Source organism: Microtus oregoni, unplaced genomic scaffold (assembly GCF_018167655.1).
Source record: "Microtus oregoni isolate MIOR12 unplaced genomic scaffold, Mior012 000004F_ref0000308, whole genome shotgun sequence".
In the NCBI taxonomy this organism is placed as follows: domain Eukaryota; kingdom Metazoa; phylum Chordata; class Mammalia; order Rodentia; family Cricetidae; genus Microtus; species Microtus oregoni.
Genome location: NW_024543063.1, coordinates 63460279 through 63531915, shown reverse-complemented (window position 1 = coordinate 63531915; position 71637 = coordinate 63460279). Strand labels below are relative to the sequence as shown.

At 43.0% G+C, this 71637-nt stretch overlaps 1 protein-coding gene and 1 pseudogene across 2 annotated transcripts; both read left to right on the top strand.

Annotated features, from left to right (window-relative positions):
- The first annotated feature begins 13880 nt into the window (after positions 1 to 13880).
- On the top strand, positions 13881 to 13999 carry LOC121447676 (annotated as a pseudogene).
- Positions 14000 to 23798: 9799 nt separating this feature from the next.
- Tent4b (terminal nucleotidyltransferase 4B) lies at positions 23799 to 71376 on the top strand. Of its 2 annotated transcripts, none has more exons than XM_041650153.1 (12): positions 23799 to 24599; positions 53939 to 54062; positions 55793 to 55839; positions 57517 to 57637; positions 59286 to 59393; positions 60891 to 61019; positions 62248 to 62461; positions 63215 to 63341; positions 63447 to 63550; positions 63798 to 63844; positions 66452 to 66616; positions 68780 to 71376. In XM_041650153.1, the coding sequence occupies exons 1-12, from the start codon at positions 23986 to 23988 to the stop codon at positions 68954 to 68956; spliced, it is 1977 nt and encodes a 658-aa protein (XP_041506087.1). In that variant the 5' UTR covers positions 23799 to 23985; the 3' UTR covers positions 68957 to 71376. The 2 variants fall into 2 exon arrangements, with proteins under 2 accessions (XP_041506087.1, XP_041506086.1); XM_041650152.1 differs by having other exon boundaries at positions 23801 to 24599; positions 63657 to 63844.
- Positions 71377 to 71637: the final 261 nt, after the last annotated feature.

The window sequence follows — 71637 nt, the reverse complement described above, 5'->3', positions numbered from 1 at the left end:
TACAACACTGTTTGCCTGATGGCTCAGGCATATTTCTAGCTAGCTCTTACATCGTAGATTAACCCATTTCTATTAGTCTGCATATTGCCACATGGCTGTGGCATTACCTCATTTTCTACATGTCTTGTTTCATCGGTGGCTGGCTGGCATCTCTCTCCTTTGGCAGCTACATGGCATCTGGATGACTGCCTTCTTTCTTCCTGCATTCAGTTTAGTTTTCCCACCTAGTTATATTCTGCCTTGCCATAGGCCAATGTAGCTTCTTCACTAGCCAATGGTAATAAAACATATTCATAGCACACAAAGGGGAAATCCCACATCATTTCTACTTTTCTGTGTAAATAAAAAGGAAGGTTTTAACTTTAACATAGTAAAATTATATAAAACAAAACAGGTATCAGGCAAGAATTATAGTTACAATATCTAGTCTGTTTGTATCTGTCAAAATTAAAGAAAATATTCTATCATCTATTTTTTTCTTTGTGAGTTTAAAGTTTCATATCTATCTTTTATCATAACTAAGGAAAGCTTTAACTCTTCATCTCCATCAAAGACCCCAGAAGGATATAGTAAACAGGAAGTACATTATAAGCAACTTCCAAAATTCTAGAACTGACAGAGACATCTCACTGCCTGGACAGTCAACCAAAGTTCTTCTGTAACATTTGGGCATCCATATTTAGCCTACAGACCCCTAGTACTTGGCAGACTTTTTCATAAAGCAAGTAATTTGAAAGACTATTTCACCTATATTGGCAGTTTGTCAGTCACTTTCTTCTGTGTCCTGCAGAATGTCTGGCAGACTCTTTCATGAAGCAGGAACCCTGAAGGACTATCTCACCTTCTTTTGGCAAGTTCAGCAGACATTTTTCTGTGGGTCCTGCATGTCTAGTTTATACAGCATACCATCAAGTAGTTCAGGCAAGAACTGTTTCTTGCCCAAGTGGCTAGCCTTGTTACCTTGAAGACAAATTCCATAGTGAGTCTCTTCAATGCCCATCAACCTCTCTAAAGTAATTAGTGCTGCCAGAAGCAGACATGTCTCACTGTCAAGAAAAGTCTAAGTTCTTAAAACATTTTAAATACCGTATTTTATAGGTCTTTAAAATGTTGAAGGTTATCTAACTGAAATATATCTCTGTATATCTAAAAAACCTAATACAATTAAAAGTTTGATTACTATAGATGACTATCAATCTGTATTTCTTAATCATACATTACATTTTTAAATGAACTGTATAAACATAATACCTTAAATACCTTAAACAAGAGTAAAATATGCATATAACAAAATTGACCTGAAATTTGTATCAATTAATCAAAGTCCATACCAGTGTATTAATTTCTATAATATATTCCTCTTATTTATCTTCTTTCTAGAAATTGACTGTGACCATTAACCACTTATAACCAACCTTTTTAAAATGAAAATAAACATTTATAAACAATTATTTGGGGAATTTGGGTGTAGTTTTCTCTAAACTGTTTCCTGCTGTTAGTTGAGCCAAGTATTTCTAGGGTTTGTGGAGACCTTTAGGGGGTGGGTCTTGTTACTTCAAACCATACTAGCCTGGAAGGAATCCACAGGTTCCCATCCTCTGTGGAAACAAAAGCAGAACCTCTTTTCCAAGTCACATATCCTTAGACTCAAATTTTGAAGTCAAGATACCTTTATGTTGGTTTAGCTTAGCAACCCCACAATCAAATGTCTCTCTCCAGTTAGCTCATTAAGAGTCAAAAAATTCAAAGAAAACAAAATAGTATACATAATCCAGATTCTGTGTATTTTCCATCTTTATGTGACTTTTATATTACTTTTACTGCCTCTTTAAAGACTTTGTTTTATTTTTTAAAACTATTTCTTTTATAACTACCTATCCCTATTTTCTTATTTCTTAGGCCTGTGTACATTTTTTAAACACACTATGACCCATTCAGAAGTTTATTTTTGGGCTAGGCAGTGGTGGCACACACCTTTAATCCTAGCACTTGGGAGGCAGAGGCAGGCGTATCTCTGAGTTCCAGGCCAGACTGGTCTACAAGAGCTAGTTGTAGTGATTAACCAGCCTCCTGCTCCCATCTCTACTATCATGGAACTGTAATGCAAATGACTCCATTTCTTTTTTTTTAAGTTGGCCTCTGATTCTTTTTTCCCCTTCTTTTTTTAATTGATATTTATTGAGCTCTATATTTTTCTCTGCTCCCCTTCCTGCCTTTCTCAACCCCCTTTCAATCTTCCCCCAAGGTCCCCATGCTCCCAATTTACTCAGGAGATATTGTCTTTTTCTACTTTCTACTTCCCATGTAGATTATATCTATGTAAGTCTCTCTTAGTGTCTGTATTGTAGTCTAAGTTCTCTGGGATTGTGGTTTGTAGGCTGGCTTTCTTTGCTTTATGTTAAAAAACCACCTATGAGTGAGTACATGTGATAATTGTCTTTCTGTGTCTGGGTTACCTCACTCAAATGCAAAATTCAAGCTGTCATTATTTTTTTCTGCTGTGTAGTACTCCATTGTGTAAATATACCACATTTTCCTTATTCATTCTTCGATCGGGGGGTATTTAGGTTGTTTCCAGGTCCTGGCTATGACAAACAAAGGTGCTATGAACATAGTTGAGCACATGTCCTTGTGGCACGATTGAGCATCCTTTGGATATATTCCTAAAGTGGTATTATTGGGTCTTGAGGATGGTTGTTTCCTAATTTTCTGAGAAATCACCACACTGACATCCAAAGGGGCTGAACCAGCTTGCATTCCCACCAGCAATGCAGAAGTGTTCGCTTTCCCCCACAACCTCTCCAGCATAGTGAACTCCGTTTCTTAAGTCTACTTTACTATAGCAACAGAAAATTAACTAACATACACTTAGGAGATGGAGGCAAGAGGATCAGGAGTTCAAGGTATTCTTTGCTGCTGCTTAGCAAGTTAAAGACTAGCCTGAATTACGTGAGACTTTGTGACAAAAACTAACCAACTAAATAAATAATAAAATAAGCTGAAGCCGGGCGGTGGTGGCGCATGTCTTTAATACCAGCACTGGGGAGGCAGAGGCAGGCGGATCTCTGTGAGTTCGAGGCCAGCCTGGTCTACAAGAGCTAGTTCCAGGACAGGCTCCAAAGCTACATAGAAACCTTGTCTCAAAAAACAAAACAAAAAGCAAAAATAAAACAAAAACAAAGATTTGTTTTTAATTGTGTTTATGTGGAGGGAGACATGGGAATGTACATGGGCCCTTGGAGGTCACATGAAGTCATTGGATCCCCTGAAACTCTAGTTACAGGCGGCTGTGAGCTATCAGACGGCGATGCTGAAAATTCAACTCAGGTCCTCTGCAAGAACAGTATGTGTTCGTAACTGCTGAGTCAATTCTCCAGCCCTTGAATGCAAAATCTTAATTTCCTTAAAAAACTTTTATGTATATGAGTGTTTTGACTGCTTATATGTAAATATACTACATGTATCAGAAAAAGATGTCAGATCCCCTAGAATCAAAGTTAGAGTCCTGTGCTCCGCCACGTGGGTACTGAACCAGGGTCGTGTGTTTTTTTTTTTGGGGGGGGGGGGTTGGAGTTTTTGAGACAGGGTTTCTCTGTAGCTTTGGTGCCTGTCCTGGAACTAGCTCTTGTAGACCAGTCTGGCCTCGAACTCACCGAGATCCACCTGCCTCTACCTCCCGAGTGTTGAGATTAAAGGTGTGTATTGTTACATTGAACATTAATGCTGTTTTCACTTCCGACCTCCTTGAGTTAAAAGTATATACTCTTTTAACTATTAACAAAAGGTCATTCATTTTTGCTCCCCCCCCCCCCCGCAGACAGGGTTTCTCTGTAGCTTTGGAGCCTGCCCTGGAACTAGCTCTTGTAGACCAGGCTTGCCTCAAACTCACAAAGATCCATCTGCCTCTGCCTCCCAAGTGCTGGGATTAAAGGTGTGCACCACAACTGCCTGGCTCATTTTTGGCTTGTTTTATTTACATGTTTGAGATAGAGACTCCAGTAGCCCATGCTGCCCTTGAATTTGCCAAATAACCAAGGCTGGTCTTGAACTCCTGTCTTCCTGCCCCCACTTCTGAATGACAGCATTACAGGCATGCACCACCACACCCATAGAGGGGGAATGTCCTCAAATTTTGCTCAATAAGAGAGATACTTTCTTTATTATTACTTTTTAAAGATTTATTTATTATGTGCACAACAGTCTGCCTCCATGTATGCCTGCATGCCAGAGGAGGGCGCCAGATCTCATTACAGATGGTTGTGAGCCACCATGTGGTTGCTGGGAATTGAACTCAGAACCTCTGGAAGAGCAGTCGGTGCTCTTAACCACTGATCCATCTCTCCAGCCCCGAGATACTTTCTTTAATGGAACTGTTTTGTCCCCTTAATTGAGCCCTTCTTCCCTTTTTAATGCAGGGCGAAAAATTATCAGCAAGTAGTTTCCAGTGGTTTTACTTAAATGTGTATTTTTATCCTCTCTAATCTTGCATAGGAATCTTGATTAAGAGAAAACAGTCACCCAAAATTTTGATGTTTTCTGGAATATTCATGAAATGAAAAAATTCTTTTTGAATTAAGGAGCAGCTGACTTAACTTACTTCCATTTGCTAGGAATGGGAGCAGGAAACACAGTCCCTTCTCTAGTGTTTAGGAAGGGATTCCTGCCAGGCGACGGTGGTGCACGCCTTTAATCCCAGCACTCGGGAGGCAGGCGGATCTCTGTGAGTTCGAGACCAGCCTGGTCTACAGAGCTAGTTCCAGAACAGGCTCCAAAGCTACAGAGAAACCCTGTCTCGAAAAAAACCAAAGGAAAAAAAATAAATAAAATAGGAAGAATCCAGTTGTTTTTGAATGAATGCTGTTAAAGGAGTGACCAGTTCATTTTTGAGATTTCCAGAACAGCTCTAGACGTGAAGCAGAAACGACTTTCACAAGGCTGTCTCAGAGAGTCAGCTTCACTTTTCCCCCTTTTTCTCTCTCAAGAATTCATACAAAAATGTATATTAAGTTTAAAGTTATAACCGTCTCCCAAAATAGTACATCTTTCAGTGAAACAGATAGCTGCAACCTGGGCATGGTGGGTCATGCTCGTAATCCCAACATTGGTGCTGGGATTTGGGGATTTATCTCAGTGGTAGAGTGTCTGGCCTAACAAGCATAAGGCCCCGTTTCAGTCTCCAGCACAACAAAATAAAAAAAAATCATAATCAACAAGCTGGTAGAGGCAAGAAGCTTAGGAGCTCAGAGTCATCCCCAGATATTAGTGAGTTCAAGTCCTGTCTAGGCTATGTGAGATCTTGCCCCACCAAGCAAAAAAGGAAGAAAGGGATAAATGCTGCATCATGCAATTATTTTCACTAAAACGTGTACATTCATTTATGACTTAATAAACTATAGATTACTAAAAACTGGTAAAGCTGTATGAAAGGAATGGAAAATTTTCACTGTAAGTCTCCACATTTCACCTTAAATCATACGTTAAAGTAAGTTTGGAAAAATCTAGAAGATGACATTTTCCATGTCTTTTTTTAAAAAAAAATATTTATTTATTTATTATGTATACAATATTCTGTCTGTGTGTATGTCTGCAGGCCAGAAGAGGGCGCCAGACCTCATTACAGTTGGTTGTGAGCCACCATGTGGTTGCTGGGAATTGAACTCAGGACCTTTGGAAGAGCAGGCAATGCTCTTAACCACTGAGCCATCTCTCCAGCCCCGTCTTTTTTTTTTTTTTCAAGACAGGGTTTCTCTGTAGTTTTGGAGCCTGGCCTGGAACTAGTTCTTGTAGATTAGGCTGGTCTCAAACTCACAGAGATCCATCTGCCTCTGCCATCCGAGTGCAGGGATTAAAGGTGTGCACCACCACCACCTGGCCCATGTCTTTTCTTGAAAGAAATTTTATTTCCTGTCAGACATGGAGACATAATCTTGTAATCCCAGTACTCAGGTCGCCAGGCCTGGTGGCGAGTGCCTCTACCCACTGAACCACTTCTCCAGCCCATAGCAAGACTTTTTTTTCATGTTTGTTTTAACAGTATCTTTTGGAAAATGGTGTGTTTATTTTGTAGTATGTATATAAATGTTTTACCTGCGTGTATGAACTGCACTGTGTTCATAGAGCTTGGAGCATCAGATCCCTTGGAACTGAAATTGCTGATGTTGTCAAGAGCCATCATGAGGGGCTCAGAACTGGACAGTGGCCCTCTGCCAGAGCAACAAGCGCTCTCAGACTCTGAGCCATCTCTCCAGCCCCTAAAATCATTTCATTTATTTTGTGCCCACGTTTATGTGTGTGGGTACCTGATGAACACAGCATGCATGTGGAGTTCAGAGGACAACTTGAGAGAAATTAAATTTCTCTTTGTATCCTGTGGATACTAGGGATCAATCTGTGAGGCTTGGCAAAACACACTCAGTTCTTGAGGGACAATTTAGGTCACAGGGCACCTTGAAGGCCCTGGCTAGGAGATCAGTCTCTACGAAGGTCAGTAGTAGGCTTGGAATTGCTTTTTGTTGTTGTTTCATTTTGTTTTTAATATTTATTAACTTATTTTTAAGACAAGGTTTCTCTGTAGCTTTTGGAGCCTGTCCTGGAACTCGCTCTGTAGACCTGGCTGGCCTCGAACTCACAGAGATCCTCCTGCCTTTGCCTCCCAAGTGCTGGGATTAAAGGCATGCGCCACCACTGCCCAGCTTACAATTTATTTTTTTGTTTTGTTTTTCTGATACAGGGTTTCTTGGTGTAGCTTTAGAGCCTGTCCTGGAACTAGCTTTTATAGACCAGGCTGGTCTCGAACTCACAGAGATCCACCTGCCTCTGCCTCCTGAGTGCTAGGATTAAAGGCATGCGCCACCATTGCCCTGCCAAAATTATATTGCTTTTTTTTTTTTTTGGTATTTTGAGACAGGGTTTCTCTGTGTAGCTTTGGAGCCTGTCCTGGAAGTTGCTCCTTAGACCAGGCTGGCCTTGAACTCACAGAGATCCATCTGCCTCCCAAGTGCTGGGGATTAAAGGCGTGCACCACCATGGCCCCGCTAAGATTTATTTTATTTATTATGTATTCTGTCTACATTTATGCCTGCTTGCCAGAAGAGGGCATCAGATCTCATTACAAATGGTTGTGAGCCACCATGTGGTTGCAGGGAATTAAACTTAGGACCTCTGGAAGAGCAGCCTGTGCTCTTAACCTCTGAGCCACCTCTCCAGCCCAGGGTTGTTTTTTAAACTATGGCTGTCTTAATTTGAGGCAGTTCTAATGGCTTCTGCTTGTGCTTTCCTCCCCTAACCACGATCCCTTCACAGGAATGGGAACCAATGTGAGGATCCTAGTAGGTGCTGAGTGTGTCGATTTCAACTTTGCGTTCTAGAGCTGAAAAATAACAAGATGGGTTAAGGGCTCAACTAGATCAACTATGAGGCAGATCTCAACTAAGAGTCCACTGATGACCTGGCATCTGGTAGCTCTTGCCCTCACTGGTGGCCATGGTGATACATTGGCATACTGGAGTAGTGACAGGTTCAGTGAATACAGAAATTATTTATTTATTTGTTTATTTATTTAATTCAACCAATCCAGAATTTTTTTTTATTTTTTTTATTTTTCTATTTTTTTTATTTTCGAGACAGGGTTTCTCCGTAGCTCTTTGGTTCCTGTCCTGGAACTAGCTCTTGTAGACCAGGCTGGCCTCAAAATCACAGAGATCCACCTGCCTCTGCCTCCTGAGTGCTGGGATTAAAGGCATGCGCCACCACTGCCCGGCCCAATCCAGAATTTTTATCTTCCTAATTTTTTCCCTGACAAAAGACCGTAGATCTTTTTGAGGAAGGCTGGAGAAAAGGTTATAATGTAAAATGTCAGTTTATTTATTTATTTTAGTCTATGTGTATAAATGTTTTGCCTGCGTGTATATATGTACCATCGGCAGGCCTGATGCTTTTGGAGGTCTGAAGGTGTCAGATGCTTTGGAGTTACAGCCGGCTGCGAGCTGCCATCGCGATGTCAGGAATTGAACCCAAGTCCTCTGCAAGAGCAACAAGTGTTCTTAATCTCTGGACCATCTCTCTAGCCCCCAGATTTTCGGTTGAAATGGCGCCTTCCTTAAGGGGAGCAGCTCTCCACTTTGCTCAGGAAGCCTCTGGGTCTGTTAACTGGCTGAAGTCCAGGATGCATTGAGGGGCTATACTTCATGTACTTATGATTCCAAGCTAGACTTGTACTTATTTCATCTGGAACTTTTCTGCTTATCCAGATCAAGAGAGACTCTAATAATTAGCCATCCATGTAGGGAGATGTGAAGTCTAGAGAGGACATGCACTGTTAACACGAGCACGGCCACACCAAGGACCTGAACATCACGGGGCCTTCCTCGGGTGAGGCCTTCCTCTGGTTGGAGTATGGATGTTGGTAGTGTGTGTAAAAAATGTCCACTGTAGCTTTCTCCCCCAGCTTGTTCACAGCCTGAAGACTGCTCCCTACAGAGACTGCTAAACTTGCCTCCTTGTTCCTCTCTGAATGTGATAAGCATCCTGAGTGTCTGGGGTGCTGAACTTCTTCATAAGATTGCCCAGTTCATCCTATCCCAGCTTTTTGTGTGTCCCTGGATGTATCTTTCTTTATTCCCTTATGGTCCCAGCCAGGTCAATCTCTAGAGCTGTGCAGGATAGGACAGCCAACCTATTTTACTTCTAGGAACACCATGGATCTACCAGCCAAGACTAAAGGTCTTGTGTGAGTCCCAATATTCTGATAAATGTCTTGACTGTTTTCTACTATGGGAGCCATAACTACTTCATCTTAGGTGGTGAAGTGTCCAAACTGCCACCTGGATAGGAAGGAGGAATTCAACTGTGCTCACTCCACTTAAGATTCCCAATTCTGGGCCAGGCGGTGGTGGCGTACACCTTTAATCCCAGCACTCGGGAGGCAGAGGCAGGTGGATCTCTGAGAGTTCAAGACCAGCCTGGTCTACAAGAGCTAGTTGCGGGACAGGCACCAAAGCTACAGAGAAACCCTGTCTCGAAAAACCAAAAAAAAAAAAAAAAAAAAAAAAAGAAAGAAAGAAAAGATTCCCAATTCTGTGATGATAGCCTGGCTTAGAAGCTCTGGTTTGTAGAGAAGAGCAAATACAGAGTCCTTCAAGGATGCTGGGCTATCTCCACAACTTTGTTTCTTTCAGTACTGGCATACTCTTTTGTGCTGTTACAATGTGGGTTTCCTTTGAAACCTGTGAAACCTGCCTGTGCCAAACATTCTCATATCTCTAGGTCTTTCAGTGTTTTCCTTTATGGTAAACTGAGGCAGTGCTACATCTAGGTCTCATTTTGGTCCATGTTTGAGTCACCCAAGCAAACAGCATTTTTTAACTCCTCGAACTGTATTGCAGAAGGTAGAATGGGTTTGAAGGATGTATGTTGGTGGCAGAGAGCTTTTCTAGCAAATGTAAAGTCCTGGATCTAACCCCTAAGACATTCATGTACCCTCATGCACATGTAAAAAGAAAGAGAAAGAGGAAAAGGGGCGTGGTAGAAAATGGCCCCCAAAGGGAGTGGTACTATTAGGAGGTGTTGCCTTGTTGGAGTAGGTGTGGCTTGTTGGAGGAAGTGTGTCACTGTGGAGATGGGCTCTGAGGTCTCATATGCTCAAGTCATGCCCCATATCTCAGACCACTTCCTGTTGCCTGCAAGTCAAGATGTAGGACACTCAGCATATTCTCCAGCACCATGTCTGCCTGCACACTGCCATGTCCCACCATGATGATAATGGGCTGAACCTCTAAACTGTAAGCCAGCCCCCAATTAAATATCTTTCCTTCTAAGAGTTGCTGTGTTGAAGGGGAAGGTGAGAGGCAGGGAGAGGAACAGAGAAAAATGTAGAGCCCAATAAAAATCAATAAAATCAAATAAAAGAACCAAAAACAAAAAAAAATATAAAAAGAATAAGAGTTGGTGTGCTCATGATGTCTCTTCACAGGGATAGAAACCCTGACTAAGACAGAAAGGAAGAGAAAGGCAACAGAGTCTCTGTGTAGTGAGCCCATATGAATACGTTCAACTTCGTTCTCTTATGGTCTTGTCTCACTCTCTCAGTATCCGTTGTCATACACGGTCCTCCATTTCTGTCTATGTACGGCTTACTTGTAAGCTCAAGCATCTGTTTTGTTTTGAAATTTGGCACATCTCTTCCTGGTTTGTATGTTGTATTTTACCTTTCGTGGCCTTCTGGGACTGCAGTCTACTTCTAGGCCTGGAAGCAAAGAGGAAGGTGAGAGTTGTTCCCGAGGAGAGTGAGTAGGGTCCTGGACAGGATCTGCCTCCAGGGAGGTCATTCCAGATTCTCTCAAGCAATTCTCAGCTACTCACCTGAACTAAGGATAAGGAGGTTGGTAGGGAGGCCACGAGGACTGAAGGACTGTTTCTGCTCCGGGTGGAAAGACCTCTGGTGATAAAGACTCAGTGTTCCAGGCTCAACGCTCCTGCTCCAGCTCCTTCTACACAAGCACATTTCAATTTACAGCAGCCTGTTCCTTCCCCAATAGGTCACCTCACGTTAATAGGCAACATCTTGGGAGGCTGGGAATTCAGTGTGCTTCAGAATTCAGCCAGTCACAGGACAAGGTCCAGCGTCGGTTGATTTCCAGTAGTCTCAGGTCTACACCAACAGAAGGTTGGTCTTCTTCAGGGTAGATCTGTGGTTTTCAACATGTAGGTTGGGACTCCTTTTGGGGGGGGGTGTTGAGCAACCCTTTCACAGGGGTTGCATATCAGATTTTACATTATGATTCATAACAGTATCAAAATTATAGTTATGGAAGTAGCGACAAAAATAATTTTATGCTTGGAGGGAGTGTACCATAACTTGAAGAACTATGTTAAAGGGTTGCAGCCTTAGGAAGGTTGAGAACCCCTGCTACGTCATTTATCCTGGAAACTGTTAATTTGAGTTCTTAAGGGCATCTATTGTGTAACACTTTCCTCCTAGACTGAAACAAACTATCTTGCAGGGAAACTCTTTAAACAAGAAGGTAAACTACTCAAAATAGCTTCAGGAAGTTCCTGAAATTGACCAGATTCATTAGACCCCCCCTCCCTGCCAGAGTAAGCAATTAAAGCTGAGAGTCAGTCTCAGAGACAAGGAAACCAAGCGACAAAAAGACTCAGACAAGCCAAGCTGCAAAGAAGACTTTTTTTTCTTTCTTTTTTTTTTAAATTTATTTATTTATTAAAGATTTCTGTCTCTTCCCCGCCACCGCCTCCCATTTCCCTTCCCCTCCCCCAATTAAGTACCCCCCCCCTCAGCCCTAAAAGCAATCAGGGTTCCCTGTCCTGTGGGAAGTCCAAGGAACCCCCACCTCCATCCAGGTCTAGTAAGTTGCAAAGAAGACTTTGAGACCAGACCAGTTGCCTAGAAGAAGCAGAAACCAGAGAAGCTTCCTGGAAGAGGTTTAGACCAACTGAGCCGCCTGGAAAGGACACTGTCCAACATGTTTAGACTGTGCAAAGTGCTCCAGGTTTCCCAGATATGGTGAGCTGTAACCATGCCATGGGTGGTCTTTGAGTCATTTCTACTCCTATAAGTAACCCCTGATCCATATACCTGTAAGTAACTCCAATAAAACTCCTTGGTTCACCAAGTTGAACTTTGACAGTATTCATATTTTAGCCTGTCATGGATTCCCTTTCTGGGGGGAGTAGACATGTGTGTTGCATCTCCCTAGGAACAATTTTGTTACAGAACATAATTGACCCCTGAACAGGGACACGACAGAACCAAAGATGAGTTGGGGAGGAGTGAGTGCATGGTTCTGGCTATTGGTAACAAGGCATGCAACTAAGGCTGAGCCATCAGGATTAGGAGTGTCTGTGGAAGGAATCTAGGATGGCATCCTTCCATCTGTGTGGTGTGGGGCGTCATGCCTGCCTGGTAAGTGGGGTCCACCAAGTGAATAGGGAGAAGCCCTGAGAATAGTTGAAGGTTTCGAGGAAATTTTGCATTCCTTGAGATTAGCACACCCAAAGGTCAAGATTGTCAGCAAGCAATGGCAGTGGTTGCCTGGCCTCCACTGTGTGTGGTTAGAAATGCATCTGAGGCCGAGATGGTGGCCAAGCAGAACTTGTCACTGTAAAGGAACAATTACAAGAAAAGGAGATGAAGCTGGCCGGTGGTGGCACACACTTTTAATCCCAGCACACTCCGATGGGTCTCCATGAGTTTGAGGTCAACTTGGTCCAGGACAGGCTCCAAAGATACAGAGAAACTCTTTCTCAACAGCAGCAACAACAACAACAATAAAAAGGAGATGAGACTAGCATTCTCCCAGTTAGCTTCTGACTTGACAAGTATATTAAATAAACAGGAGGAAGAGAAAGAGGTGTTAAAAACAATAGAAGACAGCCTTCAAGTCTGACCTTTAGTAGAAAAAGAGGAAAATACAACATATAGATGGGTATATTTCCCTCCAGAAAACGGTTGTTCTAGGGGTAGAGATTGTTTGCTCCCACAGGAACTACTGTGACAGCTAGGTATAGTAAATGAGGAGGCTATAGCCACGGTACCAACTCAGAGCCACTCTGACCCGAGGAGACAGTAACTTCAGTAGGGGAAAGCAGAGCCACGCTCGCTTTTGTCCCTAAGTAGATTGAGCAGAGTAAGCCAGGCCCACTGCGTTTATTCGGTGTGGAGAAGTACAGGGAGACCCTGTGAAATAGCTCTAGGATACAGAAACATGATGGCTTAGAAAGAACGACTGAAGATTACAGGGAGCAATTTAGGTTAGTGCCTCCTATGGATGCTTCGAACCAACCTTGATCTGTGGAGGAAGCAATCACTACAAATGGGTGGAACCGTTCCCTGCTGTATTAGATATTGTTTCTGTTTGACTTTAGTATTGTTTTGGCTTGGGTTTTGGTTTCGAGACAGAGTTTTTCTTTGGAGCCTGTCCTGGAACTAGCTATGTAGACCAGGCTGGCCTCGAACTCAAAGAGATCCACCTGCCTCTGCCTCAGGAGAGTGCTGGGATTAAAGGCATGTGCCACCACCGCCCAGCCCTGAGACATATTTGTTTAACTAATTGAATGAATTGAAATTTGAGTTTAATATTTACCTCTTTTTGCTTCCTCAACCAGGCAGTAAATTCATGGAAATTGGGCAAATACCAGGTGTGCCACCAATGTCTGAGTGACTTTACTATCTTCTTATTGTGAACTTCGGGGGTCACGAACCGGTGACAACACACTTTCAGAGTGCTTTACCAAGGTTATCTTTGTAACCCGACTGTCTGTTATGGGATGATGGTTCCAGATGTTGCCTTGTCTTCCTGCTCATCATCTGGAGAAGGTTTTGTTAAATAGATAAAGCTCAGAACGTTTTGCAGATTTGGAAAACCACTGGAGAGACAATCAGGTACAATGTTACTTCCATTTACCCTTACAATCCTACTGGAACTAAGCTAACTATAACAAACAACAAACAAAACCCAAAATAAATGCTACATGGGAAAATAAAAAGGACATCCCTAGAGACGATAAGGTTAGTGAACGAAAACCCCAGTGCCAGGGTTAGGCCACCTCCCTGTGAGGGTCACAGAAGCCCCTGAAGGTCCCCATATCCTAAAGGCTATCACTATTGCTGTTTTTTTTCAAAACAGGGTTTCTCTGTGTACCACTGGCTGTTCTGAAGCTCACTTTGTAGACCAGGCTGGCCTTGAACTCACAGAGATCCACCTTCCTCTGCCTCCTGAGTGCTGGGATTAAAGGCAGGTGTCACCACCGCCCAGCCACCACTCCCTGGCCACCTCTGCTGTTGATGCCCAAAACTAGACAATAAGATCCTATTGCTGAAGACACCATATTACATGCTTTGACTATAGAACATGAAGAAATTAGTCTACGGCCATACCACCCTGAACGCGTCCAATCTCGCCTGATCTCAGAAGCTAAGCAGGGTTGGGCCTGGTTAGTACTTGGATGGGAGACCTCCTGGGAATACCCGGTGCTGTAGGTGAGAGAGAGAGAGAGAGAGAGAGAGAGAGAGAGAGAGAGAGAGAGAGAAGGAGGAGGAGGAGGAGGAGGAGGAGGAGGAGGAGGAGGAGGAGGAGAGGAGAAGAGAGGGAGGGAAAGAGAGAAGAACATGAAGAATTATTCTGGCCCTGAAATGGAAGCTCTTACCCTATTAGCTGGCTTTCCTAGTGTTAGAAGGGGCCATGCAGGCTGCTGATGGAGAACTGTCACCAACATTCTGTCTACCCTGCATGGTGAGACACCAACATGCTACGCAGGATATGCCTGCTCGTGCAATAGTGGCTAGGCGATCCTAGGTAAGATTAAGTCTTCTCATTTATTTAAAACCCAACCCACAAAAGAATTCACCTTTGGTATTATAAGCCAGGACAAAAAAACCTGTGGCTGGGAAGGTCATAGGTCCCAGTGTGAAAGTAACTTGTATTTTTTATAAGATAAATGTGATGTGCCTGCCAAATTGTCTTCTAAGCATGTGTTTATAGCCATAGACCATTGTTGTTGTCAACCTCAATTCATAACCATTGGTGAAAATCCTGCAAACAAGTGACTAATATTTTGACATGGTGGTTTACTTAATAACCATAGGTGGGCATCTATAGCCACCATCTCCAAGACTCGGGGATCATTGCGGAAGAGGGGCAGAAAGAATATAAGAGTCAGAGAAAGGAGTGTAATGTAACTTTTCTCAGAGATTGAAACATTCTATCCTTCAGGGAAGCTTTTTAAAAAGGAAAGTAAAGCCTGGCGATGGTGGCGCATGCCTTTAATCCCAGCACTCGGGAGGCAGAGGCAGGCGGATCTCTGTGAGTTCGAGACCAGCCTGGTCTACAGAGCTAGTTCCAGGACAGTCTCCAAAGCCACAGTGAAACCCTGTCTCAAAAAAAATAAAATAAAAATAAAAATAAAATAAAAAGGAAGGTAAACTACTCAAAATAGCTTCAGGAAGTCCCTGAAACTGACCAGATTCAGTAGGCCCCTCCCTGCCATAATAATTATAAAAACTTAGAGTTCCTCTCAGATGGACAGAAACAAAGTTGCGAAGGAGACACTGAGATCAGACCAGCTGCTTGGAAGAAATAGAAGTCAGCTCAGCTGCCTGGAAGTTTAGACCAGAGTCACTTAGAAAGGACACTGTCCATCTTGCTGTGCTGCCTGTAGACTGCGCAGTGTGCTCCAGGTTTCCCAGATTTTATGAGCTGTCACCCGTGCTGGGGTGGGCCTTGGTGATGTAGCTGTCTCTAAGTCATTTCTGTTCCTGTAAGTAAACTCCAATAAAACTCATTGGTTCACCAAGTTGAACTTTGATGGTCTCCATATTTGGTGTGTTCTTCCATTCTGTGGGGGGTGAGTAGATGTGTGTCTTGTGTCTCCCCAGGAAGTTTTGCTATTCAACAGCATCCTTTTTTTTTTCCTCAAAGATTTTATTTATTATGTATACAACATTCTGCCTCCATGTATGCCGGCAGGCCAGAAGAGGGCACCAGATCTCAGTATAGATGGTTGTGAGCCACCATGTGGTTGCTGGGAATTGAACTCAGGACCTCTGGAAGAGCAGCCAGTGCTCTTTTTTTTTTTTTTGGTTTTTTTTTTTTTTTTTTTTGGTTTTTCGAGACAGGGTTTCTCTGTGGTTTTGGAGCCTGTCCTGGAACTAGCTCTTGTAGACCAGGCTGGTCTCGAACTCACAAAGATCCGCCTGCCTCTGCCTCCCGAGTGCTGGGATTAAAGGCGTGCGCCACCACCGCCGGCTGCAGCCAGTGCTCTTAACCACTGAGCCCTCTCTCCAGCCCATTCAACAGTGTTCTTGACTTGTACTGCATTGTCCAACCACATAAGCAGTAAGCAGCTAAGTTAATTATGTTCATTCGGTTTCTGAATTATTTTTCTTATGTGCTTGGTGTGTGCACAGTATATGCATACGAATGTGTGAGAGGAGAGGCTGGAGGGTGATCTGGGTTTCCCATCCTATTATTTGTCTTACTCCTTGAAACAGGGTGCTTCACTCAACCTGGACTATGCTGGACAGCAAGTCTCAGGGAGTCTCCCTCCTTGATATTCCCTTCACCCTCCCAGGTCAGGGGTGACAGGTGTGTGTAGAGGCCTCTATCTTTTTAATATGGGTTGTGGAGCCGGGCGGTGGTGGCGCACGCCTTTAATCCCAGCACTCAGGAGGCAGAGGCAGGTGGATCTCTGTGAGTTCGAGACCAGCCTAGTCTACAAGAGCTAGTTCCAGGACAGGCTCCAAAACCACAGAGAAACCCTGTCTCATAAAACCAAATAATAATAATAATAATAATAATAATAATAATAATAATAATGATAATATGGGTTGTGGGCATTTGCACTCCAGTCCTCATGCCTGAACAGCAAGTACTCTTATCCACTGCTAAGCCATCTCCCCAGCTCTGACAGGAGGAACTGGATAAAGGGTCGCAGTGTTGGGAAGATTGAGGACCACCGTACTAGACATAGAGTTGTTTCTATCTAGTCAGATCTAGATAATTCTAAAAACACTAATTCTAAAAATTCTGGAACCCATTTAGGAGGAACCCTAAATTTAGGAACCCATCTGTAGTATTGCATTAGTGTTATAAATTAGTTGAGATAATCAGTTTTCGAGGAGGGAGGATTTATTTTGTCCATAGTTTTGGAGGGGTCAGTTCACTGCTAGTTGGCCAAATGCTTGTGAGCCTGTCATGAGGCCTGTCATCATGCTGTCATCATGCTGGAGACAGACAGCTGAAGAAAGTCACACGACTCGTTGGTGACCAGGAAACAGAAGTAGGACAGACAAACAGGCCAGAGCCCATTATGGTTGGAATGTGAGATACCCCTCACAGGCTTATTTATTATGGATCTGAACATTTACTTTGTCCCCAGCTGGTGATGCTTTTTAGCAGGTTATGGATCCTTGGAGCTTATGTCCTCTGGTTCTGGCCTGCTTGTTCTCTGCTTCCTGTCTTCGCTGTGATGTCATCACCTGCCTCAAGTTCCCACTGGCCAAGACTGATCTGATCCTGTCACCATGCTTTTCTTATTTCTTTTTTTTTTGTTTTGTTTTGTTTTTTTTGAGGCAGGGTTTCACTGTAGCTATCAAGCTCGTCCTGGAACTAGCTGTTGTAGACCAGGCTGGCCTCGTACTCACAGGGATCCACCTGCCTCTGCCTCCTGAGTGCTGGGATTAAAGGCGTGCGCCACCACCACCTAGCTTTTTTGTTTGTTTTCATTTTCAGTATTTTTTAAAAATATTTGTTTATTTATTATGTAGACAATATTCTGTCTATGTGTATGCCTACAGGCCAGAAGAGGGCACCAGACACCATTACAGATGGTTGTGAGCCACCATGTGGTTGCTGGGAATTGAACTCAGGACCTTTGGAAGAGCAGGCAATGCTCTTAACTTCTGAGCCATCTCTCCAGCCCCTCATTTTCAGTATTTTTTTTTATTGATTTTTATTGAGTTATACATTTTTCCTCCCCTCCCTGGCCTTCCCCTTCCCCCTTCAACCCTCACCCAAGGAACCCATGCTCCCAATTTACTCAGGAGATATTGTCTTTTTCTATTTCCCATGTGGATTAGATCTATGTAAGTCTCTCTTAGTGTCCTCATTGTTGTCTAAGTTCTCTGCGATTGTGGTTTGTAAGCTGGTTTTCTTTGCTTTATGTTTAAAAACCACTTATGAGTGAGTACATGTGATAATTGTCCTTTTAAAAGATTTATTTATTTATTTATTTATTTATTTATTTATTATGTATACAATGGTCTACCTGCATGTGTCCATGTGTTTCTGCAGACAGAAGTTGGCACCAGATCTTATTACCGGTGGTTGTGAGCCACCATATGGTTGCTGAGAATTGAACTCAGGACCTCTGGAAGAACAGTCAGTGCTCTTAACCTCTGAGCCATCTCTCCGACCCCAATAATTGTCTTTCTGTGTCTGGGTTACCTCACTCAAAATTGTTTGTTTGTTTGTATTTTTGTCACTGTGTTTTTCTTTCCTTTTCTTCTCTTTTCTTTTCTTTTATGGTTTTTTGAGACGAGGTTTCTTTGTGGCTTTGGAGCCTGTCCTGGAACTAACTCTTGTAGACCAGGCTGGCCTCAAACTCACAGAGATCCGCCTGCCTTTCACTATGCTTTTCTTGGCATGATGTCTGAACCTTTTGAAACCAGGAACCTAAACAAGTCCTTCTTCCCCCTTTAACTTGTTTCTGTCAGGTGCTTTTTAAAAATGAATACATTCTCAATATCTCCTTTGAGAGCATGTCCCCAGTAATCCAACTCCTTCTAAAAATTCTCTATCTTTTAAGGGTTCCAATGCGAATACCAGAGATCCCTATGCACATTCTGTTTCTCTGGGGCCATTTTTTCGCACCAATGTCTGTGTTGTGGTTCTCCAGAAAAAAAACCAGCAGGGTATGAATTTATTGCATTATAAGGAAATGATTCATATGCTTAGAAAGACTGAAAAACCCTGTGGTCTACCATCTCCACCCTGGTGGTCCAGGCAAGCTAGTGCTATATGTGACCTAGAGGGCTGATGGCCTCAGTCCCAGTTTGTTTATTTATTTATTTATTTATGCAATATTCTTTCTTTGTGTATGCCTGAAGGCCAGAAGAGGGCACCATTACAGATGGTTGTGAGCCACCATGTGGTTGCCAGGAATTGAACTCAGGACCTTTGGAAGAGTAGGCAATGCTCCCAACCACTGAGCCATCCATCTCTCCAGCCCTGCCTCAGTCCCAGTTAAGAGCAGAAATCTGGTGTTGCAGTATGAGCAACCAGGCATAGAAAGCAAATTTTCTTTTCTATCCAGGTCTCAATGAATGGATGATGAGACTGGTGAGGGAGGCTACCCACATTGGGAGGGCCATCTGCTCGACTCAGTCACTGATTCTAAATGCTTATTTCATTGAGAGAAACACCCTGCCACACTCACAGAAATAATATTTGACATGTAAAATTATCCATCAGAAATATGTCCACGGGCTGGAGAGATGGCTCAGTGGTTAAGAGCATTGCCTGCTCTTCCAAAGGTCCTGAGTTCAATTCCCAGCAACCACATGGTGGCTCACAACTATCTGTAATGAGGTCTGGTGCCCTCTTCTGGCCTGCAGACATACACACAGACAGAATATTGTATACATAATAAATAAATAAATATTTAAAAAAAAAAGAAATATGTCCACACACCAAAGATCTCTGAGATGCAGCAACTTGAGTTTTGTTTCTTGAATAGTAGAAGACGCTTTTACTGTCTTCAATAAGATACAGGCTTTCAGCCGGGTGGAGGTGGCACACGCCTTTAATCCCAGCACCCAGAGGCAGAGGCAAGCGGATCTCTGTGAGTTTGAAGCCAGCCTGGTTTCCAAAGTGATTTCCAGGACAGCAAAAGCTACGCAGAGAAGCCATGTCTTGAAAAACAAAAATAAACAAACAAAAAACAAATTTTTCACATTGCTTTTTTTTTTGGTAAAGATTTGTTTGTTTATTTATTATGCATACAATATTCAGCTAATATGGACATGCCAGAAGAGGGCACCAGATCTCATTACAGATGGTTGTGAGCCACCATGTGGTGGCTAAGAATTGAACTCAGGACCTCTGGAAGAGCAGCCAGTGCTCTTAACTTCTGATCCATCTATCCCTCCAGCTTTCATGTTCCTTATTTTGAAGATCTATTGGGAAATATTTCTGTGCTTGGAATCCTCTTTATTTATGAAAGTGAAAAATAGTGTATCGCTGGTATATATTTTGTACTAACAGGAGCAAGTATGTCAAATGGGGACTAAGTCTCAGATTATTAATACCTCAAACAAATGCTTCAGAGCCTAAACACAGAAGATACTAATTAGTATATAGGTGTCACTCACAGTTCTTATTAGCCAGATGAGTAATTTAATCACGTACAATCATAGAATTAGTTATAATGGTGATTATTAATGACAAAATTATCATGTGGCAGTTTGTATGTGTAATTTCCCATTTTATCCAATAACTCAGTAAACACATTTAAATTTGTGTGATTCTTGGCTAATTTTCATTTCTCCTCTCAATTTGAACTGTGTGGAACTTTAGTGCTTCACCAAATCCTCCAAGTTAAGAAGACCAGCTCATCATTTCCCCCTCATCAGGAAAAAGCACACTGAAAACAAACAAGATAGTGGAGCATGGAGAAAAATGCCTAGGTTTGTAATAGCTGTGTTCTTTTTTTCTTTCCTTGTCAATATACTTTAGATTGTTTTGAGTAATATAGTCTGTAGTGATGAGGTGAACGGGCCTGCTTTTCATCCCGGCCGGCTCCCGCACGGCTAGCTTTACACCCGAAATAACAACACACAAATTGTATTCATTTAAATACTGCCTGGCCCATTATATCTAGCCTCTTCTGGCTAATTCTCACATCTTGGTTAACCCATTTCTCTTAATGTGTGTAGCATCAACATGTCTGACCTGGCGGCTGGCTCCATGGAGACTGAGTCACTTCCCTTCTTCCCAGCATTCTGTTCTGTCTACTCCACCCACCTATGTTCTGACCTCTTAGGTCAAACAGTTTTCTTTATTAATTAACCAATGAAAGCAACAGATAGACAGATGACCCTCCTCCATCCATAGTCTCCCAAGTATCTGGAATTAGTCTTGTGCTAACTATAAGCAGGTATATAGGCTGGATGATTTTGTGTTTGCAGCATTTTTTACTTTGTGTGTGTGTGTGTGTGTGTGTGTGTGTGCGCCACTGCACACATGTGGAGGTCAGAGATCAACTCAGGGAGGTGGTTTCTTTCCTTCTACTGAGTGAATCCAAGCAGCTTCACTGAACCATCTTGCTATCTCAGCCTGGTTTTTTTTTGTCGTTGTTGTTTTGTTTTGTTTTGTTTTTCGAGACAGGGTTTCTCTGTGGTTTTGGAGCCTGTCCTGGAACTAGCTCTTGTAGACCAGGCTGGTCTCGAACTCACAGAGATCCGCCTGCCTCTGCCTCCCGAGTGCTGGGATTAAAGGCGTGCACCACCACCGCCCGGCTCTTAGCCTGGTTTTTGAGACAGATCTCTGACCAGGACCTGGAGCCTGCCAAGTGTGCTAGGTTGGCAGAGCTGCGCTGGAATATCCAGTAGAAACCAGTATGCCTGTTTTTTTTATTTTTTATGTGGGTGTTAGGGATCAGGTTTAAGTCTTTATGCTTATGGGAAGCACTTTATCAAGCAGGCCATCTCTGGATGATTGGTAAGGAAACCTCCAGAATACACTGTATGAGTCTATGCCACATGTTCAATATTTAATTGAGTTGCCGTATTATGTTATACACAAAGCAGATTTCTGCCTCAGGGCCTTTGGACTTGCTACTCCGTCTAATAATTCATTCCTTAGATGGTCATAGCCCAGTCTCTTACTTAAGTCCCTCCTCAAATATCACTACCTCAGAGCAGCCTTCCCTGGTTAGCTCATCTAAAATTAGCATGCTCTTGCTTTAGCCTGCTTCCCTGCCACGGCGTTGACCAGTGTCTGACTTTGTATGCCTCACACACTGGAACACAAGGTCCAGGAAGGCAAGAACTCTATCAGCATTGTTCATTGTTGTAGCCTCAGAACCCGGCATATATTTGCCCAAGACTTTTTTTTTTTTTTTCCTCGAGACAGAGTTTCTCTGTAGCTTTGGAGCCTGTCCTGGAACTCCCTTTGTAGACCAGGCTGGCCTCGAACTCACAGAGATCCGCCTGCCTCTGCCTCCCGAGTGCTGGGATTAAAGGCGTGCGCCACCACCGCCCGGCGAATTTACCTCTTTTTGCTTCCTCAACCAGGCTATAAATTCGTGGAAATCTGGCAAATGCCCTGGTTGACTAACTTCTCTAAGGTCATTTAACTTAGCTCTGCCTGAAGGACAGACATTCTAGGACCTGCTGATAGTCTGGAGAAGTGGCTAAGTTACTGGCAGGGCTGGGCCCGGGGTGAGCAGCCAGGATTCCTCAGCTGCTTCGTGAGATCGGTAAGTATGGCAGCTCAGCCACACGTGAGTCTATAAAGTACTTTTTTATTCATTTCATTTTTTATTTTATGTACATTGGTGTTTTGCCAACAAGTATGTCTGTGAGTGAGTGTCAGGTCCCCTGGAACTGGACAGTTGTGTGCTGCCTTGTGATTGCTGGGAATTGTACTTGGGGCCTCTGAAAGAGCAACCAGTGCTCTTGACTGCTGACCATCTATCTCTCCAGCCCTTATAAAGTGCTTTTATATATTATCTCATTTGGTCATTTTAGTAACACTGTAGTATGTCCTTAATGCTTTCTGAAAGAAGAAATCGCTGAAACACAAATAGTAGCTTTTGGTAGGTGCTATTGTAACTGAAAAAAATGAAAATACACAAAAATTTAAGATATCAGTGGTGGTAGTATTTAATTAATGTGTTAGCAGACATTCGGGCAAGTGCTGAATTACGGAGTATCTACTTGTATTTTGACACGTATTGTACAGAGAGTTGGGGACGAATGGAGGAATGTTCAACAATGTTCTCAGCAGTGGATATTCATAGTAGGTTTTTTGTGGCTAGGGTCTTAACATATTCCAAGTTGCTACATAGCTGGGGATGACCATGAACTTCTGATTCTCCTGCTTGGTCTTTATGGCGCTGGGGATCTGGAATCAACAGCAGGGCTTCTTTTGCTCTAGGCAAGCACTCTACCGTAGGGGTTACAATTAGCCCAGCCAGGGGACATTGTATTCTTTTTTGGCAAGAAAAAAAATATAGATCAATACTTCATTCTGTAGCAAACAAGTTTTTATCCTTTGCAAAATAAGTAAATAACATCAACAATCCTAAACTTTCCAGGATCTTGAGCTGGGCACAGAGCCAAAGCCCGTGGCAGGGGCTTGTTCTGGAATTTGCAGCAAGTGTTCCACTATTGATGACTTAAAGTACTGGAAATTCCCCTTTTGTGGGGTATTCTTCGGGCCCAAGAAAGCGACACAGTTGATCACTCAATGGAAAACATCCACTAACGGCAACGGTAGAGTTATTTGAGGTTTAAAAGGCTTCGAGTTTTCTTAGTTAGGGAAGTTAAGGGGCCCTGAGCCTGTAAGTGCATCTTGGAGCAACCGTGCTGCGTAACCCTCGAGCCGGGCAGTGATGCGAGGACGCGTGACACCGCGTGCCTCTAAGACCGCTCCGGAACGGAGATGCGTGTGCGGCCGCGTGCTTGCCTGGCCCCTGAGCGGAAGCCCGCCCATCCAGTGCCCGCGCGGCGCGCCGTCAGGAGTCCCGGGGCCGCGCCCGGACCAAGGGGCGGAGTGGGTCGTCCGGAGAGAGGTGGGGCGGAGCAAACCAGCCACTTTCCGCGGACTCGGCAGCTGCCTCGTGCGCCTCGGGTTTGTCGCAGGGAGACCGGAGCCGGGCGGCGGCGCGCGCCTCCGATCTGCCCGAAGACGCAGGTACGTACGACCCTGACTAGGCTAGCGCGGGACGTTTGACCGGGCGGTTGCGGCCCCGCAGCCTGCCGCGGCCTCTGTGACGCGCTGTGCGGCCTCGGGACGCCCGCGGACGGCGGGCTGAGGGACGGGGCGGGGCGACCGCGGCGGCGGGGCGGGGCGGAGCGAGGGGCGGAGCCGGCGGAGGCCCCGCCCCGGGGCCGAGCATCGCGGACGCTACGGAGCAGGCGCGTCCCCCGCCGCCGCTGCCGCCGCCGCCGCCGCTGCCGCCGCCGCTCGCCCTTCTCGGGAGCCGCCGCCGCCGCCGCCGCCATTTGCACGGGAACCCCTGTGACAGGGGCTCGGCGGAGGGGCGGAGGGAGGGGGGAGGGCCTGCGAGCCCCGAAGGCGGGAGCGACGCCGCCGGCGCCGGCTAGGCTCCCTGCGCGACCGCGCCGCCCGCGGCGGAACCCGGGTGGCGGCGGCGGCGGCGGCCGAGGCCGGGCGTGCGCCTGAGGCGGCGGCGGCGGCCCTGCGGGCGGCCGGGACGGGCGGGGGCAGCGGCCGCCGCCGTTTGATGGATCCGAGGATCGCCTGGTTCCAGCCAGAGCAGCTCGGACCGTCCAACAGTCTGTGGATGCAGATCTGGGAGACGACCCAAGGGCTGAGGAACCTCTATTTCAACCACCACTGTCACAGCAGCGGCACGAGCAGCACGAGCGGCGGCACGGCCAGCGGCGGGAGCGGCAGCGGCCCCAGCAGCCCCGGCGGCACGGCCCCGGCTCCGGCCGGCATGTTCCGCTCGGGTGAGCGCCCGCTGGGCGGCCTCGCCGTGCCCGCGGAGCAGCGGGACTTCCTGCCCCTGGAGACGACCAACAACAACAACAACCACCACCAGCCGGCGGCCTGGACACGGCGGACAGCGGCAGGCCCCTCGGCGTCGCCGGTCCCGTCGGCACCCTCGTCCCCGCGTCCCGCGGCTGCGCTCCCCAGCTCCGAGCCCGCCGATCCGGCCTCGGGCAGCAGCAACAAGAGGAAGCGCGACAACAAGGCCAGCACGTACGGACTCAACTACAGCCTGCTGCAGCCCAGCGGAGGGCGCGCGGCCGGGGGCGGACGGGCGGACGGTAGCGGGGGCGTGTACAGCGGGACCCCGTGGAAGCGGAGGAACTACAACCAGGGAGTCGTGGGGTAAGTGCTGGCGCTGCGGCCTGCGCCGAGGGTCTGCACACACGCACAGAGGGGCACACGCCCACAGGGACCTGGGGGTGGGGTGGGGTGGAACCCCGGCAGGGCCCCCTCCAGAGCATCAGTGGCTATTCCTTCCTTCGTCGCTTGGCCGGCCTAGGCCGAGCTTTCTTGGGGATTTCCTTCAGGTATCCACTTCCCTTCCGTAGTCATCCCCACCTTCCTTCTCTCCTAACTGTCCATACCTTCCCGATGCATTCTCACTGCCCTTCTACCGTCTCCTCCCATGCCCTAGAGTTCAGCCTGCCCGCTGATCCCTTCCTGTCCCTCACACCTTGGTCCCCATCACCACTTCCTTAAGATGAAGCCCCTTAGCCCTGGGCCAGTACTAACTTCCTGAGAACGTTCTTGCTTTAGCGTCTTTAGATGGTTAGGACCAGGAGGTCCTCTTCTTGCCAAGAATAGAAACATCCAGAATGCTCTTTCCCCTCCCCCAATACCCGACAAGAATCTTGTCAGCCTTGAAAGACACTGCCTGTTCTTGACCCTTTGGCCCGTGTTTGTTTATTTAAAAATCTTGAGTTTGCGATGCTTGGACTATATAGAGTGAACGCAAGCACTGCGTGACAGCTTCGTTTAGGTTGGCAGAGATGGTGAGCTCTTCTGAGCCCTGATAGAACTTTACAGGAGTTCATGGTTGGCAGCCTCTCACTGTGAAGTAAGTTGTCCCTGTGGCAGAGGCAGCAGTGGTTCTCATTTAGGGATGACCGTGGTGCTGTGTGTGAATGTTGCTCCACTAGTGACTTTGTCCAGCTCTTACAAAATGGAATCTTACCTGGGCCCTAGTGAATTATGTACATAAGCTGGGAATGTTTCCAGCCTGGTTTCCCTTTGGGAAGAGCCCCTGTGCTGGCTGGATTAGGTTACTGAGTTTCTTCTCCTTTTTTCTTTTCATTTTTGATAAAATGAAGCTTTTGGACTGTGGTGTGGTTTGCGTAGCTCCAGTATGGAAAATCAGCTTGGAAATTGCTTCTCATTTCCAGGTACTGATCTGTAGTGAGGCCTCAGGAAATCAATTAGTAATCCCGTGTAAACCTTTCTTAGCTTCGCCCATTCCGACCTGCCCCAATTGGCAAGGAGAGAGTCATATGCACCTCTTGAAGGTCTGTAAAATGAGTTGGTGGGTTCCATGTGCTATAGTGGGCTGGTGTCTGCTCTGTGCACTACTATTACAACTCCCACCTTTTATGGAAAAATGCAGTCACGTGGTCAGGACTGGTGCTGGGGAACTCCTTGTAGCTGCCCTCATTTTCCAGAGGAGATCCTTCAGGGCTCAGTCATTTTTTGCCCAACTTCAAGGGCGCTCTCCATGGTCATCACCTTTTAATAAAGACTTGTGGTTGCATCCTGTTAGCCTTTCCAAGGTGAAGCATATACTGGTGGTTTAGCCAACAAATTGACACTGAGAACTCTGCTAGGAAGGGGCTCTGCTTAGGGAATCAGTGTCACCTAGTATCTGGATGGCCCCTAACTGCATTTTACTGAAGCCTCTTGCCTGTTTCTAGAAAAGATACATTATAAATCTGGCTGCCTCTGATCAGAAGTTGTTCTCTTTTTTCCTTAATGTTTAACATAAATCCTGAAAAAGTTCACACAGAAGCTTCGGATACTGTATTGCCCTCAGAAGGATCAGGGAGGACTGTTCATTTCCCTGAGGGATTACTGTTAAAAACTGACTGTAAACTTGTTAAGCGGCTTATCACACCATCAGACTTCTATTCTTTCCCACTCCCAGAAGAAGACACCAGCAGTTAGGAGTTCATTTTTCAATCTGAGACTTATTAGTGTAGAGAGGTACATCAGACACTTCTAAGAAAGCTTGCTAAGAGACTGGTTCTGAATGATTTTTGTTTTATTTATGCAGCCTTATTTCTTAGCCTTTAAGGGAATTTTACTATTTTTTATTACTTGAAAAGTTATATTTACTTATTTTGTGTGTGTGTGTGCCTGCATGTGTGCACGTGCATGTGGGCACACACATGCCAAGGTAAGGGAGTGGAAGTCATAGGACTACACATTGGGAGTTGGTGTTTTGGGTCTTGGGTATCAAACTCAGTCCATCATGGCTGATGGCAAGCTACTTTACCTCCTGAACCATCTTGCCAACCTAGTTTTGCTTTTAAGTGCATGTATTTAAACAGTTGGATTTCTGAGTGTACTTTTCAGTATTGCGCTCTTCATTTTGTAACAGCTTTCCCTGGGGAGGCAAAGCATACTTGTCTACTCATCCCAGATACTCACAGATCAAAGGATGGATACTGCCAAGGTCCAACTTGGTGAACTGTAAGTTTTATTATGGTTACTCAAAGGAATGTGAGTGAAAGGTTACTTATACTTATAAAAGTAGAAATGACTCAAAGACAGCTGTATCACCAAAGCTCCCCCCAGCATGGGTGACAGCTCAAAAGCCTGGGAACCTGGAGCACACTGCATGGCCTGCAGGCAGCTGACAGGTTGGATAGTGTCTTTCCCAGATGCCTCAGTTTGTCTCTGGGAAGCTGGTCAGGTCTCAAAGTCATCTTTGCAGCTGGGCTCTGCTTCTAAGAGGGACTCTTAGGTTTTATTGTTTGCTCTGAAAGGGAGGGGCCTAGTGAATCTGGTCAGTTTCAGGGACTTCCTGAAGCTGTTTTGAGTGATTTATGTTCTTGTTTAAGGAGCTTCCCTATAGGATGGAATTTTTCAATCACAGTGAAAATTTTAACATAACACTTCTGACATTACCATTCTTTTTTTTTTTTTTTTTTGGTTTTTCGAGACAGGGTTTCTCTGTGGCTTTGGAGCCTGTCCTGGAACTAGCTCTGTAGACCAGGCTGGTCTCGAACTCACAGAGATCCGCCTACCTCTGCCTCCCGAGTGCTGGGATTAAAGGCGTGCGCCACCATCGTCCGGCTTTACTCTTACCATTCTTTTCTGTTCTTGGGATTTAGCTAAATGGTAGTGTGCTGGTTGAGCAAATTATGGTTCCTCGACTCTGAATTAACTCTCCAGATAGGGACCTGGGACACACAGCTTGTGGACAAGGCATTAGAACTCAGACTGTCTGTCCCCTGCTATTCTTTATGTCCTCTATCTCCTGTGCCAGTGGTTGACTAAACTCCCTGAGTGCCTCTAAGACTTTGAGTTTGAACCCCGACTCCTCAAATTGCTGAAGTCCTTGAGTCTTGGTTCTTAACATGCTTCATGTTCTTGCAAGGCAAGCTTACGTTTAACCCTTTTTTTATGAATGAATTCCCTTCTACTCACTGGATAGAAACAACTATATGAGGGCTGAGGTGTAGCCCAGTGATACATACTACGTACAGTGGTAGAACACTTGTCCTCTCAATTTCTCAGGAGGCTCTGAGCTGTTCAGTCAGCTCAGTAGAAAAAAGAACATAACCAGCTGCTAGTAAGTGGACCCACCAGTCTTCAAAAACAGTGTCTTCCATGGCCCATCACCCCATCAAGAACACACCACACCTATGTGTGTGTGTGATTAGTGGCCTGTAGTGTTGTAGGTGTGATCCTCAAATAGTTTCCACCTCTACATGCTACTCCACCAGTCAAGAGAGCAGAGAAAGCTGTGTGAAATCATACAACAGCTTTTCTAGTTTCCACAGAGGAAGTACCCAGGATTTTTCTTAGCTTCGGCAGGTATAAGAATACCTACCTGTTCACTGCCCTCCTGTCTGTCGCATTTTTACAATTCTCAGGTTGTCTGAGAAAGACAAGGAAGACAGCCACTTGCCCAGTCCAGTGCCACTAAGGGAAGCTATAACATTGCTTCCTTTTGAGCTCCTAATACTACAAGTAGCTATTTCGTGTAGGTAACTGAGACCTGTCAGTTGCACACGTAGGATCCAGACCTAGCCAGGCAGTTGTGGCTCACGCCTTTAATCGCAGCACTTGGGAGGCAGAGGCAGGTGGAGCTATGTGAGTTCAAAGCCAGCCTAGTCTACAGAGTGAGTTCCAGGGCTGACTCCAAAGTTATACAGAGAAGCCCTGTCTCGAAAAACCAAAAACAAATAAGTAAATGTAAGTAAAAGATTACACGTAATGGTCGTCATATAAGTAATTATGTATTGAAGATGGCTTTGAGCTAGGCTTTTCATCAATTTGCAATCACCTTTAAATTCTGATAAATTGTATAGATACAGAACTCTGGGTCACATAGGAATTTGAGTTAAAGATTTTAGGGAAAAGTTGAACCTGGAGCCACTTAGTGTTTGCTGCCTGGAGATTACATTAGTATTTAATAACAAAACATAAGAATTCTAGTTCAAGTCCCTCCTAAAATAGTGGTTTGTAATTAGTGCAGAAATGTTTGCTTTCCTATTTAGTTTTTTTTTTTTTTTGTTTTTGTTTTGGGTTTTTTTTTTTCTTTCTTCGAGACAGGGTTTTTTTGTTGCTTTGGAACCTGTCCTGGAATCCGCTCTTATAGACCAGGCTGGCCTCGAACTCAACAGAGATCTGCCTGCCTCTGCCTCACAAGTGCTGGGACTAAAGGTGTGTGCCACCACCACCCGGCTTCCTATTTGTAGACGTGCTCAAGAAAATAGAAACCATTATTACCACGTTTTAGAAACTTTAACAAAACTTTTTTACTTGTTACTGTAGTTAACCTCTTCATATATATATACATGAAAAAATTATGTATCTATATACACAGTTGCATTAATTTTTTCTTTTGAGATAATTGATAGGTTAGTAAGAAGTTATAGGAATTAGTAGAGTGATTGTCATACTTTATTTGCTCAGTTTCATTGTAGTAACATCTCAATTACTAGTTTAATTCAGAAGCAGGTCGGGAGGCAGAGACAGGCGGATCTTTGTGAGTTCGAGGCCAGCCTGGTCTACAAGAGCTAGTTCCAGGACAGGCTCTGTATCTACAGAGAAACCCTGTCTCGAAAAACCAATAAATAAATAAATAAAAAATAAATAAAATAAAAAAATAATTCAGAAGCAGGGAACTAAATATTTTTATAATTATAATGTTTCATATTTTGTCTTTTTCGCATGCATATGTATGTAGAGCTTTACCACATTTGTAGATTCTTAACAACTACCACTACAATCAAGATACAGAACTAGGTTAGGTTTATGAGGAACAACAACAAAAAGATATAACTATTCTCTCAACTCAGATTTCTCTGATCTCCATAGTCACATCCTTTTTGTCCCTAACTCTTAACAAGCACTGGTCTGTTCTCCATCTCTGCAAATTTGCCCTTTTGAGAATGTGTTGTAAATGGAATCCTAGTGTCTGTAACTTAGGCTTTTTCTTCAGACTGAAATTTCTTTGCGTGTCATTCAGCTTGCCTTATGTGCCAGTAGTTCCTCTGTCACTGGTAGTGTTCCATTGTATGGATGCTCCAGTTGAAGGATAGTCCAGAAAAGTAGTTTCCAGTTGTTGACTGTTAAAATAAAGCAGCTATAAACATTTATGTGCATATTTTTATGTGAACATAAGGCTTCATTTTGGTGGAATAAATGCCCAAAGTGCCATATGGTAAGTACATGTTTAGTTTAAAGGACCTCCTACCCATTTTTATACTTCTTTTGTGTGTGTACATGTGGTGCATACATGTGCATTTGGAGGTCATAGGTCAACACCTTGTTTTCAAGTTGGCCCCCAGGATCCACCTGTCAGCATCTGTGCTGCTGGCATTGGGGTTACAGGCAGGCCCTGTCTTCCACTGTTTTGTTATCTAAACTCAGGCCCTCACACTTGCATAGCAGTCACTTTACCCACTAAGCTGTCTCCCTAGATCACCTCTACGTTCTTCATTTGATTTCAGTCAAGAGGTTTAGAGTGACTGCATCATGCCAAGTTCCTGTATGAGGGGTCCGGATTCCATGCATCTCTCCAGCGTTTGCTGTGAGCACTGTAGTGCAGCTCTTCTAATAGATGATACCAAACAGCTAACTCGTGCTGTGATCCTACTAGACTTGTAGGAATAACTGTTTCTCCACCTTCCATCTTAGTTTTATTTATCTGCAGCTTGGTGGTAGAAGACCCTTTGCCTTACTTATATGTACAAAGTCCTATGTTCCATCCTGGAAGGTCTCAATTCCCATGATTTCCTTAGATTTACTCTTAGTTGTATTATTCAAAGTTTTTTATTTTGTGGGGGTGTATGTCATTCAAATATTCCTCAGTGGGGTCTTACTATGTCAGTTTATGCCACAACACTACCCTTAGTGGTTGGTTTTGTTTTTGTAATGAATTAATAGAGAGCTAGAGAGACAGAACAATGTTGTAATATGAGTGGCGGGGCTGCATCCCCAGCACCCCGGCCACCTGGCTTGCTTATACCCCGAAATAATTACACGCCGGCTGCCTGGCTTGCTTATACCCCGAAATAATTACACGGACACTGTATTCTTTTAAGCACTGCTTGGCCCATTTCTATCTAGCCTCTTCTAGGCTAATTCTCGCACCTGGACTAGCCCATTTCTAATTATCTGTGTAGCCCACGAGGTGGCTTACCAGGGAGATTCTAGCCTACGTCCATCCTGGGTCGGAGCTTCATCGCGGGTGCCTCAGAGAGCAGAGCTATCCCTGTGTCCGCCCAGGAGAGGGGAGCATGGCGTCTCTGCTCCAGAGAGCAGAGCTGTCGAGTCTGAGCTCACTTCCTCTTCCTCCCAGCATTCTGTTCTGTTTACTCCTCCCACCTATGTTTTAACCTATGAGGGCCAAGCAGTTTCTTTATTGCTTAACCAATGAAATCAACAGATTGATATGACACTCCCACATCAGAACAAGGGTCTTACTATGACCTTGAATACCTGGCAATTCTGCCTCAGCATCCTGAATGTTGGAATTGCCAGTGTTGGCCACTGTGCTTACCCATAGCCATTGAATGGAATGAAATATCCACTGTTTGTCTTCCCAATTGCCCTTTAATAACCTCTTAAAAACAGCTTGTTCAAAGCCAGATCCAAATATGGTTCTTTCCCTGCTATTTAAATCTTTTAATCTATGGGTTTCTCTGCCATCTGTTTTCCTCTCTATTAAATTTGTTGAAGAAACTAAGTTATTTTTTTTCTTTCCTTTATATGAGATTTTTGGATGCATCGTGTGTGTGTTATGTATTTGGACTTGTGTGCCTGTGTGTGCAAGTGGGGAGGAAGCCAGAGAGGACGTATTATGGTGCCCTGCTCCATTGTTTTCCACTTTATTCTTTTGAGTTAGGGTTTTTCACTGTTTGGTTAGGCTGGGTGGCCACCTAACTCTGTCAGTCCTGGGGTTACAGGCATGCATGCTGGGTCACATGTGACTTTCACAGGGGTGCTAGTGGTCTGAACTCGGAATCTCATGCTTAGGCAGTAAGCTCTTTTACTAAGCCACCTTCTCAGCTCTAGGTGTTTTTTGTAAACTTCTCTGATGTCTGGCTTTTTCTGATTGCATTTCTGTTAGGTCACTTTAGTGTTTGTTTGGTCTTACAGTTTCTTTAAATCCATAATTGGAACTTTTTTCATAATTTGATAATTTCATTATTCATAATTTGATCTTTTTTCATGAATGCTTTATAGGTGAATGATACATGTTTTTAAAAGGCAGATGGGAGCTGGAGAAATGACTAAGTGGTTAAGAGCATTGGTTACTCTTTTAGAAAACCCAGGTTCAATTCCCAGCACCCACATGGCGGCTCACAACTAGCTGTAACTGGAATCCCAGTGGGTGATCTGACACCAGCTGAGTTCGGTAGTACGTGCCTTTAATCCCAGCACTGGGGAGGTAGAAGCAGGTGGATCTCTTTGAATGCAAGGCCAGTGTGGCCTATACATGTTCTGGTTTCTGGACAGCCAGGGCTAAGTTGAGAGACAATAACCAACGACAACAGCAAAAAAGAATAACTTTCTTTTGTGATGTTAGTAGCCATTTATGGTGGTTGGCTGGTGGTATTAATGCATTAGGATTGTAAGCTCATATTCTACTTAGAGCTCTTTCTCTTGTTAGCTGGTACTCCTAAGATCTCCTCCCCTGGCTGATGTGGTCATCGTGAGGGCACAGTTCTCTGTTGGGGTACAGTGTGAGTGAGGATGGAGGTGGGAGAACTTTCAACTTCAGTTGTGTGCGTGTTTGTGTGTATCTGTCTGTCCTTTCCTCAGTCTGTCCATCTGTCCGAAACGAGAAGGAAGTTCTCCCCACGGTGAACTGTAGGCTTTTGGTCTGTGGTTGGAAATGTCATGAAAGCCCTTTGCCCATTGCCACCTTGCCTTGGCTTTTGATCTGTGGCAGCCAAGGGAAGCCTTATGAGTTCTATTGCCTGTGAGCCTGTGCCCAGGAGACAAAGTTCACACAGCTTTCACACAGCATTCAGGAACAGTGCTTGTTTTGTTTTCCTTTAAATTAGCCTTAGATTATATTTCCTTGTCTGTGCTGTTTTTAACCTTGTAACAAGTCATTCTTTATTTCAGGGTGATAGAAGCCTAGAAAAGAATGCCTATAGGAAGTAAAGTTGTTAGGAGTCCCCTTCCCCTCAGACACTTTAAAGGCCACCACTTACACCAGTAGAGCAAGGTCTGTGGCAGCAGGGTGGCCTTTGGGGAGCAAGATTCTGAGGAAACTCTGGACCCCAGCCTCTTGGTCCCCAGCCCTAAGTTAGCTTTGGTATCCTCAGGAGCGTGCAGAAGTTCCTTTGGGGAGGTAGCAATCATGCGCAAGATGGCAGTCACACACACACACTCTTAAAGTCTGAAGATATCTTCCTTTTTGTCTCCTTCCCAAGGCATGTGTAGCTCAGTAGATTTTGGAAAGCAGTTTTAGGTTTATGGAAAAAGTGAGTAGAAAGTTCAGTTTCCATGTGCCCCCTGCTCCTGGTTTCCCCATTACTAATGTCTTGAGTAGAGTGAACTTGATGAACCAGTTGCCAAGTACAGTTGTTTGGCAATGGGATTCACTCTTGGTGTTACAGACCCTAGAGCCTGGGCAAATGTGTGCCAAAATGGTTCTAGTGCCCATTCTTCAATTCTCGTTTCTCCACCTATTCATTTCCTTTTTTCCAAAACACCTGGCAAACACTAGTTCTTTCTTTGTCTCTAGAGTTTGCCCCACCCCAGGCTGTATTCTAAGTCCTTCATGTTACCTTTCACTGGCAGCCTGCTTCTGAGAGCCCTTCATGTTTTTCCTGGCTTGGTGAAGCTGATTTCTCTGTAGTGCTGAATAACACGATGGATATATCATCTGTTTACCCACTCGTCTTGTTAGTTCCAAGTTTGGCATTTGTGCATTAAGCTGCTGTAAACTTCATGAGCAAGTTTTTGTATGGCCACACTTTTAGTATCTTTGAGTAAATACCAGGGAACATGATTGCTAGATTATATGGTAAAAATATTTTTTTTGTAAAAATACTGCTGAGGGGTCTTCTAAAGTGGCTGTATCATTTTTCATTCATAAAGCAGAAAATGGGGTTTCTTATTATTTCATGTCTTGCTCCAGGTTATTATTTTGGCTTTCTGCTATTCTAGTAAGTGAGTAGCGATCACAATTTAATTTATGGTTCTCTGATTTCCTTAACAAGTTCATGTGCCTGAAGCACAATCGGAACGCATCAATGTTGAGAGGTGGGGTCTGTAAAAGATTAGACAGCCAGATTTGGGGAGGCTGAGACAGGAAAGTGCTGAGTTCAAGACCAGTCTGGGGCTCAGCAGTGGTGGTGTACGCCTTTAATCTCAGCACTGGGGAGGCAGAGGCAGGCAGATCATTGTGAGTTAGAGGCCAGCCTGGTCTACAAGAGCTAGTTCCAGGACAGGCTCCAAAGCCACAGAGAAACCCTGTCTTGAAAAAAAAAAAAAACCAAAAAAACAAACACCCAAAAACCAGTCTGGGCTTCATAGCAAGACTCTGCCTTTTGAACTTTAGTGCCTCTTGCATGCTAGGCAAGCACTCTGTCACTGACATACATCTCAGCCCAAGGCTCTGTCTCAAGATGAAGCAAATTAATAATAAATGTTGTTACGAGAGTCTTGCCCTCTAGATTGATGTTATTGATCTCTTTTTTTTCCCTTTCTCCATTTTCATGAGTGTATAGTATGCATGTATGTGTGTGTAAGCGTGCATGTATATGTGTATACATATATGTGGAGGCCTGAGGTTAATTCTGAGAATCAGTTACTCTTCCACATTATTACTGCAGGGTCTCTCCATCAAACCTTAGCGTACTGATGTGCTTGGTCTCACTAGCAGGTGGGCTCTGGGACTCCCTGGCCTCTGGCTCCTGAGGCTGTATTTATAGGCAGGCTTCCATGCCTGTGTGGCAGTTTCATGGCTTCTGAGGCTCTGAACTCTGGTCTTCACACTCGCAGGGCAAGCTCTTACCCACTGAGCCATCCTCTTTAGCTTTCTCACATTGCTGCCTTGAGAGTGGATCTGTTGGACTTTCTTCCTCTCATAGGCTGTTATAACCATGGGGTGGGGGGCTCAGTCAGGGGAGCAGAGGACTCACCAGATGAGGCAGAGGAGTTCGTTTTTTACTGTATAGCCAGGGGCTTCGCACTTCAGTTCTGCCTCAGCACTGGGATTGTAGGCATGTGCTAACACTAAACCTTCTTTATCCTTCCAGCTCATAGAATTATGAGCCAAATACATTTTTATTGCTTATGTGTTTCTGTTATCTTAGACTAAGATAATTTTATTTTTTATGCCACCCCCTGTCCCCTCCACTCCCTGCCACACATACACACATTTATTAAAAGTATCTGTTCTAGTATTTTGCCCATAATTTATTTGTTTTTTTTTTCTTACTGAATTTTAAGAATACTTTGTATATTTTGGATATCAACTCTTTATCAGATAATGGTTTTGCAGATATTTTCTTGCCATCTGTGGTTTATATTACCTCCTCCCCCAAGTCAGTGTAGTCAGGGTTTGTTCTTTTGCTATTATGTCAGAAGGTCATCTCCAAAACCAAGAACACCTAGATTTCTTCTTATCATTTAAGGAGTTGTTCTTGACGAGTTTGTTTAGAGACTTGACTAGTTTGTTTAGAGACAGGTTGTGCTATTTAGCCCAGGCTAGGTTGGCCTTGAAGCTGCCTCAACCCAAGTGATAGATTACAGGTATGAGACACTGGTTATTTTTGGTTTTTCGAGACAGGGTTTTTCTGTGTAACAGCTCTTGCTGTCTAGGAACTCACTCTGTAGACCAGGCTGGCCTCAACTCACAGAAATCTGCCTGCCTCTACCTCCCAAGTGCTCGGATTAAATCCAGCACGGATTGCTTTTTGGTGGTATCTTTATTGTCCAGGCTAGTCTCTGAATCCTCAAGTAACTTGTCCTTCTCTTCCTGAACCCTAGCAACACTGCCCACAGTTTTGCCTTTTCCAGAATGTCATATAAGTAAACTCATACACGATGTAGTGTTGTCAGATTGGCTTCTTTCACTTAGCAGGATGTGTCTTTGCATTAAGTTAGCCTTCCAGTTAAGACCACTGGTATGTGCCAGTGGATTTTATCATTTTTTGTTTTACATCATGGTCTATGGTTCATTTTAAGGTTTTGTGTGTAGGTATAAGTATAAGATCTGCATTTAGAATTGAATTTAGAATTTGTTTAGGCTTACTTATTTAATTTTTTATGTATGAGTGTTTTGCTGCATGTATGCATACCTGGTACTGAGGAGGTGAGAAGAGGATGCATATTCGCTGGGACTGGAGTTGTGGATGTTTGTGAGTTACAGTATGGGTGCTTGGGAATAGAATCCAGGCCTAAGATTGCTCTAAACTGCTGGGCCTTTTCTCCAGCCTCTAGAGTCTTTTTCCCCCCTCCCCAAGACTTTTTTTGTAGCTTTGGCTGTCCTGGCACTCACTCTGTATACCAGACAGTCTGGCTTTGAATTCACAGAGATTCGCTTGTGTCTGCCTCCTGAGTGCCTGGTTTAAAGGTGTGTACTACCACTACCTGACTTAGTACTTTGTCTTTTTATATTATTTTTAGAATCAGTTTTTGATATTCAAACTTTTCTATTTTTACTTTATAGATGAAGCTGGAAAAAATGACTTAATGGCCACATTGAGTTTTCCTTCTTTCTTTTTCTTTTTTAAAAAGAAAACCATCTTTATTTTTTGTGAGATGTGCATATATACAGGTGTGTCCTAGTAGGCCGGAAGAGAGTATTGGGTTTCCTAGAGAGCTAGAGTTACAGGCAGTTGTGAGTCATGCAGTGTGGGTGCTGGGATCCTCTGCTAGTATTGCAAGTGTGACCACGGTGCAGTGCAGTGCTCTTAACTGAGCCATCTCTTTAGCCCCTAAATCCTTGTTTCTTTCAAAGATTTATAGAATTTTATACAGGTCCTCTACATATTAGATTTTCTGTCTGAGTGCTTTTATAAATGATACTATAAGCTTCAAATTCTGGACTTACTTATTTCTGACATGAAGTCAACAGTTTTATTTCTTCCTTCCCATTATTTTTCTTACTGCCTTAGCTGGACTTCTAGTATATGACATTGAATAATCTAGTATATGACATTGAATAAGACAGTAGAAATGTACATCTTACCCTTGTTCCTAAGTTATTTTTCTTTTGAGACAGGCTTTTTTTGTGTGTTACAGCTCTGCTGTCCTGGAGCTTGCTCTATAGACTAGGCTGGCCTTAAACGCACAGAGATTCGCGTATCTCTGCTTCCCGAGTGCTGGGATTAAAGGCCTGTACCACCACTGCTTAGCATCTTGTTCTTAACTTTAATGGTGGGAAAACATCTGATTTCTAACTGTTATAATTTGTTAATTTGAGTTTTTTTAAAAAAATCAAGTTGAACTTCCCTTTTCTAGTTGACTGAGGTTTTTTTTTGTGAAGGTTTATTAGTTACTATAACCCTTTTTGCATATCAATGCGATTATAGAATTTTTCTTTCTTAGTTGCTGTAATGGATATTATTCTTTTTTTTTTTAATTTATTTATTTATTAAGGATTTCTGCCTCGTCCCCACAACCGCTTCCCATTTCCCTCCCCCTCCCCCGATCAAGTCCCCCCCCCTCATCTGCTTGAAGAGCAATCAGGTTTCCCTGACCTCTGGGAAGCCCAAGGACTGCCCACCTCTATCCAGGTCTCGTAAGGTGAGCATTCAAACTGCCTAGGCTCCCACAAAGCCAGTACGTGCAGTAGGATCAAAAACCCACTGCAATGGATATTATTCTTGAAGTTTGAACTAGCCTTGCATATCTAGAGTAAGGTTCTGTCTATTATAAATTGTCTTGCCTTAGCCTCTTAAGTGCAGATATTGCAGGTGTGAGCACCATGTCTAGCATTTTTTTTTTTTTTTTCGTTTTTCGAGACAGGGTTTCTCTGTGGTTTTGGAGCCTGTCCTGGAACTAGCTCTTGTAGACCAGGCTGGTCTCGAACTCACAGAGATCCGCCTGCCTCTGCCTCCCGAGTGCTGGGATTAAAGGCGTGCGCCACCTCCGCCCGGCCCATGTCTAGCATTTGTAGCTATGTCTTCTTATCATTGGCAAGTTTCATCTAGGCTGACAAATCTGTGGGACCAGCGGTGATTATTTGCCTTTTGTTTCTTTTTTATTTTTAAATTGTATGTATATGAGTGTGTTTATATATGGCTTTATGAATATGGGTGTTGTATCCACAGAGTCTAGAAGACGCTGTTGGTTCCCTGGAGCTGGAGTTAAAGGCAGTTGTGAGCCACTTTCTTCACCTGGTGCTGGGATCTGAAAGCACCATGTGCTCTTAACTAACTGCTGAGCTGTCTCCAGCCTCCTTTCATTGTTAATAGTAGTAGTTTATTATTTTTATGTGTGTGAATGTTTTGCCTTCAAGCATGTTTGGCACTAGATGGGTGCCTGAGGCCAGAAGAAGGCATTAGGTCTCCTGGAACTGGAGCTACAGGTAAGCAACCATGCAGGAACTAGGGTTCTCTGCAAAAGCAACTAGTGCTGTTAAGCACAGATCATTTCTCCAGCCCCTACTACTAGTAATTTTTATATCCTCTCTTCACTAACCTAGTGAACTAGACGTTTATCAGGTTTTTTTTTAAAATAGCAGCCATTATTATAGTCTATATGATGTGTTTGTGTGTGCATGAATGCATGTATGCCGTACCATGCATTTGAAGATCATGGGACAACTTGTGGGAGTTCATGTTTCTCCTTTAACCATGGGATCTGGGCTTTGAACTTAGGACATCAAGCTTGTACAGCAAGCCCCACTGAGCTAGCTTCTTGGCCTAATTTATGAATTTTTTTTTTTTAAAGAAATAAGCTTTAGTTTCATCAAAGTTTTCTTCTTCCATGATTTGTATTTGTTTTTAGTTTCATTGCTTTTAAAATTGTTTGTTTGTTTTGGTTTTTTAAGACAGGGTTTCTCTGTAGTTTTGGAGCCTGGCCTGGAACTAGCTAATGTAAACCAGGTTGGCCTCAAACTCAGAGATCTGCCTACCTATGCCTCCCACATCCTGGGATTAAAGGTGTGCACCACCACCACCCGGCTATAAAATCAGTTCTTCTCCATTTCTCACCAAAATCACCAGCTCATGGCAACCAACTACCAGTCAGTGTTGTTTCTATGGATTTGACTGTTCTGTATATTTCATATTAATGGAGTTGTACTTATTTTTGCTTATGTGTCTAGAGACAGGGTTTCTCTGGAGTTTTTGGTGCCTGTCCTGGAACTAGCTCTTGTAGACTACAGATTTTCAGATCTGTTTATACACTATGTGGTACACTCTTGCTTTCTAGGAGGTGATTGCTGCTCCAGGGAGGACAGGTGTCCTTTCCATAGTAATGTATCATGATGTGTACTTACATGCATGAGCAATGTGCCTTGATGTCTGTACTTACAGATTTTATATTAGTGGTTTATCTCTCTCTTTCTTGTTTGAGAGAGCATGCACACTCGTACCTGTGCCACAGATACATGATTTTGAGGACATGAGGGAATTTGTTTATGTGAACCAACACTTAGATATTTTGGTGTTTTATGATAACTTAATTTGAGAAATAGAGCTACAGAATAGAAGTTTAAAATCCATGTGTTGCCAGGGCCTGGTGGAATTCATGGAGCCTTAAGTGCTTACAAGGGTCAGAATCCTAATGTTTGCCGCTTGTCTTCAAGCCACATGTCTCCATTGCAGGCAGGTTGTTATGTCCATGTGATGAAGAAAAGGAGGCTGAAGGAGATAGAGGGGTCCTTTGGTACAGATGTGTGTCAGAAGCAGGTTCAGAATCTAAGGCCAAGGCTCCTTTTGCAGTGATTCTGGGGCTACAATCAGTGGTCTTGGTTGATCCAGGAAGGCGGAGTAGGAATTTGTAAGTGATCATTATGTGGGTGACTCTGGTTCTCATGCATGCATGGCATGTGCTTTACCTAGTGAGCCGTCTTCGCAGCCTGATCTTTAACTTGTTAGATAAATCATCAGTGGCATTCAGCACATTTACATCACTATACACTTTTATTTTAACTTATTTTTATTTTATGTGCATGGGTGTTCTCCCTGCGTGTATGTTGTTCACCATGTATGTGCAGTGCCTGCAGAAGGACTGCAGCTATAGATGGTAGTGAGCTGTCATGGGGCTATGGGGAATTAAACCTGGGTCCTCTGAAAGAGTAGCCAGTGCTCTTAAACTGCAAAGCATATATCTAGCCCCCTTGTTATTCAGTTTCACCACTATCTAACTACAATACTTTCTGTCATCCCAAATAGACACCGTAGAATGAATGAACCATATTCCTCTCCAATCCTTTCCTGCTTTCAGTGTTTAAAATTTGCTTATTCTTTGTCATGTAAGTGGGATCAAGTAATGTTTATCCTTTTGTGTTTGGCTTTTCCCACTTAGCATCAATAGAGACGTTAAAGGCTTACTCACATATAGCATATATCGGAATTTTGTATCTTTTTATGAGTATACTATTCCATTGAATATTCTTTTCATTGATTTTTTTTTTTGAAGTGCTATATATTGAACCCTTGCATGTACGAGGCAAGTACCCTACCAAAGCCCCATTATCCATTACTTTTTAAATATTTGGGTTGTTTCTTTTTCCTGTTTTTTTTTTTTTCTTTTGAGGCAGGGTTTCTATGTGTAGCCCAGGTTGTTCTGGAACTCTTTGTAGACCAGGCTGTCCTCGAACTCACAGAGATCTACCTGCCTCTGCTCGATTAAAGGTGGGTGCCACCACATCCATCCCACTATTTGGATTGTTTCTACTGGTCGATTATTGTGAATAATGCTAAACATTGATTTACAAATATTTGATACTCCGCTTCCAGCTCCTTTGGGTTTATATCTAGGAATAAAACTGTTGGGTCAGATGGCAATTTTGTGTTCTCAAATTAAGTTTTAATATTTTTATTTTAGATAGGGTCTTTCTTGTCCAGACTAGCCTCAGCTTTGGGTACATGGAGGCATTAAGTACAATCACAATGTTGTGTGGCAGTTGCCACTATCAGTTCCAGAATATTTTTTTGAAATATTTATTTATTTATTATGTATACAATATTCTGTCTGTGTGTATGCCTGCAGGCCAGAAGAGGGCACCAGACCTCATTACAGGTGGTTGTGAGCCACCATGTGGTTGCTAGGAATTGAACTCAGGACCTTTGGAAGAGCAGTCAGTGCTCTTAACTGCTGAGCCATCTCTCCAACCCTCAGTTCCAGAATATTTTATCACCAAGTGAAATTCTGCCCTTTTCTAGCCCCTGGCAACCAAGAATCTGCTGTCTCTGTGGATTTCCTTGGTCTTCACATTTCATATAATAGAATCATACCAGGTGTGGGCTTTTGTATGTGCAGTGTTTATCTGTATTGTAGCATGTCTTTTTTCATATCCATTAGATGGTTATATCATGTTTTATTAATGACAAATCTTGTAGTTAATTACATTAAAAACATTACTATGAAGGGACACTATGACCCATGGCAACTCCTATAAAAGAAAGCAGTTAATTGTGGCTGGTTTACAGCTTCAGAGATTTAGTTTGTGATCTTCATGGTGGGATGCATGGTAGGACAGAGGCAGACATGGTGCTAGAGAGGAGTTGAGAGTTCTACATCTGGATCCCAGGCATCAGGGGGAGAGAGAGACTGAACCTGGCTTGAGCATTTGAAACCCCAAGTGACACACTTCCTCCAATAAGGCCACACCTACTCCAACAAGGCCATGCTTCCTAATCCCTGTCAAGTAGTTCCATTCCAGATTAAGAATTGAAATATGAGGCCGGTGATTCTGCTGCAGAAGATGAGAGTCCTTCTGACTGAGGCCCCACCCCAATAGCCACTGGGTTCCCTCCTCCCATAGGATATCCAGCGCATGTCCCTGTTACCCACTGCACTGATCATGTGTATTGCAAACGTGCCACCATGCCCTTCCTGAAGGACACCGTAGAGAAGTTATCCAGCTGTTCATCAGACCCGGGGCTGGTGGTTTGGTTTTGGATTTGTGTTGACTGTTGATACATATTTACTGTATAAATATAATTTATCATTTGTATCAAAAAAAAAGAATTGAAATATGAGTCTGGTTGCTATTCTTATTCAAACCACCACATCTTTACTATACAAAATTTATTAATCTAACGATTTGAAGCATACAGTTTATGTTATCCCATTGTCCATCTCCAGAAATTATCTTCCCAACTGAAGCTCTGTATCAATTAAACACAGCTGTATTCTTTCCTCCATTCTTTTTTTTTTTTAAGATTTATTTATTTATTATGTATACAACATTCTGCCTCCATGTCTGATGCAGGCCAGAAGAGGCGCCAGATCTCTTTACAGATGGTTGTGAGCCACCATATGGTTGCTGGGAATTGAACTCAGGACCTCTGGAAGAGTAGTCAGTGTTCTTAACCCCTAAGCCATCTCTCCAGCCCTCCCTCCTCCATTCTTGCCCCAGTAGCCATAATTGTCTATTATCTCTGTTACTGAGATTACTCTAGGGACCTCATATAAATGGGATCAAACAGTATTTATCCTTTGCGTCCTGCTCGTTTCACGTTGCATAGCAGTGTCCACAGGTTTCATTTCATCTTTCATCCATCTGCCATTCATCCAGAGATTGACTTGATGTTGTTCTGCCTGTGCCGCTGTGAACAAAAATACCCCACTTTCAGTTCACTGGGGCTATGTACCTATGTATTGTCAGTTTTTCTTCAAGAAATTGCCATGATTTTCTTCAGCTGCTGTTCCATTTTACATTCCCTGTAGCAGGACACTAGGATTCCAGTTTTGTCACATTCTTGTCGGCACTCTCAAATCAGCTACTAATAAAATTTAAATTCATCTTAAGTCTTAGTGTATAGCTGAATAACAGTACCACTAAAGCTGGGAGAGCAAAGGATGTTGACAGATGTTACTATAGCACTCTGACACTTGCCATCTCCTTCAACTTTCTTTACTCCCAGATATGAAGGCAACACAGTGTAACTTGGTCTGCCACATTACTTCTGAAGACATCCTAGGACCTATGATGGCAGGGGTCAGCAGATGCTCCCTGTAGAGACATAATTACTCTTTATTGGGTCTGTGGACTCTGTGTCAGCTGCTCCACTCTGGTGTGCTGGGAACAAGCAGACAAAATGGAAAGGAGTGGGGGATTGTATCGTTCTGTCTATCTTCCATGGGACGGTTCACGAGTTGGGCAAGGGACTGGAGATTGAAACACACACACACACACACACACACACACAGAGAGAGAGAGAGAGAGAGAGAGAGAGAGAGAGAGAGAAGAAGAAGAAGAAGAAGAAGAAGAAGAAGAAGAAGAAGAGAGGAGAGAGAGGGAGAGACATATGTCATCCTTGAAAGAAGAATGTCCCCTTTATTGTGTTCCAGGGCAGCTTATATAGGGCTCTCCTTGACTAATGGCCATGTCCTAGCTCTTGGGATTTTTCAGCTGCAAGCCCTCCAGAAACCACTCCCTTGCCATCAGGAACTCATGAGGGTCTTGTGCTCAGAGCAGCTGCAAACACAAGTTGTTTACTCCGACAGGCAAGGGGTCATAGAAAATTCAGGGTCTGAGGGTCTGCAGTCCCCAGCAGGGGATATTGTTTCTGGGAAAATTATGTATGCTTTAATCTGAATTATATACTTTTCTTTAAAGTATATGTTTTGCCTGCAGATATGTCTGTGCACAACATTCATGCTTGGTGCTGGGGGAGGATGTGAGCCTAGGAATCGAACCTGGGTCCTTTTCAACAGCAACAGTTCTTATCGACTGAGCCGACTAACCAGGCCAAATTATATATACGTTTCATGCACCCCAGTGTAATTCTGGCTTCTTTTCAACCATTTAAAAATGTAAAAGCACTTTTAACTTGTGGACTGTATGATTTCTGTTATACAAGGATTAGTGGTAAGGGATGTGGTTTGTTAAAACTTTTAGTAATTTATTTTCTGGTTAAGGCAAAGGGCTAAGTACGTAAGTAGTCAAGCTGATGGCATAAAGTGCTACGTTCAGAGTAGAAGACCCTGGGCTTTTAGATGTGATGTAAAAAAGCTTAAGTGATTGGGCCAAGACCTGACACGGGGCTCAGTACATTGCCTGCCATTAAGTGCCTTGTGAGATATAGATAGGGAGGAGGAGGAAGGCAGTCTGTAAGGACATGGAGGATGGTTGGTGGCTACCATGCTAAATGATTGCCGTTTTGGTGAACCTGTCACTGAGACACACTGTCATTACCCTGTGCCTGAGTGAGCCCAGTAAGATCTTTGAGAGCTGAGGTCTAGGAGTCACATCAGGACTTGGAAGTATATGGAGTGACAGGCAGTAGGCGTAGGACTGAAAATGAAGGAAGGTAGTGTCTTGTTTATGCTGTAACAGAACACTTAGAAACAGGGTTATTTGTAAAGAACAGATGTTTCTTTCATTTAGCTCTGGAGCTGAGAAGTCCAGAGTCAAAGGACTGGTGTCAGATATGGAGCTGCTTGGTGCTCTTGTTTTCTAAGCCCCCACTAGAATTGTTCTTAGTGCTGGCTCACAGCAGCTGAAGCATTTTCTAGCTAGTGTCTCCAGCCTCTGCCAGCCCTTCCCCATTACCCAGTTCCAGAAGTGTTTCAGCACCTGTGCAGAGTTATAGCAGCAATACCCACTCTCAATACCAGATCTGTAGTAGGATTTCCACAGAGGCAGAACCAATAGAATACAGACAGACCAGTCATTTATTAGAAAGTTTAACTTATAAGATTGTGGAGGCTGAGTAACCCTGCATTAGGCTGCCTAGAAGCTGGGGGTGCTGGGATGACAATAATCTGTCACTCTTTAGTCTTTTTCCAGAGGTCTCAGCCTTGGGAATCAATGATGTAGCTGTCAGTTTGAGACCAAAGGCCTTGCAGGCTCATGTGCCCAGAGAAGCCTAATAGTTGTGTTGCTATGAGGAAATCTCTAAAGATCAGACTAGATACAAGGGACAGGCCCTTGGTCTTGCCTGGAAGTGAAATGTCAGAGTTTGTTGATTTCCCCATGGGAAGCCTTACCCTTTCTGAGGAAAGGATGAGGGTAAGGGGTACGGTGGGGTGAGAGGAGCAGAGGAAGTGGGAACAGGGATAGTTATGTAAAATGAGAAGATTGTATTTAAAAAGTTCTTAATAAAAAGGGAAAAAATTGACTTTGCAGAGTCTTCCTAATATTAATAGTATTATGGGTACATGAACCAGAGAATAGGTAAGAGCCCATGTTACTCTCAGAACCAGCATGAGAATTGGGGGTTTGATTCTTCTGTGAGTTTCTTAGTGACTGTATTGAAGTCGAAGAGAAGCCAAAATGGTGGATGGAGAGAAGTCAGAATGATGTAATAAAAATAGATCAATACAGAGCCCAAATTTAGATCCCTAAGCTACTATGGATGATAGTGGTTGGTTTTAAGTTAGGATAGTCACAGAGGGTTTTGTTTATGATAGGATAGTTAGGCTGACCTTGAACTCACCATGTAGCTGAAGGTGATCTTGACTTCCTGATATTCCCACCTTATAGAATTGTAGGGGGTATACCTAGCTATTTAGCATAATTTTGATCATTAGTAAAAATTTTAGCATATAAAGAACAGTCTGCAATATTTATATTTTTTCGACTAATGAGACTTAATAAGGTTGTTATTATGGGATGTCTTCAGTTTTTTTAAAAATATTTATTTATTTATTAATTATGTATACAATATTCTGTCTGTGTATGCCTGCAGGCCAGAAGAGGGCACCAGACCTCATTATAGATGGTTGTAAGCCACCTGTGGTTGCTGGGAATTGAACTCAGGACCTTTGGAAGAGCAGGCAATGCTCTTACCCTCTGAGCCATCTCTCCAGCCCTGTCTTCAGTTTTAGTGTTGCAGAATTTTTATAATAAAGCCAGGTGTGGTGGCACATGCTTGTATTCCCAGTACTTGGAAGCTGGGACTGGTAGTTTGAATGAGAATAGCCTCTAGGCTCATAGGTTTGAATGTTTGGTTCCCAGTTGGTGGATGTTTTAGGAGGTGTGGCACTGGCATGGGCTTTGAAGTTTCTCCCTCCACTTTGACAATAAGATGTAAGCTCTCAATACTGCTCTAGTGCCATGCCTACCTGCCTGCACTGCCTGCCTGCCTACTTACTTGCTTGCCTCCCTGGTGAACATGGCTTCACTCTCTGAAACTGTAAGCAAGCTCCTAATAAATTTTTCCTTCTGTATGTTGCCTTGGTCATGGTGTCTCTTCACAGCAATAGAAGAGTAAGACACTAGGCTACATAAAACCAATCTCTAAAAAATAAAAACTAGATTAAATTAAATATAGCTTCCCCTCCCCCAGTTAGTACGCTGTTATTTTTTCATTGTTGTGACCCCAAAACCTAACAGAAAATAACTATAGAGGAAAAGTTTGTTTGGATTTACAGTCCATAGGAGAAGGCATGGCAGAGTTCTGTCAGTGGGGTACATGATGGGATTCTGTATGTTACGGAGGGTCAGGAAGCAGAGACAGAGTGGGGACCAGGACCTACAAAAGCCTGCCCTAGTAGGAAGGCCCACTCCAAATATTGCCATTATTTATAAGCATTTAAAACATGAGCAAGCTCTAGCAGCTGTCTAGGGAAATGAATCTTTTCCTTTGCCCATGGGTCTTAAAGATCCAAACCTACTTCAGGTTAGAATGACTCTGGCTGTTTTTGTGAGGGTGCCGAGAAGTATTGTTTCATATAGTGTATATGGAATATAGGCACAGCAGACAGTATTGTGTATATTTAGAAAAAATGTCATCCATCTGTTATTTGGTTGTTAAATTTAAAGTATCAGATGTTTTTATTTTGTTTGCCATTTTTGTGTTAATGCTGTCTGATTTGGGCAGTGGCAGTACATGCCTCCAGAAGCAGCGGCAGGTAGTTTGAGGGTAGCCTGGTCTACAGAGTGAGTGATAGGACAGCCAGGGCTACACAGAGAAACCCTGTCTCAAAAAACTTACTAAAAAAAGGATGCTATCTGATTGAGAATATGAAAGAAAAACTTGATATATTAATGTAGTAGGTTACTGTAGTTTATTTGTGAAATTTCTTTTGGACGTTATAAAAGACGTGTGTAAAGTTCACAGCTTTTCTGCATGTTCACTCATCACATGTAATTAGCAGTGAAGTTGGAAAGGTGAGGAAAGTCCGCAACAAGGCTGGTGAGATGGCTCAGCAGGTTAAGAAACTTGCTTCTGGAGTCCTGTCTTGTCCCTGAGACCACGTGGTAGAAAAGAACTGGCTACTACAACTTCCTCCAAGTAAATGTAATAAAAATTAAAATACCTTTGCAATAGATGACTAATAGTATATATAATTACTTTTATGTGTATGAGTGTTTGCCTGCATGCACATATGTACCATGTTGAGTGCTTGGTGCCCACAGAGCTTAGAAGGTAGACGTTTCATTTCCTGGAACTGGAATTACCATGTGGTACTGGCATTGAACCTTCGTTCTCTACAAGAGCAACAAGTACTGTTAGTGACTGAGCCAGTCTCCAAGCTCCAATTTATTCAAGAACTTTAAAGGATAATTTGAGCCCTAGAGTATGAAATATACAGCCATAGACTGGGAAGAATCCAAGATTTAACCATAAATGAATGTGAATGAGTGTATAAATTTGAGGTTTTCTGTGTGAGTCAAGTTACTCAGATATAGGGGGGAAAACTGACAAAAACAAGCTCACCTGCATGGTGAGCTTTGGATGATTCTTGCCTCAGTGAACCCAAAGGCAGTTCGGGTGCCATGCTGCTTCTGGACTTTCTGGTCTTTGTTGATTTTTTTTTTTTTTTTTTTTTTTTTTTTTTTGGTTTTTTGAGACACGGTTTCTCATGCTGGGATAAAGGCATGTGTGTGCACCACCATCGTCTGGCTAGTTGTTGGTTCTTTAGCTTCTATTTTTTATGACTTATCTGCCACAGCCAAGGATTGTTTCACTAATGGACCATCTATGACTATTTCTTCAGCAGATTTTATTATATAGTCTTGTCACTATCATATTGGCCAGTTGAAAATAGAACTGTTTCCCTAAAGAGTTTAGTAGGGAAGTAGGGGACAGTCCGTTGTGTACTGTAAAAGGAACAGTATATGCTCAGTAGCTGAGAAAAAGATGGAATACTCTGTATGGGACACTAGACACTTAGCTAGGAAAAAAGATGATAGTTTTCTCCCTTTTCTGAGCTTTCATCTCCCATAAACTACCAAGATGAAAACATTTACTAAGCTTTTAATTGTACATTCCTGTGATAACATGTTAAATTTCTCTCTCTGGGCAGGACTTGGACCATGCCTTTGTCCAGTATGTCCATACTGTGCTTACTACTTAGAGATAACCATTTAACTCCAGTTCCAGGGGATCTGACCCCCATACAGGCAAAACACCAATACACATAAAATAAAAATAAATTGTTAAAAAAAAAAACAAAAAAGAACTGTCTCCTGGCTTACCTTAAACTCAAGATTACTCTGTCTCCTGAGTTTTGAGATTGTAGGTGCATACCACCATGCCCAGCTCAGTAAAGAAATTTATAGAGAGAGAAGAGGGGGGAGGCACTATATTCACAAAACTCATTTATTAATTGATTTATCATGGGTGTATGGATCTGGGACAAAACTTAAGCGCTTGTCCACAGACATCGGTCAGAAGCAAAGAGACCAGCTATGCCAGGATGTTCCCAGCACACAGCCTTCTTCAGGTCCCCCCCCAAAGACGACGCCCACAAATCAGCAGGAAGCAGTTTTGAGAATTTGCCGCCCCAATTCCTTCAAACTGTGGTGTCTAATCTGCTTTTTATTATAAGGAAGACCTGGGAATGTTATGGTTTTGGTCCCTTTAAGAGACAAGCCACACAAGTAAGCGGAGGCAGGCTGATCTTCAGCTTCCTGCCTGGGGCCCACTGCCTGGTGCCACATGGCCCGCCACCACTGCTCTGAGACCAGCAGCGGTCTCTGCCTGGGACTGGCTACTCCCAGGGCCCGCTGTCTGCCGCCACAAGGCCTGCCACCACCACTCAGGCCACTGCTCTGGGACTGGCAACCATTTCTGCCTGGGACTGGCTGCTCCCAGAGCCCTCTGCCTGCCACCACATGGCCCGCTACCACCATTTGGGACCTACAGCATTTCTGCTGCCTACTGCCGCGGGGATCTTGCAGCATTTTTTAAAAAACAACACCAGGTATCTGCTGGGGTTTTGGAAGGATCCATGAATGGAGTACACTATTGTTTTTCCCTGTCTTTCACAATAATCCCAAGTGAGTGTTAAAAGAATAATTGGAAGAGAATATGGTTTAAATTTTTTCAGTAAAATTTATATTTATCTTTGCAAAGTTCATAGTAAAATTGATTGGAAAATACAAAAATTTCCTGTATAGCCCTGGCCTGCCCCTTCTGAGTCCCTATCATGGCATCCTGCGCCAGAACGGCACATTTGTTCAGTTAGTGAATCTGGGTAGCAAGTGGCTTGTGATATGTATCAGTATTTGCTGGGAACTTTTCACATTCTATGGAACCGATGGATTCACTATTATAGTATCATTGCTTTCATTGCCCAAAGAAGTCTTTGCTCTGTCTTTCAACCCTTGGCAGCCATCAGTCCTCTTTCCCGGTCTTCAGTTTGATTTTTTCCAAGATGTCTTAGAGTTGGAATCATATTGTATACAGCCTTTCATTTTGGCTTCTTTCACTAGCAGCCAGCAGATCGGTCCCTGGCTTGGTAGCTCGCTTCTTTCCACTGCTGTGTAATACACCCTTTGTATGGATGTACTAGACTGTACGACTGTCCAGTTACCTGCTGAAAGATGTGAACTGCTTCCAGGCTTGGGCATCCATGAAAAGCTTGCTCAGTATATCCTGGAGTAGGCTTTTGTGAGCATGTTTTTAGCTCCTTGGATTGCTGGATTATATGCTTTTGAGCATGTCTGTTCTTTAACTGTGTTTGTCTATTTACCTATTTATTTAAAGACTGAGTCTCACTGAGTAGCTCTAATCTAGAATTTATAGAGAACTGCTGACCTCTGGTGGGATTAAAGGCATGCACCACCACTCCTGGCCTGTGACTTTCCTTCTCATTCTCTTTAATATTTTCTTTTTTCATTCTCCTAAATATTTTTCTTGTATGTTTTATTTTCCTTCATCCCAACCTTTGAAATAAACAAATTTAAAAACAAAAGATTATGGCTGGAGAGATGGCTCAGTGGTTAAGAGCACCGCCTGCTCTTCCAAAGGTCCTGAGTTCAATTCCCAGCAACCATCTGTAATGAGATCTGGTGCCCTCTTCTGGCCTGCAGGCAGAGCACTGAAAATACTGTATGCATAATAAATAAATAAATCTTTAAAAACAAACAAACAAAAAACAAAGATTATGGGAGCTACAACAGTAGTAGCTCAGTGGTTAAGAGCATTAGCCGCTCTTCCAGAAGACCTATGTGCCTATTCTGTGCCCTTCTAAAAGGGATGTTATTTTTCACCTACTCTAACTTTTAGAAGGAAAATACTGTTATCTGAATGGATAATAAAGTATTATGTACTTTTTTGTACACTGATGACTGGCTGATGGTGGGCACCCCTGGGGTAGCATCACAGTGAGGATACTCACTGCAAAACCCAGGGTACTACAAGAGAATCAAGCCTTCATGTTCTGCCCTGCCACCTGGACTTCAGGTTGATCATGCCTGCAGAATAAAGCTTTCTGCCCCTCAAAAGGCCTGGGTCTGGCAGAGCTTGCAGACAGAGCACATGGGCTTTCCCCAGAAGGTGAACAAGAGCCAGGAGGGTGCATATCTCAACTGCACTGGCTCAGAAGCTAGGGAGTTCAGGAGTCTCCAGACCAGCCTGTGCATCTCTGCTTCTGGCCATTTATCCTTTAAAGCAGCTTTAAAGATAATCTAGTAAGTGTGGTTTTGAGTTCTCAGAGCAGATCTAGCACACTACTCTAAGGAAGTGGACACAGGATCCCTGGTTCACAGTCAACAGCCTGGGGTTTACAATTAGGCTGGGGCCTCTGGTGGTAGAGGCTCTGTTGCTATCCCTGGATAAATAATGTCAGAATACAGGTAACCCAGCTAATGTCTGCTAGAGAATCAGTAGCTTGCCTGGATATCAAGTTCAGCGCCTGCCTGAGCTGCATAACAAGACCCTGTGGCAAGGAATGTAGCTCAGTGTTAGAGCTCTTGCCTAGCATGCATAGGGCTCTGGATTCTTTTAGTAATTTAAAGAGTTAAATAAATAGAGTAACTACTAGGAGTAGAAGGGAGAAAATAATTCATGGAATATTAAGTACTTGTGTAGCTTTTTCTTTTGTAGTGCTGGGGATCCAATCCAGGCCTTTGCCTATCATATGCTAGGCAAAAAACCCGGTAAACTGCAGCCTAGCCCAGAGGGAAATCCTGTCTTAAAACTTGTAGAACCCTGAATAACTTCCCTTCAAGTTAATATGTGCTGGCAGAAAGCCCAGAATCCCAGCACTGAAGGCGAATTTTAGAATCTTCTCTATCTTTTCACTATGTTCAGAAATCCCTTTTGTGGGACATTTGCCTTGTGATTGTCTAGTTATTTCATGTGTAGTGACGGGGACTCGTGGTCCCTGTCTGAAAGTTGTCTGTTGTGCATCGTTGCAGACAGACCACTAGCCTTACAAAACCGGCTTTGATGAGATTTTTCTGTGTTTTTGGATAGAGATGGCTCAGGGTAATGCTCGGGTTTGACAGGTCCTGTTTATCCTATAGCTTGGTGTACACATTCAAAAGTATTTAGAGAACAGGCTTCCTTTTGGCTGGTGACTTCTGACTTAGAACTGAACCGGCAGGTAGACTCAATCTTTTGCTTGCATTTGAATTAGAAAATGTGTAAGGGAGCCTTTCTCCCCACATTGGGTAGGATGCTAGTATTCTGCTTTAGCACTCAGAGCTGCAGATAAACTCATAGTCTGCAAGACTGTGAAATGAGCTGAGAACTTCATTTTTGCTGGCAGGCCTGTGTAGAGTAGTAATGCAAGCTTTCCTGTCTTTTGTTGTCTGTAAGCTGTAGGCATTGATAACCTACAGAAACAAGCCGAGGAGCACTGGGCTCCTTTGGATAGCTTTCTGGATTCTCTCAGAGCTGGGAGGCTTTGGTTCTGTTACAGTTGTGTGCATGCCATTGTACACCTGCGTAAGCCAGATTACAGCTTGCAGAAGTCAGTTCTCTCCACCGTGTGAATCCTAGAGTTTAAACTCAGGACCTCAGATTGTCCGTCTGGGTAGCAAAGGCCCTTAATCATGGATTTTCACTATGTAGTTTTGACTGACCTCAAACTTAAAGAGATCCAAGATCCACCTGCCTTGGGACTTTTAAAATAAAGACATTACTCAGTATTATGTGGCAGACAGGCAGCATGTGATCATGTTTATCATTCCTTCTGGCTCCTGCTTGGCAGTCTGTCCTGCATATGATGAACAACACATGGGTTGGGGAGCATCAGGAACCAGAGCCACATGTTCAGGAGATATAACTGCTCTTGGGCAGAGCCTGAGCTAGAACTCAATTTTTGACATAGTTTTGTTGTTGGTGGTGGGTTTTTGTCTTTTCTTTTTTTTTTTTTTTTTCGAGACAGGGTTTCTCTGTGGCTTTGGAGCCTGTCCTGGAACTAGCTCTGTAGACCAGGCTGGTCTCGAACTCACAGAGATCCGCCTGCCTCTGCCTCCCGAGTGCTGGGATTAAAGGCGTGCGCCACCACCGCCTGGCTTGTTTATTTATTTTGAAAAATAAGTTGATCGCTCACTTGGTCACATTTTCATGTCATCATGAAGTCATCAATGTTCTTGAGGTAAAAGCTGTGGCCAGTGAAAGATGCAGCATTTTTTTCTTTTCCAAAAGCCAATTTTGGTTTACTTAAGTTTCTATCTTCCTGCTCTGGAGCCAAGTGGTCTTTCTAATTGCAGACCCTTGGCCACCTCCAGCTCGTGAGTGCCTCTCTTGAGTCTCCCCACTTCTTCCTCCAGTGTAACTCTCCAAGGTCTCAGGGAGTTGGAAGCAAGGAGTGCTGCTTTCATGCCCTCTGCCGCACAGCATGGGTTCAGTTCTGCCAACCAGCCTACTTTGTCCCTTGGTCTTGTCCAGTACTTTCTTCACCCTCAGCTCTCACTTCTGCCTACCCCACAAGGCCCAGCCAGTCTGTTCATGTACAGTGTTCCTGGAGTTCCTGTCCTACCACCATCCTTAGTGATGCATCTGTTCTAGGCCTTGCCCCACTGTCCATCTCTGATACAGTTGCCAGTTTGATCTTTTTAAATACTGCATGTTGCAGTCAGGGTCTCACCAACCCTCCCAGTTGCCCCAGAGAGCCTGAATTTAATTTCCCTTCCCTTTCTCTCTTCCTATCCCTTCCATTTCTTCTTTCTTTTCTGTTCCTCCCCTTTGTCTTCCTTTCTTTTTACTTGTGGATCTTGGGGATGAACCCAGCCTATTGAACATGACCACTGAGCCATTCCTGAGACCAGCCAGAACTTCTTAATTTGCCATTCAAATTGTTCATTATTCAGAGCTGCCTTCCCCTTCAAATGCACCTCTGTATTTCCTTCCAGATGTGCTGTCTACTTGCTGTGCTGTGCATTTGATTTCATGCCTTGCACACTGTGGTCTCTAGAAGCCTGCAGCTCCTCAGAATCTTGTCTGCTGGCTCTTCTTAAGGCACTCCTGTTATTCACTACCAGCTGGTTCGTTTGACACTCGATTCGTTAAACAAATGCCATGGAAGTCATACTGTTCCTCTCCTAGTGGAGAGCTGAGGTGGTCAGGAAACTGCCTGTATAGGCTGAGCTCAGGGCTTGCCTTCCTGCTGTTAATATTCTTCAGGAAGCTGGCTTCCTACTGGATTGGCCTGCTCACATTTACTTTCTGCTCTTCCTCCAGTCTGCATGAAGAAATCAGTGACTTTTATGAGTACATGTCTCCCAGGCCTGAGGAGGAGAAGATGCGGATGGAGGTGGTGAGCAGGATCGAGAGTGTGATTAAGGAGCTCTGGCCCAGTGCTGACGTGAGTACTTGTCCTGGGACCTGGGGCTTCAGGCAAAGCCCCTCCACAGAATCAGTCTGACATAAGACCTCACCCACAGTGTAAGTGCTTTTGTAGAGTTAGTCTACCTTATTGTATTCTACTTTGCAACAAGGTCTTACTGTGTTCTACCCCTGATTGATCTTGAACTCATAGAATAGTCTGCCACACCTAGCTTTGGTCGGATTACATTTTAAAGGCCAGCAGTTTCCTGGAGTCATTAGACTTTGGGTTTGGTGCTTGCTTTCTTTCACTCATACCTTCCCCTTAGTTTTTCCTGAGTTCTGAGTAGCACCTACTAAAAGTAGGCTCAATTTAGATGGTTAATGTAAGCCTGATGACAGTAGTTCTTGTTGGATGAGAGCTGTCATGGCCCTGTTCTGTTTGATTCCCTCCTGTCGGCATAAACATTTGCCTAGAACCAAAGGCGTTTCTTTGCTACCTGAAGTTGACTGCTCTGGCGGGTGCAGGTGACTGTGCGCCTCTTCCCCTGGCCAGCTACTTGTGATCCCCCCGTTAGTGAACAGAGGTTTTGCCTGGGTCTCTACTTGTATTTTCCTTTTTATGATTTCTTTGCAAGTTTGTTCTAGAATTCTTACCTGTCCAAAGAATAACTCTTAGTGTGACACTGGAGAAGCCAGGAACAGTTTTTCCATTTGGCAAAAGAGATTCAAATGTGATGCTGTAGGTAAAGAAGAAAGGGGAGGGTGTCTCACTGAGCAGCTGCTGTTGGCGGTGCTAGGATGGCTTCTCTCCCCGTTGGTTGTATTCTCTGGGGCATAAATATTGTGATGGCTCTGACTGGCATGATTTGGCAAGCACTGCTGACATCTAGTGGGTAAATAAGGAAGTTACTAAATGTGCAGTGAAAGACACAGTCCCTACCTACAGCAAGGAATGATTTGCCCCAGGTTAAGATGTCCTGATCTTTTAATCTGCATTTTTTTTAGGTAGGCAATTCTGTTCAAAAAAATATGAATGCAATGTTAGGTTCCCAGATTCTTAAAAACAAAAACAAAACCAGAATGTTTTAACATTTTTCCTGGGCTGAACTTACACATGTAAAATTGGCTGGGTCCCACTGTGCTCTCTGGGCCGAGGTGGAGTTTTTTTCTCAGTTGATGTCAGGATCTTGCAGAAACTGCTCCTGGTATTCTCTTACACTGGGCTGCATACCAGCACATTGCCAACTACTGAAGCATTCTGAATTCATGGAAGGACTCCTTAAATTAATTAAGGATTGTGGCCTACCTTGTTTTGTAAGGGAATACTAGGCTCTGGAACATTACTTTTGAAGCTTCTCTATTTTAAGTTTTTTATTACTTTTATTATTACTAAATATTGTGTACACACACGAATATGTGTATGTATATATGTATGTTTGTATGTTTAGGCACATATGTGGAGGTCAAAGGACGATTTTGTAGAGTTGATTTTCTTCTACCTTTACATGGGTTCTGGGGATCAGGCTTACATAGTGAGCATCGTTAACTGCTGAACCATCTTGATGACCTCAAGTTTTCTAATTTAGATTATATGCCATGTTCTGAATGACTGCCTGCCTGTGAATCTAGGAAAGCCTAGATTGGGTGTGTGTGTGGAGGGGGTAGCTCCTGCAGTTCTAAAAACCAACAGTAGAGGGCAGAAGGAACATTCTTTTCTTTATCAGCATCTTAATGTGATTTTTGTTTTTTTCTTCTTTCGTGTTCCAGGTCCAGATATTTGGAAGTTTTAAAACTGGCCTGTATTTACCAACTAGGTTAGTATTTGTATGAAGCTTTGAAGGGCTTTCTGTACACTTTGTCTCTTGAATGTGTTTGAATAGAAATGGGTTTGTTTATTGTTTTCTTTTGGAGACAGGGTCTTTTTATGTAGTCGTAGCTATTCTGGAGCTTGCTATGTAGACTAGGCTGGCCTCCTGAGTGCAGGGATTAACAATATATGCCACCACGCCTGACAAAATGAGAATTATTTAGGGAACAAAATTCATCAGAGTTTCTTTTCTTTCTTTTTTTTTTTTTTAAACATGATCTGGCTGTAGGGTATTTTCTTTTTTCTTTCCTTTTTTCTTTTTCTTTTTTTTTGTTTTTTTTTTTAATTTATTTATTTATTATGTATACAGTATTCTGTCTGTGTGTATGCCTGCAGGCCAGAAGAGGGCACCAGACCCCATTACAGATGGTTGTGAGCCACCATGTGGTTGCTGGGAATTGAACTCAGGACCTTTGGAAGAGCAGGCAATGCTCTTAACCTCTGTGCCATCTCTCCAGCCCCCATCAGAGTTTCTTTACAGTGGAATATTACTTCCAGTCATCTTTTTAGGCTGAGATTTACAGGAAGCATGTAGTAGTGAAATCAGTTAGTTACTTAGTTTAGATATAAAATAAACTAAGTTTAGATATAGATTAGATATAGCCCTGCAGACAGGTACTTATTTAACCTATCACTTAGCCTGGCTAATAGGTGTCAGGATGAACGTCTAGTTCCTATGTGCTATGAGGTGGGAGAGATTTTCTTTTTTAAATGAACTCAGCCTGCTTTGGTCTCAGCATCCCACCACAGAATTCAACTTAAACTCCTTCTTAAACCTTCTAATGAAGGCTTGTTTAATACATAGGCTACACCACCACCCCCGTATCCCTGTGGCTGTATAGTCTGCCTTCTGCCTTCCCTCAACTTAAAGTATGTTATAGTGTTGCAGTGGTTGGATCCATCCTAGCCATATCTGTTCTTCCCAGGGCTGTTTTTGGCTTCTAAAACTCAAAAAATAGTATACTTCATTACTTAGGCTCTAAGAGTTAACAAAACCTAAAATATTACTCCTTACAAAAGTTATGGCCAGGTGTGGTGGTACCCTTAATCCCAGCATTTGGGAGACAGAAGCAGGTAGGTGGATCTTCTGAGAGTAGAGGTCAACCTGGTCTATGTAGCATGTTTCAGGCCAGCCAGAAGTTACATGGTGAGACTCTATCTCAAAATAATTAAATCAACACACACATATATATGGTTAGAATGGTTATTATAATTTAAATATGGAAAAGGCACAAAAGTAGTGAGATTGGAAGTGTGTGTGTGTATTTAGACATTGGGAGCATTGAGACAACACACCTTAAGTTTAACACCAGAAAGTTTTATGGGGGGAAAAAAACATGCACTGATACTATTATGTTTGAGGTTTTGTTTCTGCCAACATTACCCATGTTTGGAGGCCTGAGTTCTGTGAAATAGCTGAGAGGGTAAGGTTGCTAAAATCAGCACCTCCACTTCCCTCCCTCTGCTTCCTTTTGAAATCCATTGCCATCAGCACATTATCTTCTGAGGCAGAAAGGGAACGGGTTCTCACTGCACCAACTTGAAGTTGGTAAGCGTGATTGTTAGCTAAAATGCTGACGGCTCGATGCTTCTGACCCTCCTCATGCATGTCACTACAATGCAGTGACATCGACCTTGTGGTGTTTGGGAAGTGGGAGAACCTGCCTCTTTGGACCCTGGAAGAAGCCCTTCGGAAACACAAAGTCGCTGACGAGGATTCCGTGAAAGTTCTAGACAAAGCAACGGTAAGTTCTTAGCACTGTGTCTTTGTAACTCTTACCTACATGAGGAACTTAGACTCAGGTCAGTGAATCATTTTGTGAATGTCACAGTGACTGCAAAGTAACTTGTCCTGGCTATACATTTTATTCATAAAAGAAAAATAGCCAATTTTTTCATGCATTATTCAAGACTTCAGTATAAAAATGTGTAAGTAAGCCAGGCGGTGGTGGCGCACGCCTTTAATCCCAGCACTCGGGAGGCGGGAGTGTCTCTGGGAGTTCAAGGCCATCCAGGTCTACAGCGAGTCCAGGACAGGCCCCAAAACTACAGAGAAAACTTGTCTTGAAAAATCAAAAAACAAAAAATGTAAGTAAAAAGAGGTTTCTGGAAGCTTGAGAGGTGGCTCAGCAGTTAGGAGTTCTTAGAGAGGACCTGGTTCAATCCCCAGCACCCAACATGGCAACTCACAACTGTCTGTAACTCCTGTTTCAGGGGCTTTGACACCCTCACACAGGCATGCATGCAGGAAAAACACGAATCCACGTTAAAATAATAATAATAATAAATTCTTTTTAAAGAACCATCTCTATAGCCCCTGAAGTCATGCTTTAAACAGAGATAGACTGGCTTTTAAAGAACTTCCATAGAAGCTCAGATAGAAACAGATACATTCATTTAAAAGGTCTGGAATTTTGCATATTAGGTTTTCTTAAAGCAGAATACTTGTTCTAGTGATTTTAGAGACCCAATTCCAGTTTCTAGTTCACAATGCATGTACAGTGCTTCATTTAAGAAGTCTTAGTACCAACCAGATGGTGGTGGTGCATGCCTTTAATCCCAGCACCCAGTAGGCTGAGGTTGGCCAGTCTCTTAGTTCAAGGATAGCCAGGGCTACACAGAAAAACGCTGTCTCAAAAAGACAAACAAAAAGTTGTAATACTATATAATATGCATCAAGTTTTTTATTAAAAACTTTTTCATTGAGGACAGTTGTAGTGGTGCACTCCTTTAATCTCAGCACTTAGAAAGCAGGGGCAGGAGGATCTCAGTGACTTTGAGACCATCCTGATCTATACAGTGAGTTCAGGCTAGCCAGAATTACCTAGAGAGACTCTGTCGCAAAAAACAAACAAAAAAAATTTAAATAAAACTTACTGTATTTATTGCTTTTATTTTTTATTACTTTTTATGCTTTTTATTAATTTATTCTTTACTATTTATGTATATGTGTTTGTGCTCCCAGACATGCACGTTCATGCTCTTTGTAGATATGGGGGGGTCAAAGACAACTCAGAGGAGTTAGTTCTCTCCACCTTGTGAGCTCTGGGAATCAAGTTTGACAACAGCCACTTCTACCCACACACACAGTTGACTGGTACACTTCATGGTTTTTTTTTGTTTTGTTTTGTTTTGTTTTGTTTTTCGAGACAGGGTTTCTCTGTAGCTTTGGTGCCTGTCCCGGAACTAGCTCTTGTAGACCAGGCTGGCCTCGAACTCCCAGAGATCCGCCTGCCTCTGCCTCCCGAATGCGTGCGCCACCACTGCCCAGCCACTTTATGTTTTTTATGGTTTTATGAGAAGGGTAGAGATCACAGGCCTAACCAGTAACCTTCTACCTTTTATCATTTCATTTGGTAGAATATTTTAAGCTTTTCTGTCTTCTTTTTCTAGGTTCCTATTATTAAATTAACAGATTCTTTTACTGAAGTGAAAGTTGATATCAGCTTTAATGTCCAGAATGGTGTGAGAGCAGCGGACCTCATTAAAGACTTTACCAAGGTCAGAGCCATGACAGTCTGTACAGTGAACCTCTTAGGACACTTAAGTCCGTCTTGGGCGTCTGCCATGCTGTGCTCTGTCCCTTGCTCAGCTCTTACGTGTGCATGCTGCTGACAGTTCACTCGTCTAATTTCTTGTGCTTTCTGTTATGGGCTTAGGAAAGGTTGAGGATAAAGACCACCGCTGTTCTAGATCCTTGGGCTGAGTGACATGACCTGAGATGGTGCTGCATGCTTTGATTCTTGTCAGTTCTTCCTCCCAAGTTCATTTTAGGCCCTTCCTTCCCTCAAGAGCCTTTTCTCCTAAATTCTTTGTCAGGAGGTGCCTGTGAGTTTTGTTACTTTACCTTGAGGTAACACTAGTTTATTTCATTTGGTTCCAAAATAAAGAAGCTGCCAGCATCATCTTAAGAACATCTTATATAGGACTGGAAAGATGGCTCAGTGGTTTGCCTGCTCTTCCAAAGTTCCTGAGTTCAATTCCCAGCAACTACATGGTGGCTCACAACCATCTGTAATGAGGTCTGGTGCCTGCAATCATACAAGCCGACAGGATATTGTATACATAATAAATATTTAAAAAGAAGAACATCTTATATATCCAGACCACTGTTGCTATTCCTCAGAGCTGAAGGTGTTGGGATCTCTTCTCTGCACTCACGGCTCTTTAGCAGTTCTCCAGTGCCAGTTATTTCTTTTTTATATTTGAGGCAGGATCGCAAGCTTGTAACCCTTCTTCCTGAGTGCTGGGATCACACTTGTGTCCCACCTTGGCTTCCTGCCTGATGAACCTTGCTTCCCTTTGCTTATCAGGCACACAAGAACGTAGAGGATGGAAAGAGAAAACAGTCTCCTTTGGAGGGTTTATGCATATGTGCATAACTTTTCATGAAAAGAAAGTTGAAAATTATTTGCTTAATAACTGACAATGGTCGCAGCCACCAACTCTGGAAATTTCTGTGTTCTCTGCCTGGAACATTAAGATTTCTTGAGATGTGTGTGAGCTTTCTTATTTGTCAGCTCTGAGAGCCCTGCCCCATCTTCTGTAAAGATGGGGGAAGAGAAGGCTTGGGTGGTGATTCTGTCTGTGGATGATGCAGGCAAGGCTGTTTGTGCTCTGGGCTGATGCAGGATGAATTGAGGTACCTTGCTATGCAGTGGAGAGCCACCTACAGATAATTTCCTACTGGTTTATGTTTAAACATTCTTAAATGTTTAGGGGCTTTGGCCTGTGTGCTGTTTCTGTTGTCTGTTTACAAGGACTGTCCTGGGATTGTGGTTATATGGTTAGATGGTTAGTGTGTCCAGAGAGTATGTGGCTACAATTATTAAATCACCATGAGGAGAAAGCCTTTCATTACTTAGAAAGGTTACTTTTAAAAATTGAATTTATTAGATATATCTACTAAATTTTATAATGTAAGGACCATTTTATGCCCCTGGTGATTCTTTGGGCTATTATAATTAGGAATTCATTGTAATTTTATTTCTCTTTCAGAAATATCCCGTATTGCCATACTTGGTTTTAGTATTGAAACAATTCTTATTACAGAGGGACCTTAATGAAGTATTTACAGGTGGAATTGGTTCTTATAGTCTCTTTTTAATGGCAGTCAGTTTCCTTCAGGTAAGTTGTATGGGTGTGCTATACCAGTGTACACTGAAAAGAAGTGCTTGGAGAGACGTTTGGGGAGAAAATTTTAAATCAAAAATTTTTAGAATGCTTCTCTTTAAACTGGATACCTTTGTATTATTACAAATTAGTATTTTAAGTGTTCCTAAGAGGATAAGACTTCTCACTGTGTATAATATCATGCTATGTTCTGATTTTTGTAAGGGAATGCTAATATAATAACAATAACAACCAAAAATACAGGGTTGTCTGCAGCTCAATCGCCTGTCAGACTAGCCAATTAGCAAGTTCTGGATTCAGTGAAAGACCTTATTTTGTAATATAAGACGGAAGGTGATTAAGGAGTCCAGTCAGTGTCAACACCAGACATTTGGCCCCCACATGTATCTGCACTTCCACTTGGACATGCACTTGAACACGTATACAGCGCACACACACACAATGGCACACATAAACAGGCTGGAAGATGGCTCAGTCAGGCCCAAACTTGCCATGCAAGCATGAGGATCTGAGTTTGGATCCCTAGAGCCCAGATAAAAGGCTAGAGTTCAGCAGGTGCCTTTGATCCCAGCACTGGAGGCAGAGACAAGACGATCCCAGGGGCTTGCTGGCCAGTCAGTCTAGCCCATTAAGTGACCTTCAGGGTCAGTGACAGATCATTTCAAAAAGTGACCTAGAAGAGTTAGTGATGATATACTTGCCTACTGTCTGTATAGTCTGGGTTTGATTCCCCAGAACTGTCACCCAAAAAATAGGTATGGTGGCTAGGATCTCTGAGATCAAGGCCAGCCTAGTCTATATACTGATTTCCAGGACAGCCAGACCTACATAGTAAGATCTTTCCCTCACAAAACCCAAAATAAGTTAGCAAATAAATAGGTATTGTGGATACCGATATAGGAAAACACCTCTCATCATAATTGCTGTCCTTGATATGCATGTGTACAACACGCACCGTGGAAATAAGAATATTTTTTAAAGCAGTTAGTCATATAATTTCATCTATAATGTTGAGGCCTGGTTTTGCTTGTTTGGCAGTGTTTGCCAGTAGCCAGAGGTTTGTATCCATAGGGCATTGTCTGGTTTCTGTAGCAGTAGCATAGCTATCAACTGGAATTGTAAACCAAATAATAGTGCTCATAGAAGTTAGGCTCTTACTTATATCCCCTTCCTCAAAATACAGAGAAAATTCAAAATAATTTTTCTTTTTTTTCTGTTTTAGTTACATCCCAGGGAAGATGCTTGTATCCCCAATACAAACTATGGTGTTCTCTTAATAGAGTTTTTTGAATTATATGGACGGCACTTCAATTATTTAAAGACTGGCATCCGGATAAAGGATGGTGGTTCCTATGTGGCCAAAGATGAGGTCCAGAAAAATATGCTTGATGGCTACCGGCCATCAATGCTTTATATTGAAGATCCTTTACAACCAGGTATTGAGATGAGGTGAATGTGTGGACACCAGAGGGGAGGGCATCATAGCCAGGCAGTAATGTGCATACCTTTAATCCCAGCATGTGGGAGGCAGAGGCAGGTGAATGTCTGTGAGTTTGAGGCTAGCCTGGATGAGTTCTAATTATATTTAACTTTTTTGTTCAAAATATTTTCTTACCATACTCAAATAAACAAACCCATGGTGAGGGCGGGGAGAACACCACTTTGTTGCAGACTCCCATTAAGTTGGGGGTAGAATTCACTTCACCCCTTTAAAGCTAAGTAGAAGAGGAATCTACTTTGAGGGTGGGTTTGTAATACCTGTGGAGTATTATTCCAGCCAGTGGTCAGCAGGGCTTTAAGGGAGGTAAACCTTAGGCAGCAGTGAGCATGGGCAGAAAGGTTCCAGAAGATTGCTGTTTTATTTATATTCTACAGACTGCTTCTTTCTGATTTTTGTGTAGCCCTTCTGTACTTTCCTAACTTTGGGAGTGGCTTGAAAGAAGTTACATGTATAGGAAGTATGTATATAGCTAATGTAGACAAAGAACAACCAAATAAAAACAAGCAGACAGCACCATTGTTTTCAGTTTAGCTTGGCTCTATTTGAGGAGAGAATAGTGAGCTGTTTCTTTGAATATGTGGTAGGAGAATCCTTGTTGCTAACGTGCATGCAGGCAGCTATTGCTCATCAGCATTTGTTCATATTAACCAGCCAGGCTCACATCTCTCTGTACCCATTTTCTTTAAAGGTAATGATGTTGGAAGGAGTTCCTATGGGGCCATGCAGGTGAAACAGGCCTTTGATTATGCCTATGTGGTATTGAGTCATGCTGTATCACCAATTGCAAAGTACTATCCGAACAACGAAACAGAGAGGTAAACGTCTAGCCCATATCAACCCATTGTGTCAAAAGTGGTTGTCACTTCTTATCTTCAAATTAATATACATACTTGTTTTGTTTTTTTTTTAACCCTATGCAGCATATTAGGTAGAATAATTAGAGTGACGGATGAAGTCGCCACATATAGAGATTGGATATCAAAACAGTGGGGCTTGAAGAATAGGTCTGAGCCATCATGCAATGGTGAGTAAGACCTTTTCATTGCTGATGGAATGGGTCTTAGGGATTTTTCTGTGTTGTGTGTTTTTAATGGGAAGAAACGTTTTCCAATCTTTTGCCACTTTTTCAGGAAATGGTGTTCCCTTGATAGTAGATACTCAGCAGTTAGATAAGTGTAATAATAATCTGTCTGAAGAAAATGAAGCCCTTGGAAAATGTAGAAGTAAAGCCTCGGAGTCTCTTAGTAAACACTCTTCAAACTCTTCATCAGGTCCAGTGTCCTCCTCCTCTGCCACGCAGTCCAGCTCTAGTGACGTGGTAAGTACGACACACGTGGCCCCACGCTTGGATGCCTTGCCTGCTCATCTGTAGGGTTAGCGTCCTTTCCCAACAGAGAAATTTCAGTAGCTTTTACTCTTGTAAATATAGTGACATCTTTAACCATTACATGATCCATTAACATTACTTGCTTGCTAACCCTTTGTTCCTTTATCAGTTTCAGAGAAGATAGCAGGTATTGTTATCTTCACCCTAGCCTCAGCAGTGCTCATCATGAACTGGATCTAGATTATCTGGTTATTCTTTATGTCTGTTTTAAAAGGAATCCTACTCAAATTCTAAGTTTTATCACCCATACTCAATGTTACCCAGAAATACGATAAGATAGAGAATATCCCAATCAGTCCAGGAGATGCTTCATCACCAGCAGTCCCCAGTCTCACCCCCAGAGGACATCCTTATTTAAAGATTTTCTAACAGTATACTTTTTACATGTAGTTCATAGAAATGTGATCACACAGTATATATTTGTAAGGCTTTTGTTTGTTGAGACAGGGTTTCACACTGCGCAGCATAAAACATTCTTTTTTGTTCTTCACTTTATTTTTTTTTTTATCTTCTGAAACAGGATTTCTCTGTGTAGCTTGGCTATCTTTGAACTCACTGTGTATACGAGCCTGGCTTCGAACCTAGAGATCTGCCTGCCTCGATGTCCTAAGTGCTAGAATTAAAGGCATGTGTCACCACTGCCACCCCCACCACCGATCTTTGACTTTCTTAAGCTTGTGTTTATTTTTACTTGTTTTTGTGTTTCCTAATTGAAATTTTAATTGATAAAATTTGCAAATCAGAAAGTTTACCATTTAATAAGTACATTTCAGGGTTCCAAGCAACAGTGTCAAGCAGCTCACAACTGTCTGTAACTCCAGCTCCCAGGGGTCAGGGTCCTCTTCTGGCCTCTCTGGACACGGACACACACACTGCATACACAGAAACACACATGCATAAATAAAATAAAAATATTTTTTAAAGTATAGTTTAGTCGTTTTTAATGTATTTTAGTGTTATACAGCTGTTTTCACTCTTAATTCAAAGATATTTCAAGCCATATGTGGTGGCACAGGCTGTCAGTCCCAACACTCGGGAGGCAGAGACAGGCAGAATTTTGTGAATTTGAGGTTAGTCAGTGCTATGTAGAGAGACACCATCTCAAAAATTCAAACAAAAATAAAAACAAATGCTTACGTTACTTAGTGGCCTCTCCCCTAACCTCTAATCCACTTTCTGTCTGAATTGTGGTGAGTTACATCTTATGTTAATTTTTTTAATCAAAGAAAATTTTGAGTCGACTTAATTAAAATTTAAGGTAGGTTTGCCTTTTCTTTGATTGCGAAAGTCTGTAGGATCTTGGAGGCATAGTGGTTGCTTCGCATCCTCCTGGGTTCAGTCCCCAGCACTGCATTGGGGGTGCAAGCCTATAATCCCAGTACTAGGGAGGGGAGAGGCAGGGGCAGGAATTAAAAGACACCCTCCAGTGCATATTGAGTTTGAGGCTGCCAGCCTGGGCTAATTAGACCATGTCTCAAAGAAAAAATACAAAAGATACAATTTCACATTGATGGATGGTAGCATATCATTATGGTGTCATGGGCATTCATGTGCAGGATCTCCCTTTGTCTGTGGATTTTGGAATGGTCCTTTGAGAGGGGAGTGGGTGTTACACTAGATAGCCTACAGCAGGGTACAGAAGTCAGGTTGAAGACTACCTTGAGAAGAGATAATAAGGGACTGAGCTCTAACTGACATGTCAGGGAGGGTGCCAGCATAAAGCAGCCAAGAAGATAGGTGGCACTTAGACAAGCTTCATCATCTTAGACTCTCAGATTGAGCCCCTTAAACTTGTCATCTTGTACCAGGCATGGTGGCACAAAGCCTTTAATCTCCACACTCGAGAGGCAAAGGCAGGCAGATCTCTTGAGTTTGAGGCCAGCCTAGTCTACAAAGCAAGTTCCAGGACAGCCAGAGCCACACAGAGAAACCCTATCTTTAAAAACAACAGCAACAACAAAAAAACATCAACAGCGAAAATTGTTATTTTGTGTTTGAAGATCCTGGGCCATGCCTGGGTACTAAGCCCCTCCCTCTTTGTTGTGGTCCTCCATGGTTCTGTAATTTGAACACATAAATAAAAGCTCATGTCAGCTAGGATGGAAGTAGACCCATTCACAATTGTGGTCAGTGAGTGAGCCCATGGTAAATAGGTCACTTCAAATGTTTGGAGAAGGGACTGGGGACATAACTGTGAGAAAGAGTACTTGCTGTATAAGCTAGAGTGTCTTAGTTGGAATACCCAGCATCCACTTAAAACCAGGCATGACTGTGTGTGGCTGCAGCTGTAGCATCAGAGACAAGCTTCTGATGCAGCTAGAGACTCTGTCTTACAAAGTGGAAAGAGATAGAGTCATCATCCTCTGGTCTCTGTGTATGCTTGGATGCACATACCTTCCCACACACAGCGTTTGAAGGAAAGCCTCCTTAGTTCCCAGATGTGTCTGTTTACACTAGATGGTACTTACTGCCTTTCTGAGTACTGAATATGAAAATCACTAATATATTGCTTTATATCATCCATGTAACTCGTATTAGGATTCTGATGCAACGCCATGCAAAACCCCCAAACAACTGCTCTGCCGTCCACCCACTGGCAGCCGGGTAGGCTCACAGGATGTCTCCTTGGAGGTCTCACAGGCAGCTGGAAAAGTGCAGAGCACCCAAACCACTAACACACCCAACAGCACCAACAAATCACAGGTGAGCAGAATTTGTGTTCATCATTGTTAGTGTTCAGTACCAGATAGTTAGTCTCTCAGCATTATTTATAACAGGGACAAATATCCTATGTTGCAAGGAGCAGGGTCCCTTGTTCTGGCCACCCGGCTAGCTTATACCTGGAATAATCACACAGAAACTGGTTTAATTAAAACACTGCTTGGCCATTAGCTCTAACCTCCTATTGGCTAACTCTCACATTTTGATTTGACCCATTTTTATTAATCTCTTCACCACGAGGTTGTGCCTTCCCAGGAAAGATTTAGCATGGTGGCTCCCTGACTCTGCTTTCTTCCTCCCAGAATTCAGTTCTGCCTCCCCGCCAACCCTATCTGCCCTATCACCAGGCCCAAAGCAGTTTCTTTATTAACCAGTGAAAGCAACCAAATACAGAAGGACCTCCTACACCAATCCTATCCATTCTTGCTGTAGTTAATAAACTACATTGCTTCTCTCTGTGTCTAGAAACTCCAACAGACTCACACATTCCCATGCCTTTACTAAACACTGCTATTTCACGGGTCTAACTTATCAACACTTGTTAGCATATCCTGATGGACGCGGACAGCTCAGATAGCAGTTGTGTTTATATGAATATAAAACCACATAAACTTATCCTAATTAATTAAAATTTAATTCTGCCCTAAGAAGAATAAGTAATGAAACACAACTGGAAAAAGCTGAAATCATAATGATGCAGGATAACGTGCCTTCAGGTTTTTGATTGTCCTAAGTTTTAAATTCCTGCTCATCGGCTATGGGGACTATGGCCTTGAACATTTCATTTAACCCCTCTGTGTTGCTTGTCTCATCTGCAGGATGGATTTAGTTCTATACCTACCTTATCTATAAAATGATAACAAAAATAGTATGTCTTTAAAATTTCTAATGAATATTATGTTAATTATTACAAAATGTTAAAGCACATGTCATATAGTTAGAATTTCTTACATGTGAACAATGGCTACCATGGTCTTTTAAGATCTTGGTGCCAGCCAACCCCCCCCCCCCTTACAGATTAGGCATAAAAAAATTACAATGGGCTGAAGATGTAGCTGAATATAGAGCAGGCTGGTGAATGGCCCGCATGGCTGTGCTTGAAGTACACTGGCTTGGAATGTCTACAGCATCCCTAGAAACAGTGTGCCCTTTGTTCATATCTGATACGTGTTGCTTATGCCTATCATCAGGTAGCTGGGAGACAGGTTTAGTTGGTTAACGTTAGCTTTGACTTAAACAGGCCACAGAGATACTCTGTTAACTATTTTTGTTGCCTAATAGTATGTTTAATTAGCCATAAGTAATGAATCAGGCAAAGGGAAGAAACATTTTTTGTTTGTTTGTGACAGGGTTTCTCTGTAGTTTTGGGGCCTGTCCCAGAACTAGTTCTTGTAGACCAGGCTGTCCTTGAACTCACAGAGCTACCTGCCTCTGTCTCCTGAGTGCTGGGATTAAAGGCGTGCACCACCACTGCCCAACAGAAAGAAGTTTTTGATACTGGTTTCTGGCATAAGTTCTCTCTTCATCCTCAAATGTATTGAGGCCCCTGAGAAAAGGCCTCTTTGATGGTAGAGATGACTGTCACCCATCATTTTGATTTGACTTACCCAGTCCACTCCACAGCCTTAGTATATGGGCACCAAATGCATCTGAGGAATAGTGACAGGACTGACCAAGAGAAGGTCATTAGGAAATCACAGGGGCTGACATCGGGAACAGAAAAGGAAGGAGCAGCCAGCCGCTGTCCCTGACCTGCCTGTAAACTGTGGGTCTGACAACCTATTCTGGTGGTGGTGTGAGTGCTATAGCAAGCTTTCATGTTGTATGCATGCTGTCAGGAAGAGAAGTCAGGGGTCTGTTCTTTAGAGAGCTCACCTCTGTTTCCAGCCCCTTAAAGAGTCTGTGGTAGCTGAAAGTGCTGGCACACCCCTTTAATCCCAGCACTTGGGAGGTAGAGGCAGGCACCTCAAGTTCAAGGTCAGCCAGCTGGCTGTTCTACACACAGCCAGGGTGATGGGGAGACTGTCTCGTATTGGCTACATGAGGTGGGGGTGGAAGGATCTGTGGTAGGTGGTGTGCATGCCCCTGAATTCAGGTTTGCCCGTGGAAAGCTGCTGCATTTCTCACTGCTCTCTTCTTCTGCAGCATGGATCAGCAAGGCTCTTCCGCTCTTCCAGCAAAGGATTTCAAGGTACAGCCCAAACAAGCCATGGTTCCTTGATGACGAGCAAACAGCATCAAGGCAAATCCAATACTCAGTATTACCATGGCAAAAAGAGGAAACACAAGAGGGACGCGCCCCTCTCAGACCTTTGTAGATAGTCGGCGCTGTGCGACGGACTGTCTTCTGTGTGCAATGATCTCGTGCTCAGGACAGTCGCACAGGGACTCCTGGGACGGCAGGAGCCTCACACTGTTCAGACGTTGATTTAGCAACTGCGTTTTTTCCCAGCTCGCCACGGAATGGATCATGAAGATTGACAACTGCAAAAACAAAAAGCAAGCAAAAGGGGGAAAAAGGCTGCTTATTTGATAAGTCATGTGCTACAACAGGGTCATTTTAAGATTTAAAGCTTGAATGTAAAATAAATATATTTCTCATTGGCTTTATGCAGAGTTATAGGGACTAGGACTCAGTGTGGGGAGGGTGATAGGAACAAAAAGCAGTTTCAAGGAGATGGGTGGGAAGGCCAACAAGAGCATCTCATAGGAAGTCAGACTCCAAGAGGGAAAGTGATTTGTGCATGTTTTTTTAAAAATAATTTTGCATATATTTGCCATTTTATTGTGTGTATATATAGAAGACCATATAGGAAATTGATATTTGTAATAGTGGATTTGTTAATACTTTTTACATAACATTACTGTTTGAATTGTAAACAGATTTTTTCTCAGGATTAGTTTGAAGAATAATCTGAATTGTCATTCTAACTCACATGCAGGGAAGTGATTAGCTCTGTTCTTTGGTTTGTTTTCCTCGGCATTGAAATGACTTCATTGAACCCGTGTGACCTGCTGCGAAATTCTTTCCTCTCTAAAGAAAAGGTTTATGGTGGCAAATGATGTTTATTTTATTTTGTAAAAAAGAGAAAAATGTACTGTGTACTTTGTGTATACACTGAACATCCTCTAGTCATCTCTGAGAATCAGCTCAGCTGTCCTCTACAGTGCTGCTGTCTTCTTGGGCACTGGGCAGCAGCAGGACTGTGTGTTTGTTTCCTTCGCAGTCTCTTTCCCTCCCTTCTCTTCCTCAGAGGAAACAAAAGGCACCCTGGGCCTGGGCTGTTCCTGTCAGTGCGACCTCTAGCTCCACAGACCTCGCATGCTGGCTCCTCTGACCCTGTGTGCTATGTGCTTGTGATGTCATCTCTCATTCTTTTTAAGTTCATGCTTACTATTGTGGGAGAGAGTAACTGTAAACAGCTTTAATTAAATCACACTTATAAAAAAACTATTTTCTTATACTCCACTTTATGCTTTTGGTATTGTCGATCTTTAAAAATTAAATGGTCTTTGATAATGGATCGATTTTTGTATTGCCTTATTAAGACCAAATACTTCTGTCATCCCATTCTTTCTCCTCTCTGTTAATGGAATTGCTGTCTAATTAAACTTTGTAAACACTGGCTTGTTTTAATCACCCTGTAACTTTTGGCTGTGGTCAGCTGTGAGTGCAAACGTATACTCCTGTTACTCATTGCCTGCTGGGTCTGAGACTCTGGTGGGATATTTAACATGATGGATTAGATGCACTCATCATCAAAGTGGTTTTTGGAGGTGAAAGCCCTCATGTCTAGCATCAGTGTGTGTGTGGCTCTGTTCAGTATGGCTATTTCCGAGATGAGATTCCTTTATATGTGTATGTGTGAAGTACTGTTGGCTTTTAGAGATTTCTTTTATATACACTTATGAAATACTGAAGACCAATCAGACCATTAATGGACACTTAGTGCAACTTTCTGTAACAAGAATAATGCTATAAAGTAAGACCAAAACTGGTGTCATTGCTGAAATTAACAATTTTCAATATGTTCATATTTTAATTTACAATGGGAAAATGTGTTCCACAACTGGAAACTCACAGTACATTGTAAACTGTGGAGGATTTTAAATGTGATAGCATTTTGACTGTTTTAAATTTTAGAGTCACATTTTATTCTGATCAGAATTTTTATCAAGATGTTGAAGTTTTGTTGTTTTGAAACTAGTTTGTCATAACATTGTGTGCATAATCACAGTATTTATTTTGTAGGGCTTGTGAATGTGTAGACTTATGTTTACTGCTAAGGGAACAATTATTTATAAAATAATATTAAATCCAGTATTAGCTGCCTATTTCAGACACTTAACACCTGCAGAGATCTGTGTTACATTTACCACACTGAAGTTTTTTTAAAGAGTCACCCTCATTGTTGAAAGTAAATGTACTCTTAGGGTGGGAATATTAGTGTCCAATAAGCATGTGATTATATTAAGGTGGTGGTAGCGGGAAGATAATCTTGATTCCATTGGGAATCTTAGGTTTTCGTAAATTTATTGGGAAAATAGTTTTTCCTGTACTGCTGACGTTTCTTTTTGGTAAACAGTATCTTTCTAAAAGAAAAAGCATGAAGGAGAATTGAGGTGTGTATACATTTCCTCAGATGGCCAGCATTGTATTCGTGAATACTGTGTATCTGGAATGAACAGCATGGAAGCTGTTCATTTTTCAATCTGAAGTAAAATACTTTCAAGAACTTTTAGTTTGCCTGCTCATTTGTTTTGTTCATTTTATCTTTGCATTTGATTCCCATTTGTCTCTTGAATTTGAATACTTTTGATGAAGATTTTGTAGCAATCTCAGAAATGTATCTTAATCATTCTGGTTGGTCCTTCCATCCCCATGGATTGTTAGTGGCATTCTTTGACATTCTTAGGGGTAAATTTTACAAACACTGCCTCCCTGCAGTGACATTTCTCTGGTGGTCATATTTGAGTGCCTGTCAAAAGGAACATTTAAATAC

What these genes read in the sequence shown, in the direction of transcription:
- Tent4b (XM_041650152.1), top strand. Translation starts at nt 23,986, where the DNA reads ATGGATCCGAGGATCGCCTGGTTCCAGCCAGAGCAGCTCGGACCGTCC. An exon ending in GGCCTGTATTTACCAACTAG is followed by an intron (nt 55,840 to 57,516) that starts GTTAGTATTTGT and finishes ACTACAATGCAG; the next exon opens with TGACATCGACCTTGTGGTGT. An exon ending in CCGAACAACGAAACAGAGAG is followed by an intron (nt 63,342 to 63,446) that starts GTAAACGTCTAG and finishes AACCCTATGCAG; the next exon opens with CATATTAGGTAGAATAATTA.